Source organism: Propithecus coquereli, unplaced genomic scaffold, assembly GCF_000956105.1.
Source record: "Propithecus coquereli isolate 6110/MARCELLA unplaced genomic scaffold, Pcoq_1.0 Scaffold46, whole genome shotgun sequence".
NCBI lineage: Eukaryota > Metazoa > Chordata > Mammalia > Primates > Indriidae > Propithecus > Propithecus coquereli.
The window spans coordinates 3350163-3419064 of NW_012150396.1; the positions used below are offsets into that span (position 1 = coordinate 3350163).

Here is a 68902-nt window from a genome sequence, read left to right on the forward strand (position 1 = left end):
TATCTGCTTCCAGTTTTCTCACTACTTTTTTTTATAATCAACTCATGTTTAAAAAAAATAATAATCCAAGACCAGAGATTACAACCAGAGAGAAGGAGAGAGAGCACAAGAGAAAGAGGTGGAGACCATCCAGCTGCCCATCCTGAATGATGCTCCATGAGATCTCCTTGTCTCCCCGCCAAAAACCCCACTTGCTCAAACCTAGATCAACTCTATTTTTGTTCCTTGGAATCAAACAATTCTTAAGAAGGGTATAAGCCAGACACAGACATCCACCAAAACACTTTATAGAAAAAAACGTTGCCAAAAAAATTTGTGATTGAAAAATGCTTATGATACAATTGAGAAAAATCAGAGTAGGATCTAAACTGTGTTTAAAATACACACACACATACACATATACACACTCAGAGACTTAGAGCACAGTTACACAAATGGTGATTTAATAACCTACACAGGTTGGCGGGCATGTCTCCAGAGGTTCACGCCATTACAGGCAGATATGGCTTCTATTTTGTTTCCATTTTAAACTTAATAAATTAAATAATCGGTTAAGTATTCTATGCCTTCACAATGGAGAGTACCATGAGACTGTGTATATGCAGACACGGGAGACCAGATGAGTATATTCATGATTTGGTTACTCCGTTTATCACTCAGCTACACACCACCAGCCACTGTGTAGGTTTTGAACATTCTTCCGTTTTAAATTATTCTTATTCTTTGTTGTCTGTATTTTAATGTATATCCCCATTGGACCATTAGTTAAGCACAGGCAACATAAGAAACCAAATGTTAAAATGCAAGTTAATGAGAAACAAACAGACCAAAGAAAGAGACAGATAATATTTCAAATTTGCATCCAGATGATTTCCACCAGATCCATATGTTAAACGCATATGATCAAGATGTCTCTGTTGTTTCCAAAACAGAGAAAATATTGTAACCATTATATCAGGTTGACTTTCATTTATTGAAAATTAAGACTCCACATTTTTTTCTTGAGTAGGGCTTGGGAATATCCTAAAGTTTTTTCCTTTATTTCATCATTTGGATCTAAGCATAAATTTTTTTTTTTTTTTTTTTTTGAGACAGAGTCTCACTCTGTTGCCCTGGCTAGAGTGAGTGCCGTGGCATTAGCCTAGCTCACAGCAACCTCAAACTCCTGGGCTCAAGCGATCCTTCTGCCTCAGCCTCCCGAGTAGCTGGGACTACAGGCATGCACCACCATGCCCGGCTAATTTTTTCTGTATATTTTTAGTTGTCCAATTAATTTCTTTCTAATTTTAGTAGAGACGGGGTCTCGCTCTTGCTCAGGCTGGTTTCGAACTCCTGAGCTCAAACAATCCGCCCGCCTTGGCCTCCCAGAGAGCTAGGATTACAGGCATGAGCCACCACGCCTGGCCTAGCATAAATTTTTTTTTAAGTGGATTTGTTGTTTAAAGTGTAAAGGACAAGACTGGGAAATATTAGGTAATAAAACATGTTCTCTTTCTTTTTGATACCATAAACACAGATTTCAGTCTATATTTTAATATATATTTGGTCTCAAAACTATTATGTTATTTAAATATTTATTTGTCAACAAAACATACCTGTTCTTACACAGTGGAAGTAAGTTAAAGAATATTCTTTACTTGGCCAGATTGCTTAAGCCGAGTCTCACATTCTTTATCTACATAAAGGAGGAATTAGATAAGATGACTTTTTAAGGTGCTTCTTGCCCTAAAATTCCAGGATTAGTAGGAAAGAGGACCAGGTCCAGTGAATTCACATTTGTTCATATCCCAAATATAATTATATTTATGTCTATACCTTCCCAAATGCTTTCTCTATGGTTGTGTCTCTAAAGACTAACAAAGATAATTTGTAAATATCAACGAAGGTCAAGGGAGCACGGAAAATTAAATGCAAAATATTTGCTACATCATACAATTTCAATCTGATTTAAATTAATATTATTTGTTTTTTATTTTAAACCAAGTTTTATAAATGCATAGTTTAAAATGTCAAATAGTGCTGAAACAAACAAATAAACAACCCCGCAATAGCCTCCTGTGCTCCTTCCCCAATTTCTGCATCCCAGAGGGAGTCCTCTCAACCCTTCCAGCTGATTCTTTTAACAAATACTTTCCAGTTTGTAAATAATATGCTCATCTTTGGACTTTCAGCTAAGGTATTATACATGATTTCCCACTTGGGAGCTTATGATTTAACTTGTTTGCTAGCTACATCTCCTTCTCCCCTCAGCATGCCACAGATGCATACTAACTGCACCCCCTCGCCGCATTATTTGAAACCATAAATGTGGTCGGAAAAATAGGCTGGGTTCACATTGTGACTCCGTGAAACTATACCCACAGCTGAAGCATGGAGCGCACTATGGTCTCTTTCAATTTTCTGCACAATATTCTGTCAGTGACCTGTCGTCAAACTGGAATCAAGGCTTTACGGTTCTTGAGACCTAGCCCAGTGCACCTGTTATCATCATTGTCATATTATGTTTATTACTTATGCATCTATTTGTGAGCATGTTTTTTTTCTTTCTCTTTAATTCTCTCATTCTGCCCGTTTACATCTCCCCACACATATTCATAATTTTAACAGTGTATCCTTCCATGAATTTCTCTGCGCTGACATCAATACTGACTGCCACATACATGCACCCACCCACCCAAACACACCTACACATACATGGCAGGATTTGACATGGTTCGATTTACAAAATGAGATCAAATTATAAATGTTTCTACGAACTTTGCTTTCACAGTTAACATACTGTGGAGATTCCCCCAAACTAACTCATTTTTGATGGCTGCATACTATTTCATGGCGTTGATATGCCACTGTTTTCTTCAACCATTCCTCCATTTATTGGCATTCCCTTAATTTTCAGTTATCGCCTTGAACTCCACAATGCCACCATGCCACCATTTACGGGCTAATTCCTTAGTATTTTAAAGATGATATTGGTTCAAAATCCAAATTATTCTTGATAAATTATAATATTTTCAATAAAGTTGTAGAGGAACTGAAGAGTCATTACTATTTGCAAATATAGCATTTACTATTTTATTATGCTTTTAAAATTTTTAAACTTTAAAACTACCGGAATTAATCATTTAGAATGAAATACATAAATAGATTTTCTCTAATGCTGAACTACTTGCCATCTGGGTTCCAATTCTGTGCTGCCACATACCAACTTAGTGACCTGAAGCCGATTTCTTAATCCTCCTGTGCTTCGCAATGGAGACGAGAATATTATTTTCCTCAAGGGTCCGTGGAAAGAAAGAAATAACTTTAATATACCTAAAGCAGATAGAATAGTGACCAGCACATAATAAGCACTCAAAAAGTGAGCGACATTGCTAAATGTTTTTGATGTCATTATGATTAAATTGTAAATAGTTCAGTTTTGTGGGGTTTTTAGCTAAATAAAATTCCGGCAGACTTACTTACTGTTGTGTAGAATGACTAGGGATATTTTTCAGTCTCCTCTAATTCTGTGTGCTAGAAAAGAACTTTCAACATTCAAAACAGCTTATAATTGAAAGTATATATAATGGCTCTCCTTACAGCTTCATGAAGAAAAGCGAAATTCCCAAAGAGGTTGTAAGTTTTCAGCACTCCCACCAGAAAGCGAGAAATAATCATAAGTACTTCCTTGACAGGTTAACTGTGGCTGCCAGCAGCCAAGGAGAGGACATTTTGTTTATATCAGTTTCCATTCAGCAAGTGAAAATTCAGCTGTCCTCAAATTTCACATTTCATAGTTGCTTTGAATATATGAAGCCACCAACAGAACATGTGGCTCTTCAATAAAATAGTTCAAATATTTGCATAAGTGTAGCAAGAGAAATTCCAGTAAAAAAGAAAAAAAATATTTTTTGAGGTTGACTGTCTAAAATTTGCTAACTTTTAAAAAGGTATGGTGAACAACAGACATATCAAATTCTATACCACTAACGAAAAGAATCTCATGATCCGATCGCTGAATTATATAAAATATTTCTTCCTTATATAAAGCACTGGTACAGTCCAAGATACAGTTGTTAACTCCCATACCAAGAACACACACAAAAATTTGGACAGCTATGGGGTCCTTTTTGCTATCTGCGCTGGAATGTCTTTTCTGTGTGTTCAAAGAGTGTTACTAGAACTTGATAATGTATTTCTTGATTGGAAACTTTTTCGTTACACAGAAGCTCAGGCACTGATCACCCATCAAGACTCTCACGCCTGTAATCCTAGCACTCTGGGAGGCCGAGGCGGGCGGATTGTTTGAGCTCAGGAGTTGGAGACCAGCCTGAGCGAGACCCCGTCTCTACTAAAAATAGAAAGAAATTAGCTGGACAACTAAATATATAGAAAAAATTAGCCAGGCACTGTAGTCCCAGCTACTCGGGAGGCTGAGGCAGGAGGATCGCTTGAGCCCAGGAGTTTGAGGTTGCTGTGAGCTAGGCTGACGCCACGGCACTCACTCTGGCCCAGACAAGAGAGAGACTCTGTCTCAAAAAAAAAAAAAAAAAAAAAGACTCTCAGGTTCAAGCTCACTGCGTCCCACTTAGCACTCCGGCTACCAACCGGAACATAATTTGTTTGAGCCACTAAGGCTTACAGTTATTTATTCTTTATCCTTGATTTTTCAGGGAGGCCCCACCACCACCGGTGACCCTTACTGAAAGCAGGTAGCGCTAGGGAAGGACAAAATTCTGATGCCATGCTGACTTTGAGCAACCGTAGTAAAGCTCCTCCAGTGCTGGCCCTTGATCCGGCAGCTCATGTAGGCTCAGCGCTCAGTAGTGCAAGGCGGCTTTAATCTAATTCTCACTTCGTTTTTCTCCCCGGCTTTCTCCTTTCTCCTTAGGACAAGTCTCAGGGAACAAAAAAAAAAAAAAAAAGAAAGAAAGAAAAGGAAAGGAAGGAAGTTATGGGCCTGGCATGTCATAATATAAAAATGCACTGCTAATTATCGACGCTATAATTCTTCATCCAGCCAAAATGCAGGTCCACAGTTTCTGTACTTGGGGGCAGTCTCTGCTTAACCCCTGCTTCGTCTCTCCACCTCTTCTGCACGTCCCCTCTGCTTCAGTGGCGGCTCTCGCACCGGTCATCACCGACTGGCTGCGCAAGACATAGAGTCCCCTGGGAGCCCCCAGGTGAGGAGTGACGAAGCCAGTACTCCAAACGGGTTTGGGAGGGATCGTGACTTCCCAGGAACAGGAAAGAGAAACCCAATGCACTTCATTCTGGCTTCGTAAAAGACTTCATGATGTCTAGACTCACAACAGTGGACGCGGGACGGTGGCAATCTGGCCACTTTGCCCTCGAATAATAAGCTATTCTCAAACCCGCAAGAGCTTTAGGTCTTCTTTATGACGCAGCTAATTTTTTTTTAATGGACACGTAACGTTTGGTTCATGAGAGCTTTATATTGCACTTGGGAGAGTTAGTCACTGTGTTTTCAACCCATTTACATATCCTGTACAAACTCAACCACCCATCAGAAAGAAATACCGCTACCAGCCACAGCCAAGCATAAAGTCAGTGATTTTGACGAATGAGGAACCCCTCCTAAGTGTACTTTCTACTGTAATTTCACAGAAAAGTGTTTCCAGGTGTGTTTTTATATTTAAATTGGTTATGCCTACTCCATCCAATTTATCCAGAGCTTTAAAAAAAAAAAAGTCTTCTCTTTCAATTAAAAATTATCTGAATTGTTGTATATATAAGGGGAGGGGAGAGAGAGAAATGCTTCAAAACGGATCCAGAAATAAACCCATTCTCACCAATTCCACTGCTCTGACCTTGGCCCCAGGCACCACCTTGGGCCTCACAATACAGCAGCCTCACCCTGGCCGCTCCGTCTGGTCTCCACACCAGGCGAGCTACTGAATTTGTAGGCTGCGGGCAAAATGACAATACGGAGCTCCCTGTTCAAAGAGCAGGAAAAAAAGTGCCAACAAAGATACAAAACTATAAAGTGTTTCCCTTTTTTCCACAGTCTCTTCTCTTCTATTTGTCGTAGTGTTTTTATTTGCTATTTAATGTCATGTTTCCAAGGGCGCAGGGACACTTGCTGGGTGAGGGCAGCCCTCCCAAGGGATGACTCCCGCACAGAAGGTCTTCCTGGGGGCGTGCTGGCATTCTCATTTCTGGACTGAGGTTTTGCTTGGACTTAAAGTGACCATTGCACTTTCTTTTACTTAAGAGTGACAAGAAAAGTCAGAGAATCTGCCAGAGGTCACATTCAGGAACCGGGACAGTAGGAGAAGTAAAAAATAATGTTTCAGTTACATCTTGTAAGTCATGCTTATTTTTGGCTTATTACATGTGAGTACTTAATGCTTAGAAAGGGATGCGCCATAGCGTATAAGCAAGTATTTCCAAATCCAATAGGCTAGTGTCCAAATCCTCGTGCTACTATTATTCGTTCTACGGCGTTAGACAAACTATTTACAGCTTTCACTTTTCTATAAAACATTGAATCTTGAAATCAGAAATTATAACTTAGGCTTAGTTATTCCTTTAGTATTCAGCATAATGTGACATAAAATAGAGGCTCCCTGGATTTTTTTAAGTAGATAAGTGAAAGAATGAGCCTGGCTTCCCAACCTATTAAAATCAGTGATTTCCATCGTTAACTTTGGCCTTATATAAGTGGGTAAATGGATGGATGAATGGATGCGGAAAGACTTCAAAAAGAGCTAAAAACCACAATGAATTTTAGCCAAGTAAAAAACTGCCAAAACTTCTTGTATGAAACACTAGTCATGGATGTGTTAGAGCCATTGTCTCCTAAGAAGTCCCTAACATGTGATTTTTTCTCTTTTTCTTGACGTAAACACAAATGCTCATATTCACGTGGTTGAAAACTATTACAGATTTGGCTTTCTGTAAATGTTGAAGGTAGTCTGAAAAATGATGAAAATGATTAAAATCTTAAAAGATAATTATTCAAGAAAAAGAACCTTATGTGCCTAGAAAAGAAATGGCTACGTGGTCACATGACGTCTTCATGAAGTGAAGGCTTATAACACAGCAGGTAATGACTTTTGTTATAGAACTTTTCTGACGGAAGAACTGCGGGAAATCCAATTCACTTCAATTCAACAAAAATATATTATTGGACTTTACCTGAAAACATTTTAAAACATCGTTTGCACGTTCAAATGTCCACGGTGACTGGGAAGGTACACCAGATAGGTGCAATGCCAGGCTATAAGCACTAAGGAGAGGTAAGTAAGGATTGTTGCAAACCAGAAAATGCATCCTCTGTCTACAAGGTCAGTTGTTCATAAGCTCCAGATAGTGATATCCTGTAGGAACTTGGATCTATATTTGCTAGAATTTCCGATTTTTAAGGGAATCCTGAAATTAAAATTTTTTTCTGAAATTTTCCAAGTTATACATGTTGGCAATTTTTAAAAATTCCTTACGTGGGCTGAACAAAACAAGCTTTGGCTTGTGTATGAACAAAGCTCTTAAAGTTTGTTTGTTGTTGTTTTCCAGTTATATGTTAATGACGTTCAAAGGGATTCAGAGATTAGAATCATTATTCACAAGTTTTTGGCCTGTTACCAACCATCCTATTAGATTTTCAAAGATATCTGTGGAAGTAACACCACAAATAAATGTACAATTTTCTTTTCTTTTTTTTCCTTCCTTCCTGTTTTCTCCTACCTTCCTTCCTTCCTTGCTTCCTTCCTTTTTTTTTTTTTTTTTTTTTAACTTGATGGGTTTTGCTCCAACTCCCTATTAATCTCAATACTGGTGAACTTGGTTCTGTCAAAACTGTGCTCAGAGAATCATTAATCCTTTTAGCTTGAGGCTTCCATAGTCTACCCCTTTGCTTCCTTCCCTCGAGGAGCATACCCCGATCTCTACCCTGTAGAGAAATGAATAGGAAATAAGCAAGGAAGAAAAACCCACCAAAATTAGGAGAATGCTTTGGCTAAATTTCTCCCTTCATGTTTTTCTTTATTTGAGCTCCACCTAATCATGAGTGTGTACACATCTGTGTGTGTGTGTGTGTGTGTGTGTGTGTGTGTGTGTGTTGGAGAGGGGAGTGATGGGGAAACATGGCTGGAAGGGAAACAGGTGTAGGGCCCCTTCCACACTCCAGCCCTGTGTAAAGGAGAAGTTAAATCCCAAACATTGGCCATCAGAGAAAAAGAGCAAAAAGAGAAGAAAGGCAAGACTTTGTCCCAATTTAACCAATTCTGTTTAAATCTTTTTTATTTTTCCTAGAGAAATTCTCTATCATTAAGGTCACCCTTGAGCCTTTGATCTATATTCCTCTTCCTTGAGGGATTTTTTTTTGGAGGGGGGAGAAGAAGAGGGGAAAAGAAAGAAAGGCCTCTGAACACCCCTAATGGTATGGGCAACATAGCAACACTCCCTGTGAAAGTCCCCGGAACGTTAGAGGAGCTGACTAGACACGTCACCACAGACAGCAAAACCCACCATCAGCCACCCAGATATCGGAGGACATCTACTGTCTGTTTAAATGTGTCCCTTTCTGGGCTGTGTGATGTACCAGGCATTCTCCTGAGAAAACTTCAGGCCTGATTAATTGCATTTCCATCCAATCAGTGGTCCCCACATGTAACACTTGCCCATTTATAATGTTTGCTTTTCTTAGTCCTTTGAAAAAAATTATGTAGGGAAAGCATTGCATGTTTGCAATTAAATTGGGTTTGGAAAAGATTGAGGCAGAGGAAAATGTGAAATGATATTCATGCAGTATCATTGTATATCCACTCAGAACAACCTCTATGCACATCCCTTAAAAAAAGAAAAATACTTTCTACGAATGAAAACCGAGATTCTTCATCCATGCAGTATTGTAGCCGATGTAGCCTTAACTTTTGGAGAAAAAGGGTAAAGCACAAGAAAATAAAACAAAGGGAATGTCACCTGATTTTCCACTTAAATTGAAATTTCTTTGCTCTGTATTTGGCACAAAGAAATTTCAGATTAGAAAAAAAAATCAGGTAGTGTGTTGTTTGCTTTATTTTCTTATTAGTATATAATTAATAAGTGTTTGCTCGTTGATGTCTGGAAGCTAGCATTATGTTGGATAACCTACAACATACACAGAGAGCCGCTAAGATAGATTCTTTCCCACAAAGAACTTCTGATCCAGTTAGGGCAATAAGAACAAGACGTGAATCATAAGCTTTTTAGAGCAAATAAAAGCTCAGTTCCCTTCATTTACGGTGGAAGAAATTGTATCCCAGAGAGGCTGGGTGCTAGAGATACAGAGCTGAGCAGAGAACGGAGCTAGAACCCAGCCTCCTAAATCCCGAGGCCCTCTTCGTTAAGTGCCATATGAAACAGTCCAGACCATGCACTGCAGTAGTTTAGTTTCATGGAAAAATCGGGCTTTTGTTGAGTCTCGAAGGATTTATCTGAGGCTCTTATCCTGGGGGGGATGGGAGGTGGTGGAGAGAAGGACCAAAAATGATTTCGGCAGATCTGTGAATGCCTTATAATTGCATGCAAAATTTTAAACATAATTGTGTTTTCTGGTAAATTCTTGTTGTTTTTATCAGAATCCCAAAATGACTCATGAAGCAAAAAAGAAAAAAATTAAGAACTATAGGGCAGAAAACCGTAGACAGGCAAATACGACAGAGGAAGACCAAGCGCTTGAATTGACGGCACCAATGAAAACAAAAGCACCAGGAAGAGCAGAGCACGTTGTGTGCTGAGGGGAAGAAAAAGTCAGGTTCACCGAGGGAGCCAGGGTACACAGGGTCTGCAGAGCCCACCGGGAGAGGTTAGTGAAGTAGGAAACTCCTCATACTAGTTTATACTGCCAGTATAATTCAGTATGTATCTGGGAACTAAATGGAGGTATTTTGAATGCATCCGATGCAAAAGGAACTCAGGTCCACAGTTTTGACCCCACAGAAACGTCATCATCTACAGGTTTAAGATAGTCGTGTCATATTTTAATAGTTTGAATTTCTGCATTGCCCTTAGGTTACATCCGAAGCTGAAACCAGCCTGGTCCTATAAACCGAATTAATGCAATGACAAAGGAATTAGGAAGAATTGCTTTCTGACACGTGGGCCCGTCTAGGTGCGCGGATGTCAACCGTTCCCGCTTAGCAGCACAGAGACGGGAGACGGGCTGACACCGGTCCCAAGGAACGTGCTCTGGAACAGCGAGCATTTCAGTACCACTTACTAGCCCTTTATCTAAATACTTAGAAAATGAATTATTATCCCCCCACTGACAGCTGATTATTCACTTAGACAAGAGCTTTTTTATTTTACTGGGAGGGTTTCCCTACCACGAACCCCCAGCCTGCTTTTGGCCAAGTTCTGGTTAACACAGGGCTATTCCATATCCCTTGGAGAGTGACATGCCCTGACTGCCATGTTTGCTGACAAATGTCAATCACAGCGTCTCAGAGCTACCCCAGCGTGTCAGCTATCATCTGAACCACACTTTCCCAGGACCGCCTTCGCATGGCATCTTTGTTCTGTTTTCAGATAAACAGATCCAATTCCTCAACAAACAGACTGCTACAGTCCTTTTGATAACAGTGTAATAATTCAAAACAAATGATTCTGGGCTTTGATGATAGCACTTTTATGGGTCATGAAGAAATCCTCCCACCAACATCTGTTTGATTTTATCTACTTGAACTTTATCCTCCAGTTGAAGATTTATAAGCTGAAATCATCCCAGCCTATTAAAGTCAAACTAATGTTCAAGCACTAAGCAGAGAATGAAAGTGCATTTCCTAGTCATCTACCTTTTGAAAAGCTGCTGTGAGCAAAAGAATATCGAAAATTTGGAGGATTTTATATTCGGCTGAGCCCAAGCCACGGCTCCCACGACAGGGATCTTAGGAATACATTTTGTGCATTTTAGGAAAAATAAGTTATTTACAGAATCGTTATTTTAAAAAGACAACATAAAAAAATATAGAGATTGTTTACATTAAAGGTCGTTTTCTTAGTAAAATCTATTACGGGTCAGGCAAATGCAATCCAGATTTTTTTCTTCTCTCTCAATTTCCTTATAGACTACAAATTTTTAAATGCCAGCTCGATAATACTTAAATTTAACTTATTACCCCAAACACAAAGGATGTGCAGAGATTTTAATCTGATGAAAGGAACAGCAACAGTGCGAAAGACCAGGAGTCGGGAATCCTGAGTTAGATCACAAACCTTCCGTTAGCTCACTAGTTCCATCAGGCAGATAGCTAGATGGACGCTCCTTAGCTCTGTGTGTGTGTGAGAGAGAGAGACAGAGACAGAGAGAGATGTTGGGAGGGGCATGCAAGCCCTTTGCTATATGGAGAGTAAAACTTTCTTTCTCTGCCATTTACTCCTTACCAGGTGAAGCAAAAAAAAAGAATCACATTTCTTCCCTGGTTTTATTACTTTTAACTTTATCCACCTCTCATATCTTTGCTTTCCTTCCAGATTTTTACATTTATTTATCTTCTTTCTCCTCTCTCTTTTCTTTGCACGACTCCTGCACCACCTCTGCATTCAGCAGTCACAGACAGGTGTAGTGAGTCAGCACTGAACACATATTCCAAACTAATCCATATGCTTAATTTTAAACCAGACACATTTTGGATGGTATGGGGTAAAAAAACTGGAAAGGACCTTTAAAAATATTAAATCTTCCTGTATTTTATAGATGAGGATACTGTGGTACAAGTGCTTGGTTACTTATGCAAAGACACAGGTAGATCATGTATGCACTGATTCGTTCTTTCAATAAGTATTTATCAGGCAAGTATTAGTCACCCAGCCTTGTACTCAGTGCTAGAAACACATGATAAAGAAACACATCCTATTTCTGATCTTACAAAGTATATGGTCTGTAGTGGGAGGAGGAAGCTGGGAAGTGACTGGTATTACTACAGTAACTAACCACACCAACATATATGTAAGAATGCTACCAAGACAAGTGCAAAGATGGTCATACAAGCTTCTAAGTGTGAGATTTGACTTAGTGATGTCAGGGATGATTTCCCTGAAGAAATGTAAGCTGAGACCTCAAAGATGAGTGGAGTTAACCAGGCAAAGAAGAAAGAGCAGAATGTTCCAGGTAGGGGGAAAGCCTATGCAAAGGCCCTGTGGCCTGCAATTGAGTGGCCAAAAGAGAGGTTATTTCCTTTGGCTATAACAGGGAAGAGAATGGGGAATGTGAGCCCAGAGGGGTGAGTAGCAGACAGACCATGTGGTGCCGTGCAGTTTTATTAAGGTTTCTCCCCACACCCCATTTATCTGAAGATAAGTAAAGAGTTTTATGCAGGGCGGTGGTCCAGTTAAACTTGCATTTTGACTAGGCTGCTCTGCTGTAGGGTCCACACTGGCAGAGGCTGGAAGGATTACTCACAAACCGATTAGAAGACATGAGTCCAGACAAGAGACGATGAGTCCTAGGACTGGGTGGACACAGCAGAGATGGAAGGAAACGGGCAGATTTGAGATGTCACAGGAATAAATGCACAGGACTGTGTGATGGATCGACTACGAAGGTTAGGAAGATGGAGGTACAAAGGGTGACTTTCGGATTTCTGAGCTGCAGACTGGGTGGACGCTAGTGCCACTGACCCAGATGGGAAACACTGAAAGATGAGCGGGTCTGAGAGAAGATCGTGAGCTCAGGCTCACACATGCTGATTTTGAGGTGTCTTTGAAACTTCCAAGAGAGGATGTCAAGTGAGTACAAGAACCAGATCTGGACTCTAAGACTTCCAGTTCTTTCCAGTAATCTCCTACAGCTATTACACTCACAGAATAAACGTACTTTTTTTTTTTTTTTTTTTTTTTTTTTTTGGTCAGTTTGTTGACTAGGACACTCAGGATAAACGATAAAATAGATCAATTGATAATTAACTTTGGAATCTAAATGAAGTGGTTTTTGCTTATACCAATAATTTCTGGAAAATATTAATAAGAAATGTAACACTTAAATAAGATTTAGCATTAGAGATGATTTAGAAAATTTCCCATGGAATTTGGAGTTTGCCACTGGTAAATGCCAAAGAATTTAAAGTATCTGATTTCTGTGTTTCGGTGATTAATTTATTTATTCAGTTACTCTTGGAAATAGGACCTTTAACAAACAATCACACAGGCAGGCATCTATATTTTCTATATGCCTAGCTTATCTGTCCAAATAACCAGCATTTAAATATTAAAATGACATTTACGGATTTAAGGAACCTATAATTGTTACATTTAGTGGAAGAACCCACATCTGAATCTAAACTACCACATACTTCTAGAAGTCATTTAACTGCTTCTGACCCTAATTTTGTTATATATCAAGGTAAAGATTTGTTTTTAACCTACGTGGTGTAAACATAACTATTAAAGACACAGAGATCAGATGATTGACGCTGTGTTCTCCTTAGATGCACTCCGCACTTAATATCAGCATCTGGGGCTAATCACAGATGCATCTCTTGTCACCTCTGACCTGCCCCGTCCCCAAGTGCTGCTAACTAGTATTTATTTGCAAAATATGAACATGTGTCACGGTTAAAATTTAAATTCTCCTCACTTTGTTGAAGAGACACCAATATATTTTGCCATAGATGCAATTTCCAGGAGGCTGAGATAGAATATGTAGAATTCTATACACGACTGTCTGATTCCATTTTGCTCTAAACAGCAACCAAGACACTCCTTACACATGTGAAAAGTATTTTGCCACTGGGAGGAGGAGATGACCCCGGAGATTAGTGTACGCTCTCATCATTGCCAGTGTACCTCGCCCCGTTCTGAGGAAAACTCTTGGAAAGCAACTCTGTCTTTCTCAACGACAAACATGCTCCTATAAATTTTTCGTTTACAATAAATAAAAATTCCAGAGTCGAACATCATCAAATAAATTTATGATGATGGAAAAAATATAAAAGCTTGAATAATCCTACAGAAAGAAATAAATTACATAAGAATAGTGTAGATCAGTGCCCCAAACATACGATTAAAGCCAAAAATCTTAAGAGTTCTCATGCTGACTTACTGTGTCTTTCCTCATTGCTACCTGAGAGAAATTTATTTAACCTCAGTTCTAAAATGTAAGTAATGTTGTGGTCACCAGCCCAACCAACAATAATATTACATTTATTTTCAACTTCCCTTGTCCATGAATTTTTATGCAAAGACAATAAGCTTTCCCATAGAAGGGAATGAATAAGAATGAAAGAGCAGTCCCCTTCCCAGTGAGATGCCTCTGTGAGTTTAATGTCCTTGGGATGGTTGAGAGGAAGGCTTCCAGCCTTCAGAATTTTTATTGCTTTTAAAATAAACTTTAGCCCCATTTCTGAAGGTTTAATTAGTTCAGCGCTCTGACCCACCGGATTGGGCTCATGCCGGTGGAGTGTGGGCACTTCTCAATCAGCGCTGCTTCCGACGCCGCAGATGCTCGGCCTCAACAATGAGTTAACCAAGGCTACTCGACGCTTCGGGGATCAAGGACAACCTCAAACATTGAACTTGATGTTCAATCTCGATTTGATATTAAAGACCTAATATCGGCCTGAAATTAATTTGAAAAGATGACATTTATCTGACGAACATTCAAAGTAGCAAAAATTTAACTGGCAATTTTTGCTCCTTTGAAAGCTTGCCTGTCCAAAAATTTCTACCTTGCATTAAACGAAGAAAGAGGACTTTTTATGGAAAATGAATCCAGTAACACGTGTGGCTCTACAAAAACCCAGGCATGGAATCATTTTATGCTCTTATAAAGGTTTAACACATTTTTTTCCTCAATCTGTTTATGTGACATACATGAAGGGAATATGCTTAAAGAATACACTAATTTAGTGTATCTAATCTTAAGAGCTTTGAGGAAACTTTAAAAACAGCTAAATTCAGAAGGCAAGATAATTTTTATTTATATTTGTTTATTTACATGTGGTTTGGCTCACAAGTTCACTAGTATTTAGTATTTGCATCCCTGACCTCCTAAGCAACTAACTAAGCTACTTCTCACCCATTTCGTTAGTAGCTAAAAGGAAGCTTTTTGCTGGTTTTAAAACTTCAAGTTTATATGAATTTTTACAAAAGCTTCTAGTTATATGCTGAGCACTAAATGCAATTTTCTCTAGAAGGTAGAGGAGGTGAAATGAGAAATGTAAGGAAGAAAAGGATTTTTAGAACGAAAACAGATGATAGTATTAAAGGTTTTGTTTTTTAAGGCTCCCTGTGGCCTTTTTTACTGTAGATGCTCTGATTTGAAGACTTTCCTCTCAGAATAAATTGCCCAAACCAACACCTTAGTGACTATGTACAAAAATAGACATTATTTTTGAGCTTTTCTTCAATCTTACTTCAGCAAAGTGAGCAATGAAAATTATCTGGAATGCAAAGCCTCTCTACATGCAATGGGAATGCTAGTGACTCACCAATTCTAAGATTTTTCCCAAGTGGTCAGTCCATCCTAGTGATAGGTTTGCAAAACACTAGCAGCTCACTCAACATGGAATAATGCAAATGTCGGGTGATGGCCTGGGATTAAGGAGGCAATACATGGCTTTGGAACAAGTCGCTTTCCATGCATTTTGCAAAACTCTCTTACCCACCTGGAATTTGAATTCGTGGCCTTGGCCTCAAGAACAGTATTTTCTAACCTAGTGAGAAGCTCATATCAAACAATTAAATTATTCACCTAGTGTCAAGCAAGTGTGCATGTGTGTGTGTGTAAATATACAAGTGTTTCAAATTCTTATATTGAAAAGGATTGTTTGGCTGCATTCTTTAATTTTGGAGATTTTTGATGCAGAAACTATTATAACAACAACAATGACAAAAGACAGGAGCAGAATTGCTGTTCTGATATAATTACTGTTTCATTCATGCTCCCTCATGCCCTGTGGATTTGCTTTAAATCTGCCAGACTTGTGAGGCCAAATGTCTAAATGAGATACATGGAAAAACAAAGACACGTAGTCACATATTACATAGTCCGTCGCCGTCTTCAAACCTTTGTAACGGGATAAAAAAGGTGTTTTTCCCTTTCTTATTCTTAAAGGTATAATTCATTTGAAAACCAAAGACTAAAAGAGAGGTATCCATCCTTTAGTATATAACCACATTACGAATATATGTGCAGTTAAGAGAATATAAAAGAGTATTAATTGCAACTTCAATAAGCATAGAAATTGCAAGACATGGTCTGAAACGAGATAAGGCTCAATATATAATAAAAACATCATTAAGATGCTTTAGACCAAAATCTGAAATAGTATCTTTTGTCATCTCAACTAACAATATGGTTTCTGAAGGGTTGCCATGAATGAAAAAAAAATGCATAATGACAGCAATAAATAACACAAATGTCTGTGGCTAATATCCTGTATGGAACGGCATGAAATGCTGACATCGTTTAGAGGTTTACCAACCTTATTAAATACTATGCTCTATCATATTTTATATTGTCAACTAAGAGTAACTAAGTTCCTACATATTTTTCTTATACACATGCCTATCCCTAAGTATTATATCAATATTTATAGTATATATGTACCATATATTACATATATTAATAATTAGATATGTTGTTATCATTTTGCTTAAGCATTCCACTCATGAAAAAAGCCACTTTATTCATTATAGGAATTATTTTAAATTTTCGTACCATTATCCAGAATTATTTCTGAATTCTACAGGAAATTAGATTTGAATCATAGAGTAATAGATTTTCATATATGTCCAGGATATGATTTTACCTAGAAAATACAGCAGAAAGGCAAATGGGATTTAAAGCAAGAGACCTGAGCCCTAAGAACTGCTTGGTTATTTGTTACTTATAAAATCACTGAGTTCATTTAAGGCCCAATAAATGATGTTCCTATACTCTGCATGAGTTCTGAACCAATTTTTAAAAAGCTGTAGACTCCAGGCAGAAGGAAGACAAGACATCACTTTTATTATTTCTAAGGTTGAGATTAAAGAATGGTACGTACATCTGCAGACAAACCGGCTTTATAAGCTTAACCTCCTGAATATGACAGTCTACCCACCCGCCAACAGCGCTGGACAGCTTCAAGCCTCTCCAACCAAGGACTACTGCCATAAAACCGATGGCTCTGAGAAGGACAGCAACATGAGCGCTTTCTGCAAGCAGGCAGCTTCCAAAAGGAAAGAAGGGAAGAGCCTTCCCACGTCCCCACTCACTGAATCTATGCTAACCTCATGACTGGCTTTGGCCAATAGAAGGCCTTAGAAGTCATGTGTAAGTTTTGAACCTATACCTCAATTTGTATTCGATTTCCACGCCCATCATTTTGAATATTGCCACCATGTCAAGAAGCCTAGACTAGCCTCTTTGAGGATGAGAGGCAACATGGAGACAGAGAAGGCTGCCAGGCAGCCAGCACCGTCACCAGGGTGTGTGAGTGAGAACATTTCGGATCATTCAGTCCCAGCCCATCCACCATCCAACCGTAACCACGTGACAGACTCCAGCAAGACCAACACAAGAACTGCCCAGCTGAGCCCAGGACAATTTGTTGGCCTTACAATATTAAGCAAATAAAATGATTATTGTCCTAAATCATTAAATTCAGGAATGACTTACCCAGTAAAATAACCGATACAGAAATTTGCAGTGGAAATGGGATGATGCCTTAAAAAAATCAAAAAATGCCTAAAACGTGGCATCAACGCCGGGACTGAGTGGAGGCCAGAAAGACGCCAGAAAAGCAAGTAGTAAAGAAACTACTTATCGGGAGACTGGAAACGTTTGCAGTGATTGCGTTAAGGATCTCCAGATGACCAGGGCTATCGGGAGGGTCGTTCCACGATAGGTGTCCTTGGAAGAGAAAGCAGAGGAGACAGAGAAGAGGGGAAGGCCACGTAAAGAAGGGGCCAGAGTTGGAGTTACACAGCCACAAGCCCAAGAATGCGTAGAGCCAGCAGGCACTGTGGGAGGCAAAGAATGATTTTTCCCCTAGAGCCTTCGGAGGGAACGTGGCCGCGCTGGCACCTTGACGTCGGACTTCTGGCCGCCAAAGCCATGAACCAATACATTCCTGTTGTTTTAAACCATCAAATGTGTGGTGATTTGCTACATTAGCCCTAGAAAATTAACACAGCACCTAACTCAAGTGGGCAGGTACAGGGAGGCCAGGAGTGATGCGCCGGAAAAGGAGCCTCCAGGAGGAGGAAGCCCCAGAACAGAAAACAAGTGCTCCCGAACAGGGTACACAAGTCGCACGGCGTCTTTGGACGTAAACTCTCACTCTTGAAAATTCCCAATTTCAGTGGTGCTCCCCTAGCTCCTTACTGTCAATTTTACATTTTTGTGGTCCTAGAGCTTACTTTGGTTATCTAAGTTGTGTCTGTGAATTCCTCGACATAAGTGAACATTTTTAAATGTTTATGTTGTATAGTGAGTTATGTACATGTGGGGAGGGAGAGAGAGAAACACGGGTTTTCATTGCTCCCTACTTCTATTCCTTCTGGCCAAGCTCTTTGCTTTCAGATAAGAACATCAAAATGCAATGGGATGTGAGTAGCTTTTTAATTAATCAGTGTCATTCCTGTTCCAATTCGATTATTACATTTCAGAATTTCTTTTTTGTGTATCCCAAAATAATACTAGGAAACAATAACTTGGTTATGACTGAGTTCATTGCCAAAGAGCATAAATGTACGTAAGGCTTATCTTGCACTTTGGCTTGCCTGGCACCATCGAAATAGCAGATAAGTACATGTGAAGTAGACATAGGTATGATTTTAACACTCTCAGTAAATGTTCACTTTGTGTGCAAATTTTAAGGTTTAATGTCCTCACAACAGCCTTCGGAGGTAGGTAGTTTCTGTTGCCACACCCATTTTACAAAGAGGTTACTAAATTCTTACTAATTCTCACAAAGAACAGGTGGCAGAGCTGGAATCCAACTCTAGCGTCAGTTCAAAATCCTATATTCTCAACTGCTACCCCACGCTGCTTCTCTCTGTATAAATCTATGGGTTTGTAAAAGTGTAAAAGCACAAAAAGGGGAGGAATATTGTCGAGGGATACTAGAACTTTCCTATTTCCCTCTTTCAGTGCTTTGCTTCTCAGCCCTCCTTTTTCTATCCCAGACATTCTGGAATAGAGAGAAGACCTTTAGTGAGAATAAATAAAAATACATAGGCATATATTTGACATTTTTGGTAACTGTGGCTGCACCCATTAAAAGTTGGCGTTTCCCTTTAAATTATCTCATTGCCAAAGAACACTTTACGTGACAGTAACGTGTGAACAAATAACTCAGAGCAAATTATTTCAATTTTTTAAATAATTAAGAACAACTTGGCCAGGCGCGGTGGCTCATGCCTGTAATCCTAGCACTCTGGTAGGCCGAGGCGGGTGGATCGCTCAAGGTCAGGAGTTCGAGACCAGCCTGAGCAAGAGCAAGACCCCCGTCTCTACGAAAAATAGAAAGAAATTATCTGGACGACTAAAAATATATAGAAAAAATTAGCCAGGCATGGTGGCGCATGCCTGTAGTCCCAGCTACTCGGGAGGCTGAGGCAGGAGGATCGCTTGAGCCCAGGAGTTTGAGGTTGCTGTGAGCTAGGCTGACGCCACGGCACTCACTCTAGCCCGGGCAACAGAGCCAGACTCTGTCTCAAAAAAAAAAAAAAGAACAACTCGTACTTAATATGTAAATGTATCTGCACTTTTGCCATTAGGGAAGGATACGCTACATATTAAAATGAATTTAATTTAACCATCAACTCAAGAGTCATACCAAAGGCTCTGTACTGGGCAGAGGGAACAAAAAGACAGGTCCTCCGTTTTCAATCTGTCGCCGTGTTACTTGTAGCATACCTGAGTGCTGGTCGTTGTAAACCTGTAGAGAAATATCTTACTTTGTGGCACCAGTTACATATGAATTGATCTTTAAAATTATATCATAAATTTCATTAACTAAAACTCTAATTTCAAAGATTCTTATTTGTTTCCAATTCCTCTATATTTGCAAGAGCTTGATAGACACCCCTATAGCTGTGGGTCTCTTTAATGCATGCTTAATGGCCTGTAAGAGATTTAAAATCACTCAGGAAATGGGCCATCCAAAGGGGGACAGGTTTACAATGCCCGTAATCACTGCCTCTAATTGACTCACAGCGTGGGGCAGCCGGAGACAGAATCTGCGCTGTGGGCCCAACGCTGCCACGCCAATCTGCTGGACACTAGTTCCTCACCTGCAAAGGGAGAAGGTTTGACAACCTCATAGCTCTCTTGTCAAATTAGAGATTCTGCTTTGAACATTTGAATTTCTGTGCATAGTAATTTATGGAAACAAGGCCCATCTGCATGCATCGTTATTTCCAGATTTTCAGTACTTCATTTTCAGATCTTCATCTACATCTCTCTCCTTCCCTCCACTCCTGCCTCCCACTCACTTTAACGCCTTCTGTTCTACTGTCAGGACTACCGGAAGTCACCAGGAAATGATGTTCTTCCCTTGGAATTCTGGACCACCAATATAAAATGCTATAGGAACAACTTCTCTGTGGAATCCAAGGGGTAGAATTTAAAATGAAATATGCACTTTAGATCATAGCACGAAAATCAGGATAAACCGATGATGAAAACTGCCTTTTACACCGTATCTAAAAAGCAAATTTGAACAATTAAGAATGTTTGCACAATCTCTGAAACCTCGATTTAAAGAAGGTCACGTTTAGTAGACGATAAAATGCATCTAACAACATCCTGCTTGCGCCGGGAACATGCATCAGTTTCCCAAGTCCTCCCTGCTCCAACTGTTACCGCGGTGCATTCCCTTCTCAACAAAGCAGCCGCAGTTCTTTGCGGAGACATAAGTCAGACCACATGGCTGCTCCAGAAGGGCTCCCCGTCTGAATCAGCTGGAACTGCAAGTGCTTGCACAGCCCAGACGCTGGGCAGGACATGCTCCCAGGTCACCTCTGACCTCTGCTCCTCCCACTCTGCCCCTCAGCTCATCCCCTTCCTTTCCGTTCTCAGGGAAACATGGGCACACGCCCACCTTCGGATATTTGCATTTGCTGTTACTTCTGTCTGGAAACTTCTTCCTCTGCAGACACTCACGTAGGTCACTGTCTCACCACCTCCAACTCCTTCCCAAAGTCAAACTGCATCCGTTCAGCTAGACCTGCTCTGACAACCCATTTGAAACTCCATCCTCACTGCTACCTGGCACTCCCCACCTCCCTCCTTCCGCTCCGTGCTTCTTGGCGCTGTGACACTCTCCTCCCTCACAAATCGAATGATTCATCTGTTTCCCACGTCTGCTGTTTATCCTCTGCCCCTCCTCCAGCCTCCACTAGAAGGGCGGCCCCACAGGACCAGGATTCTTTGTCTATTTGCTCCCCGTTGGATTTTCCAGGTGCCTACAACAGGGCTGAGTAGAAATACGTGCTCACTCAACAGCTGCCGAATGCAGGCCACTGCTGAGTCCTGGGGCCACAGCTTCCTTCTGCATCACTTTCTCCAAGGGGCGTCCACCACCCCTCGGCCTCCGGGACCTACCGCACCGTGCCCGCCTTGACAGGGCGCTGGCTGCTCAAACGGGCTCGGCGTGGGAAGCCAGACTCCCTCTCGTCCCCCAGGTCTCCACCCACGTCACCTACTCACCAGGCTGCATAACGCATCACGATGGACGAAGTGTTGAGAATCCCCGCGGAATAGAGGTGAGATGTTTCAGTGGTGCCCTGTGTGGACCTATGTCTAATGTCCAAAGGAAAAGATCAAGAACTTTAAATCATTCAAGAGGGGCTCTCAGTAGACACATCCCAGTTCCTACCCTCGCACACCTGCCTTCGTGTGATGGACAGCCTCTGCGAATCCCCACGGTGCAACTAACTTCCTTTCAGGCAACTCCCACCGCCATCCCAGGATTTGCTCTTCTCTGGCAGCACTCTCCCTCCCCCTACTAGGCCATCTACATGGCAAAACAATCCCTGTGTGTACGTTTTTCAAAGACTAAATTTAACTCTGCTGACACTGGACCGAGAGGAGGCTTTCCCAGGAACATCCCGGGTAGGATGGAGCACAGCATTACGGTTTTCTTCAACAGTTTCTCGGCTAGGTGAGGCACACACGAGCGTGACACTGAACAAGCCCACACAGGTGAGTGGACACCCACGCACAAGCGCCCTCACAAACATACGTCACCCAAGAGAAACGCGTGCTCAGAAACAGAGAGGTCTGTGCTGAGGAAGAAGAGCAAGTGCCGGAATGCAGAGTCCATGCATGTTCTCCCTGCAAGAGTCACGGGGCTACTTCTTACATCTCCTTGCCTCTTTTTCCAGCCTGTGTTTCCACAGATGTGAATAAACAAGCAGTTACATCGATGGCTGTGCAACCAAGCTCCGCACAAATCTGTGCAAGCCCGAGGAAAGCGGTGTGAGCAGTTACAATTCTCTAAGGAAAATCCAGCTCTACGGGGCAAGAAGTTGGAGAAGAACTGTATCTACAAACAACATACAAGATGTCACCTATCAACCTGGGGAGGCTTGACAAATCTAACTTTAGTAATTTGAGAGAAATCCTATGAAATCTTAATAGAGGAGGGAAGTATACAAGAAGCCAGTGAACCCTGAGTGCAGTGGGAGGCAGCAGACCACCAAATAGAAAATCGTCTGCCGGCTCGCTTGACGTTAAGAGAGAATGTAACTTTTGAAGACCTTGACGGTCAAGTGAGTTTCAAATTTAAAAACCAAGCTATGGGAATGATTTTCAAAATTAAACTACATGATAGAACCATCTGACGTTGTCATCACTAATACTGATGGTTATACTCCAGTTTGAAAGACTAAAACCAGACATAGTATACAGGGCCCATGGTCCTAATGCACATGTTTGAATAATTAGGAAACAAAATAAAATGGTACCTAAGCATGAAGAAAGATCTGTCACTAATTCAGACGACTAACTATATTAGTTGCAAAGACCTTAAGAGAAAAAATACAAAACAGAAAAGTAATTGGCTCCTACTAGCAATAATTAGAAAATTATTAATACACATCATAACCACACACACATATACACACTCTCTAACAAACTTAAGCGCAGCTGTTGGTCTGTTGCATTAAAATACAGCAAAATAACAAGATTCTAAGAATTGCCAGTTTGGGGTTCTCTCCTGCAGGAGCTGTGTTGCAGCGGAAGAACCAAGTGCAGTCCCTTCTGCAAAGGTAGGTTGCTGCAGTTCACACATCCTTACGATTCTGGGCTCATGGATTATGTTTTGTAAATCAGTTAACTGACTACCCAGAGATTAAGGTAAATTCTGCTAAGGACTAAAAGTTGACTTAGAGCATTAAGAAGGATTAATGTTTAGCTGCGGAGAAGCTGAAGCACTAGGATAGCATGTTTACGCAGTGCTGTAGATCACAATTAATCCAAAATTAGTATAAAAGATCAACAGCAACCCCTTTTGCATGCCAGCTTGGCTTAGCCCTAAAACTCACGACTTATTTTGAGGGCAACCTGTGAGCCGTTACTCTCTGCCTGTCCTAATAGGTCTAAGGCTTTCGGAGCAAAATACGCATTTGAAATGTTTAGCCTGCATGCGCTCTGCTTTGCGAAAATAAATGCGGGAGCCAGCGCTCTAGATCCCTCTCTACCTTTTATTAACGTGGCAAATCCATTAAGCTTGCTAGGCTGTGATCCTTGCACAACATCAAATTTAATTTTCTACCTGATACAAAAGGAATAGCATTTGTTTTTTAAAAAAGTACTATTATTCTACTTTGCATTAGCACAGTATATGATGAAAGACATGACCTTTAGGTATATAAAGTGCCTATTAAACGGTTCTATGAGTAAATCCATGTGAGGTTTATTTATTTTTATATATTAAATATGATCATCAGACTCTATACAACTTATGTTTGTCGACTTACAAGTTTATGTGTAGTTTTGTTTCATATATTAACTAAATATAATTTTAAGAGTCTATTCCTCCCCCATGGAAATATGTGTTTTCATTTAATAAGTGAAAACAGTTCTCTTCCAAAAATGTATCAGAGCAAGATTAAGGACAACCTGTCTATCTAATTACAAGTATATATTTTTGTCATCTCTCTCAGTATTCTTTTTTTTTATAAAATATTTTTTCTAATTTTATGAAAATTCAAATTATTTTTACAGAAAAACAAATGAATAACATGTAAGAGAAAAATAGAATGTTCACTCAAAAACACAACTTGCAAATTGCTCATATATTACTAGTTTTATCAAGACATCTATAAATTATTATATATCAAAATTGTACATATTATTCATATAGGCTTTAATTTTTTTAGGAAATTTCTTTTAAAATGCCCTAACTAGGAAAGGATCTCTTTTCTAAATGTCCATTGATGAGCCGTAACTCAGACAGAGTTATCCTAGAGGAATATTGCTACAAATGACAGCTTCACTAGCAATTATTGAGCACCTACTACAAGCCAAATAAAGTACATTCTACTATCTTATTCAAACCTCACAGCATATCTCTGGGGTAGGTAACAATTAAACTTTGCTTTAGATGTTCAGAGAGACCTTGAAATTTGAAGAAACTAAAAAAAACCAGCCCACATAAGGACTTTAAGTTTCTAAGTGGCACAGTTCAAATATTAACCAAGTCTTTTGATTCCAAATTCAGTTATCTTTCCATTAATATATTGTTCCCAAATCCAGGTTATATTGTCAAAAGTTTTAAAATCTATTCTATAACCAAAATGTTGAATATCTTCAATAAAAAATTATAATAAAATAGTAAAACAATATCTCTTGAGATTGAAATAGATAATAAAATTGCGATAACCAAAACTATGCTGTAACTTTACAATTTTCTCTTGAATTTTGGCATTTAAATAAGGGATTAAAGAGCTTTCTTGCTAGTGATTTTTTTTTTCTTTTTTCTGTTTAGAATTTCAGGTCATTTTCAAGAGTTACAGAGGTTGAAAGAATTTTTATTCTTTATTATGCCTAAATGTAATTCCAAACTTATGGCCCTTCAAATTATATGTTAAATTGTAAAATACGAGAAAGAAAGCTTTCTGAATTTGAAGAGAAATGTTAGATCCTCCTCAATGCAACAAAGCAAAAGAAACTCTAAGTGGGTTGAAAATTTAAGTATTTTTTAAAGTACCTAATAAAACTAGAATTAATATTCAACGGGTATTTTAAGAAATTAAATTTTCTCAACATTAAAGCAAAATAAAGGCATCCAAAGGAAAAGAAGGCCAGTTGTAAGTATCTAAAATGCGAAAGCTTTCTGTGTGGTTTCCATTTCCTCGCTTAAAATAATAAAAGACGTGCATTCAAGGGCCTGTTTCATAGATTAAGTGAAACTGGCACTTTCTTTCCTTCCACTGCTGGGGAGTCTCGGTGAACAGCCAGTAGCAGTGGCGCACTGTGGCTTCCCGCACAGTTTGATGCCCCCGCCTTGACCCACGCGAGGGTGCCCGTCATCTCACCCACCGCTGCTATTGCAACTGTCTCATGATGCAAAAAGTCAAATAGCATCTTAGTATTATGAAATTGTTATTGAACTCGCCAGCCCTGTGAAAGGGTCTTGAGGCCAAACCCAAGCTGATAAGGGGTTGTCTCAAAGAAAAGCCAATAGGAGATTACTCGGTCTGCAAGCTCTACTAGCCACAGTTTTCACGGAACACCATTTTTATCTAAAGAACAACTGACAAATGATGATGACTCAGACTAGTGTATTGTATTTGGCAGTCATTATCTCAGGGGAAAAAAATGAACAAATTGGCCCTATTACTTAAAAAAAAAAAAATTATTAGCTCAAGTTGCCAATGACAAAATTCAAGTTTTCAACTGGAAACTAGAATTTTTAAAAACCTGTATCCTCCGATGTGAGTTTGACAGCTTCCCAATGCTTAAACACTTTTCTGATGAGATCAGTGGTAACACTGATGATGAATGTAATTTTTTTTTCTTTTGGCAATTGTATAATGAAACATGTTAACAGTTAGGGATCCCCTGATGGTTTCAAGCAAGCAAACGATCATGTTGTGGACACCATATGTACGGAGGAGGTCATGTGGCAAGAAAGCCAGTGCAGCCTCTAGCTGCTGAGAGCGGTCCCTGACCAACAGCTAGCAAAAAAAAAAAAAAAGAGGACTTCAGTCAGACAACCTCAAGGAACTGAATTATGCCAACAACCAGGGAGTTTGGAAGAGGATCCCAAGCCTTAGCTGAGAACACAGCCTTGGTCAAACCTTGATTTAGCTTGGGGACAGCCTAAACTGAGGCCACAGCTCACCTGTCCCCAGACTCCTGAGGCTGGGATCAGAAATTTCTGTTGTTTTATGATGTTAAATTTGTGGTAATTTGTTGACTAGGACTAAGACAACTAATACCTAGGCCCAGGGAGATTCCCTGTGGTTCTAATCAAGTTGTTATAAAAATGGGCCTGATACATCCTAAACACTCAATACATGGTTGTTGAAGAGAGCAGAAAAGCAGAAAAAAATATTTTATTGTTGGACATGGCATGCAAATACTAGAAATACTGGATAAGTTTAACTCTTTAATTCACGGATGTTTTTATAGCTTTCCTTTTACCAAATTGCATAATTCATACATTTGCTCAGGAAATTAATGTGCTGTTCTTTGTCTTTCCATGTAGACTGGACAGTTAGGCATTATTCTATACATAAAGGTGATTTTTCGTGTAGGTATTCAGTTCAGCAATGCTAGAACACGTCTACCTTCATTATTGTATTAAAACATGTCACAACGATACGAAAATATATTTTTGTAAGCAGCAGCAACTTATACTAAATTTTAAAAAAGTTCTGTGATATTACATAAACAGATAAAAGATTTAGGCCAAAAGTGGTAAGACAAGAAATATTGCAATGACCATTTTACTATTATAGAAAATTAAACAACTCCAGCATGCTCAGAACTCTGGAATACACATGGCGGGCGGGCAGGGAGAAAGAAGAAAAGGAAAAAAAAAAAAAAAGATTAAGAAGAAAAAAAATGCTGCCCAACAATTTTCAAGCCCATTAGTTGCCAGTGGAAAAGACAGCTGAGAAGCACCCCACAGGCAGATGTCACACAGCACCGTGTGGCCGCGTTTGTGTGCGGGCTTTGTCTCTTTGTAGAAGGGTGTGAAGATGTCATACTCCGCAGGCAGCTGACTTCCAAATGCAACAGCTCTGACTTTCCGGCTAATTCTATTTTTAGGGAAGACTTGGGGAGGGGGAGGATGGAGGTATATTTTCTGTTCTTATTTTAGATATTATACCATATTATTTCCTGAGTTTCTTAATTTTTATGTGGGAATCAAATAACAAGAGAAAATTAGATTGGTTCCCCCAAAAGTATTTTCAATTGTTAATAATAATATAATTATTATAAAATATTTATCATTATAGCTAACTTCCAGAAAGAATTTTTATCAATTTGAACAAATTAGATGTGCCGCTATGATAAAACAAGGTACTTATAGATTCCAAAATTCAAAAAAAAAATTTCAAGATCCCAGACTTAGAGTGACAAGAGTTCCTCAACTGAGCATCTTTTATTCAAGGAAAATTAGACAACTGAAATACTATTACTCCCATCATTGCTTTTATAAAGCAGTTTATTTGAATTACAATGTCAGGATACTAGCAGGCCATAGTATTTTTGGCATATTAGAGAATGAATAAATAAATACGTGTGTGCACACACGTGTTAAATTCAGGCTTATGGGTTTTTTAAAGTATTAATATAATTTCTGTAGAATTCCTATACTCACACAGCACTAAGTGCCGACAACACCCAATGTTAACTCGTTACTCCGTATATAAAAGCTACGAGGGAGTACTATTATCAGCCCCATTTTACAAATAAGACAACTGAGGCACAAAGATATTAAGTAAATTGGCCATAATCAGGGTAATAAGAAGTAGAAGCTGGATAGTCTGCTCTGAGCCTGTGCTCTTCACCACCGTGTGAACCTGCCACGTCGTTACTCTGCCCTTTCTCTCCGACCCCTCTGTCTCCACTAGAGCCTTCCCAGCGCTACTGGAAGAGCTTCGACCTTACGATTCCTACAGCTACTGCCTCATCTTTCTCCTTTTCTTCGGTCAAACTTCTCAAAGCCCTTCTGATGATCACCGTTTCCTCTCCTCATCCCTCAGTCCATCCTCAACATTCTTCTCCTCTCCCCAGTCTTAGCCCCCAAGATCACCAAAGACCTCTTATACCAGAGACGATGGACCAGGGCTTTGTCAGTGCTCATTCTAGTTGATTTCTCTCTGGCATTTGAAACTACTGAACTCTTCATTCCTAAAATGCCCTCTTCCCTTTGATTCCATGACCCCACAAATCCCCCCAATTTGGGGATTCACCCTCCTCTGCTAGCTGTTTAAGTGTTGATATCCCTCAGACTTTCATACTTACACCCCTTTCTCCCAACTCTACATATCCTTCCAAATGATGGAATAATCCCCAGTTTTACCTCTTGAATTCCAGCCCCACATAGCCTGCTAGACATTTGTATGTGAGGTCGCACAAGCATTGAACTCATCTTCCCCTAAAAATCCAAACCTTTTTTTTTACTCCTCCACTCCGTCATGTTATGACTTATTCAACTCATATAATTTGAGGCTTTTAAAATCTCAACTGATTTACAAACAAACAAAAACTTTTCACTGGGGAAAAGAATCTCTTTTCAATAAATGGTGCTGGGAAAACTGGATAGCTACATACCCCTACCTCTCACCTCTCACAAAAATCAATTCAAGGTGGATAACAGACTTAAACCTAAGGCACGAAACCTTAAGAATTCTAAATGAAGATGTTGGGAAGACCCTTTCAGACATCGGCCTAGGTAAGGAATTCTTGAAGAAGACCCCCAAAGCAATCGCTGCAGCAACAAAAATAAATAAGTGGGATCTAATCAAATTAAAAAGCTTCTGCACTGCCAAGGAAACTATCATTAGAGTGAATAGACAGCCCACAGAATGGGAAAAAATATTTTCTCTCTACACATCTGATAAAGGGCTGATAACCAGAATCTATCTAGAACTCAAAAAAATCAACAAGAAAAAATCAAACAACCCCATCAACAAATGGGCAAGCGAAATGAACAGAAACTTTTCAAAAGAAGACAGAATAATGGCCAGCAAACATATAAAAAAATGCTCAACATCTCTAATCATTAGAGAAATGCAAATCAAAACCACAATGAGGTATCACCTAACCCCACTGAGACTGGCCTCTATCAAAAAAACACAAAACAACAAATGTTGGCGAGGATGTGGAGAGACAGGAACTCTTCTACACTGCTGGTGGGACTGCAAATTAGTGCAACCTCTGTGGGAAAGAATTTGGAGATACCTCAGAGAGCTAAAAATAGAAATACCATTCGATCCAGCAATAGCACTATTAGGCATCTACCCAAAAGAGCACAAAACATTCTACGATAAGGACATCTGCACCTGAATGTTTATGGCAGCACAATTCACTATTGCAAGAATGTGGAAACAACCCAAGTGCCCGTCAATCCATGAGTGGATTATCAAAATTTGGTATATTTTCACAATGGAATATTACTCAATCATAAGAAATGACAGTGATCTAGCACCACTTACATTTTCCTGGATTAAACTTGAGCCCATTATCCAAAGTGGGGCACCACAAGAGCAAAAGAACGGGTTCCATTTGTACTCACCATCAAATTGGTATTAACTAACCAACACATAAATGCACATATCAGAACAACATCTATTGGATGCTGGGGAAGGGGGAGGGCGGTGGGAGGAGGGGGGAGGAGGGAGGAGGGGACGGGTATTTGTATACACAAGGAGTGCAATGCGCACTACCCGAAGGATGGACATATTTGAAACACGGATTTGGGGGGAGGGGAACCAAGGGCAACACACGTAACCTAAACATCTGTACCCCATAATATGCTGAAATAAAAAAAAAAAAAAATTTCCCACCAACATCCTCTTTCAACCTAAGCTGAAATTCCCTTTATGTTACTACATTCAATTAGACATAACTCGCTCACACTTTCAGATACAAACACGTTTAGTGAGTGCCTACTGGGTAGTAAAGACTTGACTCATTACTTCTATAAGCTCAAAATCAATTGGTCTTCATAAAATAACAATTTCTTAGATAAGTTTATTCACTCTAGTAATATGAATTAGTAGGAGTATTACCTCCATTTTAGAGTTGATCAATATGAATCCCAGAAAAGCACAGTAAGTTGTCAGAAATGAAACAGTCAGAAAGTTGCAGAGCCCACTCCAAAAAATACTGTCTTCTTGCTCTACCTATCCCTTAATCTCTGACCTCATATTTTTAAGAAAAAAATAATAGTATTAAATTGTACTTCTGGTGCCCATAAGAGAAGACCAGGTGCTAGACTTTTCCTCTTCATATGACATTGATATACGAGCAAGATTTCTTAGAGTACGTGTCAAACAGGTATTGAAGACTTGGGGTCAGGACAGGTGATTTTTGGTAGAAAACACAAACAGGACCAGAGTTTGAGTCTTAGGACGGTCCTCTGGATAGTTCTAAGGCAGTTTTGAGGAAGTTGGAACTCCGAGATGAGAAGATGAGTGAAAACAAGTGTTGAGTGGTTGTAAGGAATGGGTCACGACTCAGGGCAAATTGAGACCATTTCACTCTTCCAAGGGCTAACCCCCTCGTACCACCATTGGAGATGCCTTTGTCCCCCTACATACATCATAGGAGCAATTTCAAAATCTCCGTCACAAGGAATGAATTCATTAAGTAATCTTCACAATACTCTGTAACCTGGAAAATCTCAAAATTCCATCAAAGCAAATCTCTGAGTAGCACACATCTAATTCACGTCCTATTCTATCAATTTCCCTAAAGCAAAAGTCCATGTATCGTGCTGCCTGGAAATGATGTGTGCGGCACTGAAAAAAAATCTTTGATTTTGCAAGTATTCTAATCATCCTAAACCATCTTTTTGCTCTTGAAGCTCCTGTTTTTAGGAAATGGAAATGCATCTAATGTTTTCTAAATCAAATGATATTTCTTGACCATGAATCTTAAAACTGCCTCTTTACCGCCTGCCATCCCAGACCTTCCTTTTCAAAATGACCTTCTTTCCACAGACCGTTTGTATTCTTTGCCACATCAACTAAGCAAAACTATTGATTAAACGCTGTCCTTTTCTTCCAACTCAATGGGCCTTTATAAACTTTTTCTAACTAATATCCATATGTGATCATGGACCAACTTTTAAAATCAAGTCTTTTCAAAATAATTTTTATGGCTCATATACCTACAACTATTATGAAAGTCGACACATTTTTCACCATTTCTTCCTCTAAGATCCTTAGCACATAGACAAAAAATTTTTGTCATCGTTGTAATCTTTTTATTGTGATTAAGTAATTGAGTAACTTGAGCTCTATAGAGAGACAGCTTGGTTTCAGATCCTGGTCCTGCCACCTACTAGCTCTATGGACTTAGTAAGCGCCTTAGCCTCTCTTGCGTCTGAATGTCTTTCTCTGTAAAACAGGGATGATAAATAACACTACCAACCTCACAGGACTGTTATGAGGATTAAATAAGATAATGTACCTAAAGCACTTAGATCACATAGTAAACACTGATTAGAGGTGATATTCAGTAGTAACATAGCAGCGGTAGCAATTGTCACTTAAAGAGAGGATTTTGGAGTGTGGTGGCTACTGAGCCGTGTACTTATTAGCCTTCTGACCTTTGCCAAGTTACTTACTCTACCTGAATCTGGTTTTATTATCTTTAAAATTGAGATAATAGTGCCATAATAAGGTTATTAGAAAGATTAAATAAACTAATGTGTATATAAGGCTAACACGATACCTGGCATATAATACATGTTCTGCAAATCATAATCCTTTTTATTATTGAGTATTCCCAAATAAAGATTAAGGGAACTCACTTTAATGAAAAATAATTCATTTCTACACATATTTAATATATTTTGTGATGTTCTGCTCCCGGAGAATGTGGTCTAATTCCAATACCTGTGATATGTCCTGCTTTCTACTCACTTCTGAACTCTGTGTACATGCTATTTTATTTTCCTAGAAGATATTTCCCCTCCAAATCCTACTTCCTAGCCACCTAGCACATTTACCCTACTCAGTTTTTAGGTACTAGCCTAAAAGTCACTGCTTCATGTGATTTAGAAGCTTAGAAGAGGTCTTCAAGCTCCACAAAGAAACACAGCCTGGCTGAGACCTTGATCGTGCCCTCGTCTAGGGCAGAATCATACCGTCAGGCCCCCCACACACTCCAGTCCCCACGGGACCACGCACTTCCATGCCCCATCCATGCCATTTGGTGTACGAATAGTACTCTGCTGCTCGATCCATGCTAAGTTAACAATTCAAGAGAGCTGGGAATCAAGTCTAAATTGTTCACTGCTATAACCCCAGGTATAAGGACAATGCGCATAGTGTGACTCTACACTTATAAAGGGAATAAATCAGTAAAACAGGGGCTAAGATAAATATTATTTGAAGAGGGAACAACATACTAGGGAAGTTTGCAGGAAGGAAAGATTTTATCCACATGGGGCTGGCATAAAAGGAAACTTTACAGAAGAAAAGGCATTTAAGAAGCTCTTGAATGTCAAACGGGACTTTGATCGAGGGATACCGAAGGAAGTAACCTAGCTAGAGTGCCCAGCATTCTTGGAATCTGAGAGAGTCCTCAATAAACAGCACCTTCCCTTCCTCACCCAGGCTTGAACAAGATGAGAAATAAAACATGGAAGCCAAAATAAGGACTTCATTGACCTATTGATAGATGCTAAGCGGAAGGATGCAGCCTTGTTCAGGAGCCCAGTGCGTCTGCTAATGGAATCCCAGAGCTAGGCAGCCTCACCCAGCTGTGGCAGCAACCCCAGACCTGTGTCCTGGCCTGGCAAGGTGCCAGCTTCAGCAGTGATGTCCTGACTTAAGAATAGCAGAGAGATGACAGCGTGCTTAGTCATCTTCCCAAATATATCCATCAGAGCCACTCCATTTTCCCAGAGACAGAGAAGTCTGGGACGGAAGGAGTCCAATGATGTGCTTAGGAAAAACGTTTTCCTCATGGAAACCAAGAGTTGGGGAAAAACATTTTTCCCTGATAAGAATCATCAAAATGTGTGCTAGGAACTAGCATGTAATCCAGATTGTTGGGGTTCAGGACATTATAAAGGACATAGTAGGGAATGATCTTGAAATGATGAGTTAGGACCTTAGGGAGTACTCCAGTTGCTACAGTGAAATATTTCCAGATAATTTATTAGGCAAGATGTAACCACTGGGAACTTTCTAGGAAGAGTATTACGTGATCCAGCCTTCTCAGAGTGACAGCCTCGTGTGATAGTGAAATCACAGACTCTGGAGCTAGACTGCCTGGGTTTCTAGCTCTTTGTTCCTGCCAAAGAAAAGTATAGGGCAGTAGGAAAGCACGAGTTTTGAGTTAGGTGAATTTGAATTCAATTCTCTATTCTGCCACTTCTGAAATATTGGATAAGCTACTTAACTATTCATTCTGAGACTCATTGTACCTATGTTGCTAGGTTGAAATTAAATAAGATAATGTATGGAAAGTGTCTAGCAGCTAGTAGACAGGTAATGGATATTATTTTTTATTATTACTGTGTGATCTTATAGAATATATATCCCCTGAAAGTATGCACTAAATCTTTTTCATCCTGTATATAATTGTTTTGGGGCATAGAATAGCACCGCACCATAGAAGTGACATCATAAAAACCAATTTGATATTACAAACAGAAAGATGAATTAAAGCACGTAGCCCTTCCACTGCTTGTATGGTAGTGTTAATAGCATCAGTGTCTTGAATATATTACCTATTTTATTCTAGTTACATTTTAGGTTATTTTAAAATGTTCTAAAGAATATAGGTCATCATTCTGAGAACTGAGAGCTGCACTATACTTATGTCTTAAAGAGACCAAATAACCCACACATCTTGCCCATATATGTCATTCTTTAATAAATAAAGTGTTTTCTTCTCTCTTTTTAAAAACATATGAAGATCACCTAAAGTTCTCAGCAAATGTTATTAAATGGCACATTAGGATATTTTACACTGAGTCCATATCATTGCGTAATTTGGCATTAAAAGAAGGAGATCTTGTTCAAGAGAAGAACATCAGCAAATCGATTCCTCTTTAGACAAAGCCGAAAAATATCTTTTTAGTCGCAGGGAGCAGCGCAACAGAACCTTCTATAATCATATACAGATGATGGGAATTTGTCTAATGTTTTATGGTGAATCACTGATGAGGCCAGCAGAAGGAAAATTTGTAGAAATAAAATCACCTTGACAGTAGAGTCCCAGGGTCAAAAAGCAAAGTAAAGTCAATGTTCTTAACTTTAATAAAAACAGTATGATCTGTCATCGACGCAGCACTTTTACACCCTCGGACAATGCACTCTGAAATCTCCTGCTGGGTTTCATTTGATTTTTACCAAAACCAACAAAGGACAACTTATAGCTGGTGATTCATTGTGACAGGAAAAAGCCATAAAGATACGCGTGTTTAGACCCTTGTAAATAAACAGTCTCCAGTGTGATTTTTCAATACAAAGGACGTTATCCAGGCTGCGGAGGAACAACTACTGGATTTTTCTAAATTATGAATCTCTGTCTAAAGATGAAGAAAAAGCAATTATTTTGCAAGTCATTGCCACACGTCTTAGGCTGTTCTCCAACTGGGCTGAATGTAGTCATTAGGTAAGAAATAAAAATGCAAGCTCCCTGATGAAACGGAATAGTGCCGTGTAGTCTCCATAACAATACTGCCAGGTAGCGAAGCCAAACAAACAGGATAATTAATAATTTAGCACAAAGACTAAAAGAGATTGTCACCACGGGAAATGGTGCAAATTCTGTAACAAAACCTCACATTCTTCATCTCTATATAGTTTCCTTTCCTAGTCGGACGAGGTAAGATGCAAAACCAGAAAGAACAGATTTCTAAAGATAGTTTTTAATCGAATATTGCCATTGTTATAATTTTTTTAAACGGAATTTCCAGTTAAACCAGATTAGTAAAAACTGGTAGCATATTATTTATTGATAACTATTACCTAATCACATCAATTTTGTGTCATCTTGAAATGTTTACTGGCTTATTTTTGAAGTTATATACTAAAGTTCTAAATGTTATCACTGATTTATTTCATCAGATGTACAGTTGATAAAATGATATTTAATATCCACCAAATATCTAAAATTTAGGATGTCATGTAAGTTAAAATACATGACCACAAAATGTATTTACTTGGAAAATTATATGAATAAACATCCCATCTGTGATAACTGTGTTTTTTGGTATGCATGTAAAACTAAAATATTACAAATTATCATCTATTTCAGACATTAGATCATTTCAGTTTCACTCTGAACTTGACACTGCAATCCTGAGTAAAATAATGAAAAGGAAAATTTTATAAGGAAAAAAGAATAGTTTGAAACTGTTTTGGTTTTATAGCCATATCTAAATTATTTCATTTTCATGACTCCTTTATTTCATGATTTCTCATTAGCAACAAAACATTAGAAGCATTATTTCTGAAACCATGTTTGCTCTAGAAATAATTAGACACAATGTGCTAGAACAGAACCTTGTTCTAATGTCATTGCCATTAACGAGACCTACAGCTGTTAACAACGAGATGCTGGACTACCCTTACCCCTAATATGAATAATGTTTGTACCCACTAAGAAAGTGACTTTTTCCTGGTCAAGTTTCAAGGGCATTAACTTGAGTAATGTAGCACAAATCCCCTCCCCTTCATCTGTAAAAAGATCGCAAGGTTCTACTTTGAATTATCTTAGTTCTACCTTTGAGATGATTAAAGATATATTGTCTTAAGATTTTTTTCTTTTCGGTTCACTTTTCAGAAAGAAGGAACGATAATAAAATAGACAATTTCAAAAGCAAACTGATATTACTTCATCTGGTTAATGTGAAAGGATTTTTTCTCCTCGCACATCAGAAAGTAATTTACTTAAAGGAGAGATAGTTATGATAAAACTCAATTTAAACAATGTGGTTTTAAGAGTTGATAAGATTTAGAAGACCTCGTTATTTATATTAAACCCTAAATTCTCAGTTCGGTTAACCTTTTATATCATCATCATATTTTCCAAGAGTGGTAGGACAATGTCATTTTAGAGTAGTCACTAAAATATTTGGGACTGGTAATTTTTAAATGTTAGAGTGCCTAAACATTAAAAAAAAAAAAAAAATGGAATCTGCTGGGTTCTGTGACTTTTTCATTTCTGACACCTCTCCTGTGCTCTAAGTCATCTCTTGCAGAGTGTCTCAGGTTCCTGGTCTGCTCACCGTGCATTCCTACGGCTTCCACGCTCACTCGGTGACGGGCATCGAATCATCTTACGGTTGGCCTCCTACCTAGAGCCCCTTCCTCTTCCAGGCTACCCACACGCAGCCAGATTAAATCTTCCTAAAATGCCACTTTCGTCATGTCCCATCCCCCCTTTAGGAGCCATTAATTGGCCATTTGTGCTCAGAAAGAAATGCGAGTCTGTCCTCGCGTGGGCCCACGTCACGGGAGCACACCAGCGCTGCTTGTCGTCTGTGTGCCTGTCTCCATCCGTCCAACGCCCCTACTGCCACCAAGCCGGGCAGCTTCTCACATAGCTTCATAGAAGGCAATTTTTTTCCCTCCCTCTGTCTTTGGCCATGCTCTTTCTCTTGTTGAAATGCTTCCCCTCCTTTCTTCCTAACTTAATCTCTAAGGTTCACCTTTTTCTTGAAAGTTTCCTGAAGGCTCCAACCAGCATAATTCATAAACCCCTCTGTATTCCTTCCACAACTGAAAGCAACAATAACAATTACTATTATAGTCACCATCGTTTATTGAATTCTTTCTATGTAAAAGACACTAAGCTAAGCATCTATATGTCGAATTATATATAATTTATATATAATTTACATATTAAGTTGTATTAATTTATATATCAATATAATTAGTATAATTTTATATTAAATTATATGTATGGCCCATGAGGACAATAGTACCTACTTTACACTTTATGTATTTATAAATGTATATAATGTAATTCTCATGAAAATTCTATGAAGAACAAGGATGAGTAACTTGAGGCTACAAGAGTTTAACTAATTTCCCTCTTGTCATTAGACCAGAGGCAACAGAGCTGAGATTTAGTGTTTTACTCCAAAATTATTATTCTTTAAATATACCAAATAATGTTTTCACCTATTTCTTTGCTATGTCTTACAAGGCTATAAGGTCCTTGAGGGCAAGGGTTTGGAAGATCCACAAAAACCCTGTTGATCGCTAAACACTGCGTGTGGCGTTATTTGACGACACTACACAGCATCTCTGCATGCCCTTCGCTGCTTCCTCCCCTCTTACACCATTCATTCACCTCTGGTGTGAGCAGTTAGCTGGATTACTGCGATCAAAAGCACAAAGGAGCCAAAATTTGAAATAAAATTTATTATCATCCCGTGACTTTGGCCGAGAAGAGTACAGAATAGGAAGAAGAGAGCAAGCGAACATTAAAGAGCTGGGACACATAAACGAATATAAACCAGGTCTTTGTGGTTATTAGAATTACCCTGAGCAGACAGAAAAGTGAATGGAGTTATATAGGTTTTTTGAAAAAGGTTTCACTAAAGAGGAAAGTTTGAGCAGGGCATACATATGTGTGTTTAAACTTTATGGAGGCTTTTAAAAAGATTATGTTCGGCTAAATACAGTGTCAAGTGCAATATTAAAATGTATTGCCCCATCGATGTGGATGCATATGATGACACCCTGTCTAGCCACCCGGACCATATGTAATCACTGCTGTGCAGCTGTGCACCAGGCCCATGCTCAGCGCCTGGGGTACCATGGGGACAGAGGCAGCCACAAACTGCACTCACCCACCGCTACAATCTAGCTATTCAGCCTCCACAATCGAGTAAAGCCCACCCTCTGCATGAAGCTTTCTTTAGTAACCCTAGTTGGAAATGATTTCTTCTCCCTCTGAAATCTAAAAGTTCTCAAGTCTTCTATCACTTAGTACCATATTTAAAAGCACAGGCTTTGGAGCCAGATGACTGGGTTTGAACCCAGTTGTTGAACTTTCTAGCTCTCTGACTTTGAGCAAGTTACCTAATCTCTCAGTGGCCCATGAGGACAATAGTACCTGGATTAAATCCATCAATACATATAAAGTACTCAAGACATTCCAGGCAAGGGGTAAGAGCTCCATGACTGTTCACTGTTAGCATTAGCATTAAAACCACCTCTTGCTACCACCACTATCATCATCATAATTTGGTACCCATCTTATATATCCTTGCACAGTAGTAATTTTTACATACCTTTAGGGAAAATACATGATCTTTCATTATCTTCATACAGAGACTGACACTGTGTCTTTTACAATTATACTGTTCATTGATAGGCATAATATGCAGACACTTCATCCTATAGTCAAATGCATGGAAAATGCATTTTCTAGAAGACAGCAGAGGGATCTAATTTTTTTCCCTACCAGTAGACTTCTGATTTAAGTCTCAAGAGACTATTTCTTTCTTATCAAAATCATAGTATGGTGCCCATTAACTCTGCAGGCAGTTTTCCCAATAAACTCTAAAAAATCATACCCCTAAGATGGACTCGATTTTGAGAAGCAGGCAAAGAGCTTGATAAATACAATGCTACCAGTAAAACTCAAAGAATATTCTCTATAAACATCAAGGCAAGATGTGAGAGAAAGGATCTTAGATAAATCATTTCAAATATAGAGTCAATTGCTTTGCTTTCAACCCCCTTGAAAGGAAAAACGATTATGCTTTTTAGCTGTCAGAACAAAACTCTAGGGTAATTCATAAGGCATTATATTAACACATATAAAACAAAATGAAAAACAGCTTCGCAGTATGACCTTACACTTGAACAAAATCTGGAGCAAGTGTATCGTAGGCCAGATTAATACCCAGTTTACCAGGCAAATAAATTCCTCAGTGAGTCACCCTCCCACTTCTTTATTCTGCCTATGAGGGAATCAAAGCTCGAGTTTTAAATAGAGCATAGATATTTTAAAACAAAACACAGGCAACTACTCCAAGCAGACTCACAACTTTTTTCTTTCTTCAGTAAGTTTAGTGGATTTTTTTTTAAGGTTTTAGGAAGTAAATAAGTTAAGAAAGATTCACAAACTACAGAAGAGGTTGGAGTTGCACTTCATAGAGAGGATATAAAATAGCACAGTGCCGTTTATGTTACCTGTGTATATTTTAAGTACAGTATATTGAACAATATCGTACACAAAAAGGAAGTGTATTTACTACGGAGGAGACAGTCGGCTGAGTCTCTTCAAAAGCAGATATTTCAAAGTTTACTTTCACATGGGTTTTCACTTTTTGACCTGCTCTTGACCTGGGTAATTCTTGCAGACCAGTGAGTTTAACAAGGCCTGGGATCTATTAAAAGAGTGGTAGCCTGCCTTTTACTGAGTAGCACGCTGATGGTTTAAAGTAAATGTTATGGTTTGTCACAGGAACCAATTTGGTTACCGTTTGTTCTTCCTGCCTCTGCCTGCTGATATTTTTGCAAGTGTTTTCCATTCTTTAAATTCTATAAAGAAATCTGTATGCTGTTATTTTAAACTTCGGCATCTCTTTTTTTTAGCAATTCATATTTTAAAACTGGGCAGTGCACCCAGAGTTGCCTTTGTGTGCTCCTTGGCAGGACTTGAACTCAGGGTGCTTCCACAGGAAGCATCGTTATCTTTTAAGTGCTGTATAATTATGAAGTTGCTCAGATTTGACTAGATTTTGAAATCCTGTTGATACGAGCATTGGCCTGTGTTTGAAAGGAAAAAAATAATAATAAGACATACGTCAATTACAAAGTAAAAGAAATAATGTTTGAATGTTCCCATTTATATACCATATTATTAATGAACTAGAGGAGGGAGTTTCCTAAGTTTCTTGCTAGACAGCTCTTACAGGCTAATGACACATAAAACTAATTTTTACTCCTTTTTTCTTACATCAGTTAACTAGGGATCAATTTGAAAGGTGGAATGAATAAAACACCAAGTTTGGTATAAAAAGGAAATACAAGCAAAAATGTGTTAGCTCAAGTTTCCCAAAGAACATAAGCTGGTTTTGACACAAATGCCGACTTACTGGAGTGAGTCTTTTTTCCCCTGATGGCATTAGGGACAAAGATTCTATATATTGTGCAAATCCTCTGACTTATGTCTCTTTGGATACTTTATTTTCATTGTCCTCAAAGCAAAGAAATACCAGTGCTGTATACTAGGGCTTTCAAATATTATTATCAATAATTATCAATACTCCTAGGTATTAACAGTGCTTCTAAGTATTAGATGCCTTTATGTTTACCATTGCAAAATAGTCCCATGGTCATGAAGACTAAATCAAAAAAAAAGGGGGAAGGGAGAATTGAGAAGCAGTTACATGTTACATTATTGATACCCACAAAATATAAAAATTACGGACCTATATGTACATGCAGTTAATAATCACCATTTTATTCAAAATAAATATCTTATTTACATAGTGCTGAAGCTATTTTGTTACAAAAGTGTTTGCACCTCTACTAGATAGCTAAATAATAGCTAGTACTTAGAGATTTTAAGTGCCTTATAAGTATTGTTTCATTTACTCTTCGTATCACATGATATGATACCATGATTTTCAATTTTAGAAGACTATCCCAAGAGTCAGAGAAGTTAAAAAACTTGCCAAAGTTCACAGAGCTGCATAAGTGGCATAGAGGGACCCCAGCAGCTGTCTGTGTGACTCCAGGCCTGGTGCCCTCCCCCACTCACTACGGTCTTGAGAAAGCAGCAATAAACGACAGAGAAGAGTGAAACAGAAAGTACGGTTCAGAAACACGAACTAAAACCAGACACACCTTTTTGCCACCTCTTATAAATGATGCCAACCTGAGGTTACTGAAAAGATTGCTTACTAAGGACTGCTCAGAAGAACATTATTATTGTTTTGCAAAGAATACAAATTCAAAATCCATTCGAAGGAAGTAATTTCATTAGCACTAATTAACTAGAAACACAAACCCTTTTCCTTGTACGATGAAAAGAAGCAGGATATTTTAGGAAGAGATGTCATTGATCTACAAATCGCTCTGCAAACAGGTAACGAACATGAACCATGCGCCGGGCTCTGCGACACCGTCTGATAACACGACACTGACTGGCATGGTCCCTGCATAGGAAATAATGACACATAGCAAATAAATGCAAAATGGTGTGAAAAGGGATTTAAGGGAGACTCGAAGGGAAAAAAAACACAAAGTGAGGAATGCTCAATACTCCTTTAAAAAGCCCGGGAAGCCAGTAAGGAAGAAGAGAGGCATCAGTGGGGCTCCCGATGGATGGATGCAGATGCGTGAGCCTGGCGAGGGAGGACAGGAGATTGAGGAGCTGGCGGAGGAATTAGCGCAGGCGAAGAAACGGAAGCAGGAAAAAGCAAGACATGCCAGACTCCAGTGCGACTCTCAAAAACCTCTGCACATCAGAAACACTGGGGGAGTTTTTTCACATTCTGATGCCTGAGCTTTAACCAGACAAAATAATTAGAATCCCTGAGGGTGGGAAAGTAGGAGAGAGAAATCGACAGAGATGCTAAGGTACTTTTGGAAGCCAGAGTAGAGCCAAAAATTGACTTGAGGAAATGAATCAGGCATCCCACACTGAAACAGAAAGGATATTAACACAGCCACATGCGAGGATTGTAGGCAAATTCATGGGGCGTTCTATATTTTCAAATGTAGATAAACACTATATATAATCTTTTCCATGTATGACATATTTCACAGTAAAAAAGAACTGAATTGCCTTGTTTTTATTGCTGCCACTTACAAATGTGATTCCATACCAGCTCTTTCTCCCCTACTTTATGAAATTTTCACCATGCCACTTTCTCCCAGCAAGAGGAAATGCAATTTATATAAAAATAATTAAAACGATTATGTCTCAAGTCATCCTCCCCAAGAATTTCCTGGACAATTGTAAGGTTGTACCCAAAAATCCATCAGGGGCCGTAAAAAGTAGATCGATATTATTTTTGTGACAACGTCATGAGTATAGGCCAGCTCGATCTAAAGCATCTATGTAGGACCAAACTCAAGGCCAAGTTTACCTGAATTAAGTTATGGTAAAACATGCCTACTAAAAAGAAACAATTGAAAATATGCCAAGCATTTTATCTTCTGCATTACAAGAAATTATAAATCACAGAAGAAATAAATTTATTATAACAGAATACAAAATAAAGATTAGAAAGAAGATTGAGGACTAATAGTTCTATGCTTCTCGTAGCACTGAGATGACAAGATAAATAATTCTTTAATAAACACTGAGTAGAAAGATCAGACATCTATCATAAATAGGACTGCAAATGATGAATGACCCATTCTCTACAGACATGGCCAGAGTGATGAGGTTAAAACATATAAGAAAAAGCAGCACATGGAGCATATTTATGTTTGTTTCTTTTAATCTGAGGGAAGAGTTAATTGTGCCTAATATTTAAGACCAGGCAGAGTAAAGAGGACAAAATGAAATTCTGCTGTCCTCTATACACAGCCAAACTGGATTTTGCAAAAAATAAATTATTTTTAAAAAATGGGGGGTGGAGGTGATGGGGGAAACAGCTGTTGTGGTCTGAATGTTTTTGTCCCCTGAAGTTGGTATGTTGAAATCCCAACCCCCAGTTTCATGGTGTTAGATGAAGCCTTCAGGAGATGAGTACGTAGTGAGGGTGGGGCCTTCGCAAATGGGATTTGTGCCCTTATAAGAAGACACGTGAGAGAGATGAGTTTTCTCTCATGGTCATGTAATGATACAATGAGCAGTTGGCAGTCTGCAGCCCAGAAGAGGGACCCTCGCTAGAACCTGATCATGTGGGCACCCTGATTTCCAGCCTCCGGAACCGTGGGAACTCAATTTCCATTGTGTATAAGCCACCATTCTGTGACACTCCATTACAGCAGCTGGAACTGGCTGAAGACACAGGGTTATAAATATTTTAATGCTTCAGTGTAATCATCTATAAAATAAAATATTTGAAAGGATCTCTAAGATCTATTGAAAGGAAAAAAATTCTGAATCTACACAGAACAGAAACATCTTTATCAATGCATTCTAGAGAAAGCTGTGCTTTAAACAAGAATGCCATGGAAAATCCCTCATAAACAAAATAATCCAAATTCAGATAGACCAGAGTATGAACTGTTTGATGTCCTCACATGACATCACATCACATATTTAATCAAACACAAATAGAAATCACAAGTTCTACCTGGATTAGAATCAACAGAACAGGCCAACACTGTCATAAATCCTTGTTTTGCCCTCTCTTCCTCAAACAACATGTGTGCGCCCATGTACATACACACACACACACACAGACACACACACACACACTCTTGCTTTCTCTCTTGTTAAACAATTAAAAAGGAGACATGTCTACTGGTCTCAGTTTCCAACATTCAGTAGAAAAACACTACAAGTATCTAATCTTGTCCACTGATCTAACCCAGAAGATTAGAAGATTCCAAGGAGTGAATTCCAAGAATCACTCATACTTCCCGGACCATTGCGTTTAATGACTTTTCTGAGAATACAGGAATTCTGTCGAAAAATCATCTCCAATGTGCTCCAGTCTTCACTGTCATTCTTATAAATAGTTGCAGACCACAAATTTTGTTCCTGTTAGCTCAGATTAATTCAAATGTTGTGTGTGTGTGCTTCATAATGCTATTGAAAGACAGAATGTCTTCTGTCATATATATTTATTGGAGGGAAACGATTTGACTCACAGTGTGTCTGTGTAAATAAGCTATCCTGTGAATGACAGAGAACTGCTGATATTTTAATACAAGGAGTTAAATTCCAATTCGAATTAAATAGAGCATATTGCTCCATTTAATCACAATATTCCCCATGGTAAATCTAGACGAAAGGTGTTATTTTTATGTGCTGGTTATTTAGGAAATTATCTAGTTGAGTTATAATTGTCATTATATTTTTAAAATGTTATTTTTACTATTATCTCCAAAAAGCTTTGAAGTGGGTTCATATTATAAACCCATTTTTCTGGTGAGAGTATTGATGTACAAAGATGCTGGATAACTCACCAAGGATCACACATCTGAGAACTAAATTAAATTACCGAAAATAACTTCAAAGAATAAAAGGTTATATAAACATCATAGCATTAACAGATTACGAAGAACAAAAGATAGGAGTAAAAACAGAATATTACCTCATCTACACTGATGTTTTCATTTAAAAAAACATGAAGAACTTTTGAAAGAAGTACTGTATAATGCTAAAGTTTATAGTAAAAAAAATATGTATGTAAATACAGATTTGGATACTTCTATAGGACTATAAGAGGATAAAGAAAGTAAAAGTTTTATAAAACAGATTATTGTTTCAAGAGTTTGTTTAAATTACTCCTGAACCCCCTTACCCTTAAAATAAAATTAAAGATGTTTTCTAGGGTTTATGCTACTCCAGTTAGGTAAGTATCAATCCTGAAGGTCACTTTTTAATTTTCTAGGCATGACGTGCCCAGGATAGTGGTTTTTCAGAAAATGTTACTAAAAACATTAAATTCATCAAATGATCCCAGTAAGATAGTCCCCTCAGCTATTCTGATTTCTAGATAATTCTTGTCCTGGAGAAGTCAGTCTCTGCATCATGCTCAATCAACATCCCGAAATCGGCATCATTAGTAGACAACAAATATGAACATAGAAATAGATGTCTAGAAATAAAAATTTACCAGTAAGAGATTATAGAAAGAGTGAATAAAGCAGGATTGTGCTTAAACTGGAACCCTGTCCCCCTCCTCTGACCCCTCCCTTCTGCTCAAAGGGACAGACATGAGCTTAAGTCTCTCCTATATCGCAAGGAAAAAACTATTCCCTTAAAACATGTTTTCCCTCTATGCAGTTACTCTATTTAACATCTTTATTAGTGTAAAAATGGTTTATAGCAATACATCTGGTCTGTCACTTACCACTCACTGTTTAATCTCCATAAAATCGAGTGTTCATACACAACCAGCCTGCGATTCTGCTCTTTTCCCAAATGTCAACCAACCATTCTTTCCACTCCTGGTCAGGCAGGCACCCTTCATCACCCTTCATCGTCACTTGCCTTCTTGAAACTCACTTGTCCTTATTAATCATCCCACTTGTAATTCACCCTCCGCCCTCTGGCTGCTCCGTGTTGATCTCTCTTGTTGCCTCTATTTACCTGATCTGCCTTTGGAATATCAATATAACCCTGAGACAGTGGTTCTCAATCTGGACTGTGCATCCAAATACCCAGGAAGGCTCATTTAAAAAAAAAAAAAAAAAAATTTTGCCAGGCCCAATTCCAAAGTTTCCGATTCGGCGGGTCTGGGCTGGGCCTGATAATTTATGTTTCTAACAAGTTTTTGTCAGTTAATGCTGATGCCACCAGTCTGGGAACCAGACTTTGAAAACCACTGCCCTAAAATTTAGTGCTACCTTTTGTTCCTGTTACATATTCTTATTCAGAAACGTCGTCTATTCTGATTACTTCAACTATCGCCTCTCATATGACTCTCAAGCTGGTACCTCCAATCCTGAGCCCCTGGCCGAACTGCATTCTCACGTCTCTACCTTCCATCTCCACGTGGCTGCCCTCCATCACCTTGAACTTAACACGTGCAGCCCCGCTTCTCATCTTTCTTCACAGAAACCATTCTCCCTCCGGATTCTCTCTTCCTTGCTCTCTGAGTGGGACCGGCATTGTCCCAACCACCCGGGTTCAACACTAGGATATCATTTTTTTTTACTATACCATGTCATTCCAGGTAGGTATTACTTCACACCTGGACTTTTGTAATCACTTATTTTATCTCCCTTCCCCACTCTGCCCACGTAGGTGCTGCTGTCAGGTTAATCTCTCTCAAATCCACTTTGTAAACTTTGAGAGTCTTTCATTGTCTGTGGCAGAGCTTTCCAATGGATGTGGGCTGCGAATGGATTACAGGTGTGCTAGTGTATCAATTTCCTAAGCCGTCAGCACATCCGGCCCAGCCTGGGACAGCTGAGCCTCAACCAGCCAGAGCCAAAGGCAACCAAAGGGCCACCTCCACTTCTCCCACTGCCCACTGTAGTCGTGGGCTGGGGTGGCCTTCGTGGAGGCTGAGCTTCCTCGGCAGTGCTCAGCGGACCTGGTCAAGACGGCGGAAGAGGACACCAGACTGAGCAGTCTGATTACACAGAAGCAGAAAACAACCCCCCTTAGTCTTCAACCTTCCACCCAGTTCAGAAAGCTGATGCATCCATTACGGATAACTTTTACATTAAAGTTAAAGGGAAAAAGTGCACAACATTGTATGAAATGGGAAAAGGTCCAGGAAAATATATCATTAGAGAAGGTGGGACGGGAAGAGTTTAATCCATGTTGTATAAAGGAGAAGGGCAACTTAAAAAAAACAACTTGAGTGGATTTGGCAAGAATAATGTCAACGAGGGTGATATTGATGGATGACAGACAACATGGGGGTTGGGAAAGCAGTAAAATATCCCCGGACAGTCAAACTCTCGTGAAAGGCAAAGTACCGTGCTGGATAAAAGCACAAACATGGCGCCTGACTACCCAAGCTTGAATTCTGACTCGGCTCTTTTCAGCTGTTTAGTCCTGGGCACGTTCCTTAACATTCTCTGAACCTCAACTTTCTCTTTTGTGTAATACATTAGTAACTGCCACATGGCGTCATTGTAAGGATTAAATGAGTGGATATATGAACACGAATATCTCTACCCCTGCGTATCGTCAGTGCTCACTACAGAGCCCTGTGCAAAGAAAGTCAGTAAACACTGGTGACGAAATGTTGAATCATCCATTTTACCTCAGGAAAAAGAAGGAACAAATATGGTACTCTAGGTAACAAATGTGGCATCATTATCCATAAGCTCTATGTTCTTTTTATTTGAACAATATATTCATATTATGTTTATGAAACTTCACTGTAAAATATTATTCTTCCCAGTTTACTAACAAGACAGTTTAGTTTATTGACCCCAGAAACCAGAGGCTTAGAATCCACTTTAGAATCTTAATGCCATGTACTATCAAATAAGAAAAAGATTTCCATGAGAATTGTTTTAAATCATAATTAAATCCAAAATTATATCAAATTTAGATTACATTATTTCAGCCACAAAATTTTAAAAATGGTTTAAATAATAGAGGTTATTATCCCTAATAAGAAGAAACTCAACAGTGGGAGAGCGCTGGGTCACTTTCTCTGACATTCTAGGGGCTGTCTCCTTGTGATCACAATATGGCTTCCACAGCTTCGACAACACGAACTTGCACAAAGTGTTCAACGAGGAAAGAAAGAAGTCTGCTCTCATGTCTTTTAATCAGGCTAAAAAATTTTTCCCAGAAGCCTTCTGCGTATTTTCTCTTGCATCTCCTCATCCAAAAAGCAACAGCTTGGTCACCATTGGACCACCCACCACAAGAAAGGAATGGGATTATCGCAATAGTTTAGACCACCCATCATCCACCTCATGGGGCTGGGCACACCTTTTCTGAATTTACTGTGCCCTGATGCCTGAGCAAAGTCAAATGCTTGGATAAGGAAGAAGGCAGACAAACAACTGTGTCTGATCCATAGTTGATTAAATAGGGATATAAATACTATGTGCCAGATTCTAAGGTACCAGAGATGAGCAATGAATAAAACTCCATCCTCATCCTTCATTTCCAAGATCAGAATAATCCCAGGTTTTCTATTCTAATAAGAATATCTATGCTACTTAATAATTATAGAAATTAATTTAATACCTTTCACAAGTTAAACATTATTTAAAAATTTTCAATCATACATGCCATTCACATAATTATTTTTGCCTTTGTTACTCATTAATGTATTAATTAAAATTATGGTGTTGCCCTAAACCTTTCAATATAAGATAAAGCAATAAAAACAAAATTCTAAACTATTTGACATTGGATATACTAATATGCATAATAACAAAGTAACTATCTTCATAATCACAAGAAAGTTTCAGATAGTTCTATATTTTTTTGTTACTATTGGTTAATTTATTTTACTCCTTTACAAGTCTAAGAAATCCTGAAGGTCAAGGCTTGTCTTTTATCTTTGATCACAGCATATAGCATGGTGCTCAATTCATAAATGTTTACTGAATAAAAGAATATATGCATGCATATCCTTTCAAATTATCTTTCTATTTGCTTTTTCTTTTTTTTTTTTTTTCCCCCTGATTTATCTGCAGAGACTTTTTTTCTTGGTCATTTCATTTGATCTCACTATTAGTGCCTGGCTTCAGATCATAGATTATTGTGTTTAATTTGTTGTTGACAGAGGTAGAGGTAGAACCAGGGAAATATACATATATATGATGGAGTAATAAAAAGTAAAGAATTGAACAAGGGATAACTGAATGTTCATGCAACCTCCGACCAACCAGCATCACTGTGATTGCTTGACTTCTTCAGTCTTCAAAATTAATTATTAATATTTGTTTTTCCCTGTATCTAGGATAGGAAACAACGCCACGGAAAATTTTCAAATAAACAGAAGAGCCTACAGGACATCCTTTCAATGGAATAATAGAATCTCATACTTCAGGGTTATACACCTTTGTATGCACAATTTTAGGAGTGTGCACAATTTTATACAACTTCAGTCTTTGAGTAGGCTGTTTTACAACTGTAAAGACAGAAGTCAACTTGTAGAAAACTTGTAGAAATCTGATAGTAATACAAATAATTTTTGCCCATAGAAAGGTAAATTGTGTCTGTGGAATGCAATTGGTTATTACCTTGTGGATATTGACCAGTTTTGCCAGTTTTGCGTCTGTTTGGAATCCATTTCAGCATTCTTAATCTAATAAATTTGTGAACTGTGATTTCTCTTTTGATCTTGCTGCATATTTCACTGCCTCTCTCATTAATTAATGAGTGAAATAAAATTTTTGATGTGTGTTCATCTTATGAGTCATGATTCTGCCTTTTAAAAAATAGATATTAGATTGTTCATTGATTTTATGAAGTAAATAGGGCTTAAATTAACAAATTTTTTCAGCAAGAGAGTGTTTAGAAATCTCTTTCCATCGCTCAAATTCACTCCTCTATTCCCATTTTTAAACCCATAGTGTTAAAAAGCATTAGTGTGATTTGCCTGGATTTACTGAAGCGGTAAACAGTTGACTACTCCTCCAAAATATTTTTCTTTTCATTAAAAATCTGGGCATGTTCGGACTCAAAACTCAAATAGATATTCATGGAGAAATGCAAGAAAAGAATAATAATATTTAACACAGCACCAAACACAGAGCTAGAAAATAAAAAAAGCAGAGAAAGGTTCTCTACAGTATCTGACTCTAACATGCTACTTAGGCTTTATAAGTAATGTCTTATTTACCAAGCACAGTGGTCCCTTACACAGTTCTCATAAGTAAATAGCTATAAAAATGTCTAATTGAATTAAATCTGTGTCAAAAATCAATGGGAATCTATCAAGACAAACTATCACTATTTGAAGAGAGAAATCACCTTTTTACATTTAAAGAAGATATGATTTTTCCCTTTAAGAAGACTCCAGTAGTCGCTTCGATTTGTTTTTGTTTTAAAACATAACAGTTCTTACATTTTAATAAAGTGGAAAATCTCTCTCCCATCCTTTTCCTCTCCCTGTGTCTCCTTGCAGTGACTCTTCTGTCTAAAACTTAAATGCACATATGTAACAACCATGTCGCCTCCCTGATTTTGATTCTTAAAGCAGAAAGCACACATCTCAGATGGATGTTTCCATTGCAGCTGACTAATTTGGCGGCAGAAACAGCTATAATTTGCCAACAGGTTGACATGGCAGAGCATGGGCTGGGCTGACAGCGCAGGAGCTTTCATCGGGTGTAATCTACAACACATGCGTATTAGAGTGCCAGGTGTAGATCGGTGGGGTCTACAGGAGAAGGAAATCTTCCCAGCTTCTCAGTGCGCATCAGCATAAAAAGCACGATGATGAACCACCGTTTACTTTTTTAGTGGAAAGCTTATAAAGGTCAACCCAGACTTGAAAATAAGTTTGTTATAAAAAGTAGTTTGCAGCCCAGGAACAAAGATCCTAGAAGGGAATGTGGCCCCAAGAATGGCCCAAGTGTGGAAGAAAATGGAAAGACATTTAGAGAAATCAGTCAAGCTACCAGAGAGTTCTCAGATGAGCTCGGATTTCAAAAGGGCATATGTAAAAGCTGAAAGTAAGCACTGAAGCAAAGATAAATGGGGAGGGGAGGAACTTCCATCTGCTGGAAGAGTGTGACGGGTCTCAGACCTGAATGCACGGAGGCTTAGAGGGAACTCCAGTCCTCAATGGGATCTTTAAAGCTCTGATACAAGGGAAACCTCTCAGAAGGAAATGAGATGGCAACTGTCTGTGAAAGGCATTTAATATTTACAGAAAACAGAGGGACAAAAGACTTACCCAAGGCCCATTTTGCCTCCATCTTCTCCAGTAAGAGGAGGAGAGTCTGAAAAACATTTCCTAGAAAAGGGAGATATATTTTGTGACCAGTGGTTCTTCGTCTTCCTTTTAATTTCAACTCTCGCCATTAGCCTAGTCCTTAGAAAACCCAATATCCGCATGGACGTTACATAAACCATAAACCCTTCTGTTCCATCACGTTCCTCCCTGATGACCCTGGCCGGCACCTCATTTCAGAACCGTGCACTCTGCGGCCGGTCCGGCAGGGCTGCGTCTTGGGAGCGCGAGCTTCCACAGCCCACTCGGACCACAAACTTCTCTCTCCAATTTCCTGTGTCCCACACTTGCACTTTGAACTTATCAGGACCAAAACACTCTTAACTTTACATTCAACGTGTGGCCTCCCCCTCCTGGTTCTGTTTCACACCATCCCCAGATCACATAGCGTCCGGCATCAACAGTGCTCACCTATCTTGTAAAATCCCGACCTAGGATCTCTTCGACCTTATACCTCTGCGTTTCCATAATCAAGTTATTGAGCCCAGCTGGAAAAAAAATGAAAACGACTTTCAGATGGATGCCACTACAACTCTGAGTTTTGAAATCTTAAGAAGGACTTTCAATATTTAGTAGCAATCATTTTTGTCATGTCTCTGATCAACCCCGCTCCCTTCTCATAAGACCTGCATTTCACCTCTGCTATGACGAATGGAGGCAGCAACCATCTCCAGTGATCCATGCTTCCCAATATCCACACCCTTTCGTAGTGATGCTGGGCTTGGCCATGTGACACGGCCCGGCCAATGAGATAACAGGAAATGTGATGAAACAGAGTTGTGTAAAGAGCTTGTGCACTGAAGTCTGCCTTCCTACTGCTCTTGGGAACCCTGGCGCCATGTCCACGTGAAGAATCCCAGCCAGCCTTGTGGAACAATGAAAGACACATGGCCTGGTCATCGCTTCGGCTGATAGTGGGCCAACCGCCAGCCCCGGCAGGCCTTCCTACGCCACTCAACCCAGGAAAGCCACCGGCTGACCCCAGAGATCATCTCAGCAAGCTGAGACCAAAAGAACTGCCCGGCCAACCTAAACGTTTGCGAGAAATAATAAACGTGTGTTCCTTTAAGCCACAGAGTTTCGGGGTGGCTCATTAAGTAGAAAAAAACTAACGGATACTTGCTCCATCAGGTGTATCTTCTGACAATATAGGTTCCACCTTCCCCACTGATGCCCTTTCATCCGCTTACAGGCAAACTCAGGTTTCTCCGATCTTAAATCCCGACCTTCACTCCCATGTGCAAACTATTCCATCACCAAACTTTTTCAAAGAACTGTCTATTTTCCTTACTTCCATCAACGTTCGTCTGAATGTTGAAATCTGATTATTGCAGCCATCACTCCAATGAAACTACTGTTAAGGTTACCAAGGCAATTGCTAACTCCAGTGAATACTTCTCAGTGTTTATTTTATCTGCTGTTTCTCTTTCCTATTGCTGTACGCTTGTACTAGTTGAGCATCTGTGTATAGTAGTCTCACGTTCTCGTCCTCCTGAAAAACTGCTACTGTTACTGTAGGACTCAATTCAAGAATCGTTATTAACTTGTTTTTAGAAATCCAGAGACTCCTTTCACTGGGCAACCAGAATACACGTGTGCTACTTGTCACATGTTTTATTGTACCTCTTTGCTTGTAAGCCTGGCGTTAAATTTTGTGATTCTTAAAGCACAGTATCTAGCATGTACAAGGGATTCAATAAATGGTGGATTTATTGTTTCAAAATTTCTTCAATGGAATGAGAAAAATGAAATTTAACAGAGATAAGTGGAATGGCCTGAATTTAGTTTGAAAACATCCATTTACAAGCCTATTGTGCTATACTTTTGTTTCATATATAGATGACATGAAAGAAAACTATGAAAATTATTCGGCTTTAAGCTCGACTATATCCAAAAATAGTAAAATAGATTTAAGTCATGAAAACTTCGACTAACATAATAAAGGCATAGTACCCCCACTCAGGAGAGATTATCATACACTGTAAAACCACATCTGTTCGCTTTCTGGAAGCCACCTTTTCAGAGAGATAGCGATACCGTGGGTCTGAGAATATTTATCTTGATAAGTAGAAGACTCAGAGATGACAGCTGTTTTTAAAATGTTAAAGGCGAGTTATGGTAGGCCCGACGAACAAAATTAGGAACTATAAAAAAATGCAGAAAGCTTTCTCGCTCCCCGGCCATCTTGGCGGCTGGTTTTGGTTGGGGGCCGTCCCGCACCTAAGGCAGGAAGATGGTGGCCACAAAGAAGACGAAAAAGTCGTTGGAGTCGATCAACTCAAGGCTCCAACTCGTTATGAAAAGTGTAAAGAATGTGCTGGGGTACAAGCAGACTCTGAAGATGATCAGACAAGGCAAAGCGAAATTGGTTATCCTCGCCAACAACTGCCCAGCTTTGAGGAAATCTGAAATAGAGTACTATGCCATGTTAGCCAAAACTGGTGTCCATCACTACAGTGGCAATAATATTGAACTGGGCACAGCATGTGGAAAATACTGCGGAGTATGCACGCTGGCTATCATTGATCCAGGTGACTCTGATATCATTAGAAGCATGCCAGAGCAGACTGGTGAAAAGTAAATTGTGCAAATTTTTTCTTTAATAAAACTTGACAGTGCCTGTGATATAAAAAAAAAAAATGCAGAAAGGGATGTTTTCTTCAATGAAAAGAAAAATTATTTAACAATTAAACACAGTTGAAGAATCAAACTGGGAGTCCCCAGTCATGAGATACGTGTCCAGTGGAGGCTGAATAGCCATCCGTCAGCCTCCCTGATGCCTTCTAGAGATAGTTTTTCGCATTCGGAGGATTTTGTTGGCTTATAATTCTGTAGTTTAGTTGTGTCATGCAATAGCTTATTGACAAGAGGTTTTTGCTGTTGGTTTTGTTGTTTTTATTCATTTTCTATTCCTCTGACTTATTGTGCCTCCTTTAGAAGAGCACTAAATCTATTTGTACAGCACTTACTAGAGCCACACTGCAATCTCTCTTTGGAACACTATCCTCTGAAATGTTTTGAAGTTGTGCCAGCTGAGGCTGTAGTCGTCACTGTCACTTCCTTTTAGTGCTTTCATTCTCTCCCTGCTCTTGGAACAGTCCCAGAAGAAGCAAAGGCAACTTCTTTTACAAACACAATCAACATCATGCCCTCTCTTGATCCAACACAACAAAACAGGAGGTAGCTATAACTCCGGAGCTACTGTTCCCAGTATTACTGTGCTTGCGGCAACATCTTCCTTTTGGTGACTCTGGAAAACTCTCGTTGTGCCATAACTTTACCAGGACAATGGTATGTTCTTTGAACAACCCTCATTTTCTGTGTGCCCATCAGAGGAGAAGAGAGGCATGAAAGAAAACATAGTTTTGCCTAAGTGGGATCAAAGTTAAATTATAATCTCTGTGACTCCTTTCCTCAAATAGAAAAGAATGATGATGAAATTAGAGTAAGTGTGAAAACATTCATTAGACTAAGAATAAACAAGAAACCAAATGGATCGATTGTAGTTTCATGTCTTTTCTATGACCCTATCCAAAGACACTGCATCGTCCTTATACATGTGCAAAATAAAAAGTGTGCATATGTGTGTCTGAAGCATGATAAATTGGAAGAAATATGAAAAATGCTTTCATGTACAATGAATTGTAATGATGATATGCAAATAAAGATGTCTTTATTCTCCTTCTAGATTTCTTTCTGACCTTTTAGGAAACCTTAGACAAATTGGTTCTTGAGGTTTTACTCTAAGTGTCCATAATATTATTTTAGGTCTCCTGCCAAGTGCGCCAAGTGTTTCATGGCTTCTTAAATATCAGGAGTTGTAGCAGGACAACAAAGAGCTACCAAAGAGCATAACAGGAAATATGGCAGAAGGTACTTCTACATTTCAGGTTGAAATGTACAGAACGTAATAACCTTGAGAACAGAAATCGTATCTACTCATATTTAAATCGTCCAGAGCCTAGACATGGATTAGGCTCAATCTTGTTTTCTAGAATGTGTATTTACTCAGTTCAAAAAGATTTGATCTCCACCACAAAAAGAACAGAGAATTTAAAATTCCCTTAGATGGAATTCATAGTTCCTACGGATTCTTGAGGGTTCTGCTTTTAAAATCCACAGTTGTGCCAAATGAAGCTATTGGTGATTCAGAGCAGGGATGTGAATCATCAAATATGCCAGAAATAATATTTAAACCATACGCAGTTATTTAAAGGATCTTCAAATTGTGCAGCTGTAAAGTCTGGACTATGCTCTTCAAGAACTGTGAGAGTCTGGGTATTAGAGAGCTATTTGGTGTTATCACGAAGGATAAGGTGCGAGCCTTCTTTCTACGAATCACTCGCAAGCAAGCAATTGGTGCAGAACTTGTTGAAATTGTCTTTTAGAAACATTAAGCAAAGAATCACATTAATAGAGGCTCTTTCCAACTGAAAGACGTCCTTTTCCCTGCTGCCACTATTGATCCAAGGAAACTATAAAAGACTTAAACATTGATTTAAGCCTCATTTCAGGTTGATATGATGGTAAAAAAATGCATAATGGATCAGGGGACATTCTACCATGATACAGAATCACACCTTGATGTAGCCCATAGCTCTCAGAACATAGACCCCTTCTTCTGATGTGGTATGCCAGAGATCACCGCTATTCCCACTCACTCCTATAACCTGTGAAGGCCAGATACCACCCCTATCAGTTTGTTCGATCATTCTTCCCTCTATGCAATAAATGTTTACTAACAGTCTACCAGAAGTGAGGCGCTATACTCAGGGCTGATGCTAGAGTTGTGTATAAGACAAAAAAAAATTTGCCCTTAAGAACAGATTAGCACTGAACCTTATATGAGTCAATTAAATATTTAATTTTACTGGGGCAGATGAGTCCTATAAAGGTAAAATGAAAGCTAAAAGCTAAAATGATGACCTTGTTTTGGAGGATCTGTAAACGCCTTTCTGAGGAAATAACGTTATCACTGAGATCCAAAGCATGATCAGAATTCGGAATTTATTTCTGCTATTTGTTGGAGGTAAAACAAAGGGTAACTTGTTCTGATTACCTTTTCTAACGTTTGAATTTTCAAGTTAGTGAAAAAGTTCTATAATTCTTCCTAATCCCTCCTTCTATGATTCTAACCAGGAATCTCCTTTTTTTTTTTTTCCTTCTCTCCTTCCCATAACGGGGGGAAGATAGGAAGGCAGGGGAAGGAAGGGAGGAAGATAATTATTTAAATTCTATTTTTTTATATCTATGACCTAATAACTACATTTGAATATATCTAAACATAAAAAATATGATATTGTTAGCAGTCGGGCCAGAATAACCATCTGAAGGCTGACAAGTTCCCAGGGAGTTGGTGTGTAGTAACACGATGGTGATTCCAGCCAGAACCTACTCTACGATGTAGACAAGTCTGGGCCCATCTGTGACCTGGGGATGGGCTTCCAGAGCAGAAGAACATAAGAAGATAGTTCCAGGTTTCACATAATACAGTTTCTGACGATGATGAGAAATAACCAAGTGAGGTTTGGGGGAGGGGCTTAACGTCCTTCTGCAGCAGGCAGAAATGACAACGATAAACTTGGGGACATTGGTAGAAAAAGGCCCACATGCACCCTCAGGCAGTTTGTACCTTACGAACTGCAAAGAATTACACAAATGGGTATGATTTATCTGTCATCATCTCATGGCAGTAGATAAGAATGTCAGCAAAGTAAAGCACTAGCACCAGGGAACTGGGGAATAACCCCTGTGGGTCAAAAGCCAGAGGCAGACCCCTGGACTTCCTTGTGCTGGGTGTGGCCAATTCCAGGGGCTCCCAAATGAAGTGAAACTCTCCACACCTCCAGTCTGGTGCAATCAAGTCTACGTTTCTTCATTCAGCAAATGTTTATGGGGCACCTCCTCTGTTCCGGGCCCTGCTCTGAGGCACCACAGCTACCGCAGTAAACAAAACAGACTTACTCTCTGCTATTACAAAGCTTAGGCTCTGGTGATTTCACGTAAGGAGGAAGCATTAAAACCTGGGTATAGTTTTCCTGTAAGGCAACTGTTTTACTCACAGCCAGAACCAAGCCATTCTATCGAAATATATGATCCTTCTCACCTCTACAGCCGCGTAGTCATTGCACAATAAGATCATAAAGAGCCAGCTCTTAAGCAGTTGCCACTTTCTACGGTGGAAAGTGAGGTGTGCCGAAAGGCTTGGCAGAAATCCTGGTTTCAGAACCACCCGGATCCTCCCATGCATGACCGAGATCTTCCCCCACCCCCTTCCTCACCGCCTGACGATTTCCTCACACGTACTCTTCAAATAAGAAACTCACCACATCGCTAGTCATCTGCTTACGTTAAAAAAGGATTATTACCCTGACAAGTTAAAATTTTAACTAGTCATCAATAATAGTACCATTCTTTTCACAGACATATTTTGTTTGCAAATATTTTCTGTCTTTCATAGTGAACATGTTATAAGTAATAGTTTAACATTGCATTTGCTTTATTACAGCTGCTTTAAATTTCCTGATATTTAAATGTCCTCTAATGTTGAAGTTATTTTTTAAAGGTACAATTAGTTTTGAACTTATACGTTTTCTTAATTGGTTACAAAAATTTTTACGTGTGTTGTGAAAACATGACCTTTATAGGAACTATCTACAGTGGGGGTTAAAGGTGAATTGATGGGGAATTGAATTACAATTGCAAGGAGACTTACAAAAAATGCTTAACTATTTCCTGTTACAAAAATAAAAGTATACGATATATTGGGATATAAAAACACAGTGCTGAAATATTTTGAGTGCTACTCATTTCTTTCCCATAGAGTTTAAGGCAGGAATATATATATGAGAATTCCAGTGTTTCTATCAGAGTTTGAAGTTTTATAATGGCAACAGTCACAAAAGGCTATCAAAAAATGGTAACATCCTTAGATCAAATAATTTTACACATTCAGGGAAACCAATAGAACAATTTATCGGGCATGTGAAAGAAGCACTTTACTTTTTCCTTATATGAGAGCTATTTGGTTTTATCCTAATTTGATTACTGTGTTACCCAAGGGCAGTAGAGAAGTTCTGAAAAAAATGAAAGGAAATTAAAAGGGCAACAGAGCAATTGGGCGGCATAGTCCTCTAAAGAACCTTTATCCTCAGAAGATAAACAAAGCCAGTTAAATATTCCAGAAGATCCATTTAGACTTTGAAATTTTAAAAAAGGCAAAAATCCAAATGGAATGGATTACCATAAAATAGTAAAATTTTAAAAACACAGTACTTTTAATGTCATTACAAGCCAAAAAATTGAATAGATTTAAGTCTAAGGGATGTTATCATATAATTTATTTTCCACAGTTAGACAAGAATTCTTTCATCTATATTCTATCTGCATACAACTATCTAAAATAATTATGGTGCGTAGTTTTAAAATTACCAGTTGCATTGCTACAACAAATCATAATTTTTTTAAACACCTAATGGCTCAACCATTTTCAATAAGTTTCTGTGCAAAACTTTTGTTTCAGAAAAGCTTAAGATTTAACCATCCAGAAGCAGGACTTCTGATTAATCTGTTATTTTCAATGGAACATATATTATTAATACTACTCCATTATCACAAAGGATATTTTACACATAAAAATGAAGACATATATTTGTATATATGTATTTGTATATACGTATTTTCTGCTTAAGAATATTAGTTTCCAATGTTTCAAAAACATACTAGTTTCAACACAATTATTCTAAAACTGCCTAATTCAATGGCTTAGTTTTTGCATTGAGATTTGCTTGTGTTTAAAGTAAATTTCAGACACCATCTGAAAAATAAAAATCATAATAGATTCTTAGATATAAGAATGTTAATAAGCATATTATAAATGTGCCTTAGATATAAATATTGATATATGAATAACATCAATGGAAAAAATAGTACAAATATGAAACTTAGAAAAATTTATGTTTTCTTGGGTTTGTGCTCCTAACCAGCCAAAACTATCATATATAGCAATGACTAATGTTTTTCCTAGATTTTTCCCTATTCCTCATTATGTTCATTACTGACTGCTTGTATTACTATAATCAGATTAGCACCCAGTCTATCTGAAAGATGAAAAGGTGTTATTACTGTGTATGTAATTGAACCTTGGATTTATTTAATGTTCCTTTTAATTTGCCTCTCAGAAATTTTTCTCATCTCATAAAGTTCTAAATCAGGGTAATATTTTATACACAATTTAACTTTCTTGTGACAGAAAAAGTTGATAAATTACCAATTGTTAGAAAAAATATCTATTAGGAAAAGTATAAAACTAAACGTCAGATCAGAAAAGAGTGATATTTAAAGGTTAGGATTTTCAGATTTTGCAAATACAAAACACTCAGTGAAAACCGAATTCAGATAAAAATGAATCGTTTTTAGCATAACTGTATTTCATGCAACATTTGGGATATGCTTGTACTAAAAAAAATTAGTCATTTCTTTATCTAAAATTTGTATTTAGCTGGTGTCTTATATTTTATCTGACAAGCCTAATAAAGGTGGGTTTATAGATATTAATGTATCATTTATCACAGTTTTATCTGTTATTCATCAAAGGATTTCTGTGCAACAATGCCAAATGTCACACATTCAAGAGCTATGACTTCTACTAGTCTCAGGAAATATGGTCTCTTCTAACTTTACTCAGTGTGATTTTTCCCTTTATTTAGAGATGAACCTTTTATAAGAGACACTTCCAGCGCAGCAGCAAGGAGCAAAGGTCATATTTATTAGCCAACACGTTAAGTGCTTACGTCTGAGCCAGGCGGTATGCTAAGTTCAGTACCTTCATTGTCTCCTTTAATCCTCACGACATCCCTCTGAGGTGAGTGCTATTATCATCCCCATTTCACCGATGAGGAAACTGAGATAGGAGAGACCAAGTTACTTGATCAGGGTTGCACAGCAAGTCAGTGGGAAAGTTGGACCTGGAACTCGGCCCTGCCTTTCTGTGTCAAGCCCCACAGTGCTACGCTGCTCTTTCTCACCCAGTTAGGAAAGAGGCAGCTACATTTGCTCCTGTCCTTTGGGGGAGCATCTCTGACCCCACCTGGGCCACTCCTGCTCTCTTAAAAATGTGAAATTTAAGAATTGCTACATCCTATGCAACCCCAGTTGGCTGCCACACAACTCTACCAACAGAGGCCACGAGAAGGCCACCCAGGTGTTTCTGGGCATGGAGAGAAGTGGATCAAAGGACTTCCCATTTGGTTCATCATCCATAAAATCACGGAGTAAAATGTTAAGCGTTTTATTGTCTTCAAAATAATGATCAACTCTTATGTTTCATGACAAAATTTTCAAAGCTTTAGAAAGTTATATTTTTGAACTCTATTTTTTTCATTTATAAATGAAACACAATAGCTGTACATATTTCCGAGGTACAGTGTGATGTTTCAATGCAGGTATACACAGTATAATGACAGCATGGGGCAATTGCTGTATCCACCACTTTGAATGTTTGTCGTTTCTTCACGGTAACAACATTCAAAATCTTCTAGCTATCTTGAAATATACAGCACAGTGGTATTTGCCATGGCCACCGTATTGTGTAATAGAACACCAAAACTGAAACGTTCTATTTTTTCCTTTTTGACCCATGAAGATGTCTGAGAAAAGTTATATTTTTAAATAATGTTTTTCAAAATTTCATCAGAACATCAAGTCTACATTCTTTAGAAATAATAAATCTGAATTCTGCTAGTTCAACTATTAATGAGAAACAAATATAACACTTTTAATTTTAAAAAATGAGATTTATACAGGATTTTTGTTTCCTTGTTTGTTCTCATGGAAAGTTTTGTTAGTTGATACTTACTTAATACTTATTAAGTAACAGGCTCTGCTTACATCACGACCTACATTAACATAGTCTAATCCCACAACAATCCTATCTGGTAGGTGTATTTTCCAGATAAAGAAACTGAGTCAGAGAGGTTAAATAACTAGCCCAAAGTCACACAGCTAGGAAGTTGAAGAACCAGGATTCAGACCAGGCCATTTGTTTCCAGTATTCCACTCTTAACCAGCAGGCTCCTGTCTGAGAATATCTTATCCCTAATGATAGCATTACTCATTTTTACACTTGGTACAATTGAGTACTTCATGTTTGGAATGGCCTCCTTGTTCATGCATTTATAAGGCAGAGGACAGTTTTTCTGAAGGTCTAAAGAGGAGGCCTTGAAAGAGAGCCCACAGAGTCACTTTGTGTTCCTTGCTCAGTAACCCCCACCACTCATTATGTGCCAGAAATTCACCGCTGCACAATAAGGGGCCGATAGCCCGTGGCCAGAGTTGGCCCAAGTGCTTTAAGGCTGGAGCAAGAACACACCAGGCTTCCTAAGCACTTCACACAAGGCTGCCAAAGGATTAGCCGGGTGCTTCTGTGCCAGGTTCACTTAGCAGGAACATGGCAAGTTGTAGACACTAATTAGTTATCACGAGCGTTTTGGGCGATACGAAAATTCAACTGCAGAAAAGGTACTTTCCCCTTAGAATGTGACCTGCTCCTGTAATGCAGTGTATTCTATAGATTTTAATACATGAGAAATATTTACTGGCCTGGAATTTTAAAATGTATACCACTCTCCCTTCATGCCAGAAGTCTTTTATACTTAACACAATTAGAATCGAATACAGAGTAAGAGCATAGGTGGACAGCCCCGATTCCATTTTTCTCATCTTGTAAATCCACGGCTTTGTCCCATGGCCATCTGCCCAAACGATAGCTAGTTTTCACCTCAATACTTCTTTCTACACACTTCATGTACACACATATGTGTACATGTGCATGTGTGTATACGTATATATAAATGAATGTATTCATATAGCAAAGGGATTGAATTTCCATTTTCCGTCTACATTATACCTCCTGGATTGATTACAGTCGTGGGCCACATAACAAAGTTTAGATCAAGGCCAGACTGTATATGTGACAGTGGTCCGGTAAGTTTATATCACCTAGTGGCATCGTGGCCGTCATAATCCTATAGCGCAAAGCATTACTCACATGTTTGTGACGACTGGTGTAAACAAAGCCACTGCATGGCCAGTCGTATAAAAGTACAGCACACACAGTATGTACAGTACATAATACTTGATAATAAAATAAACGACTGTGTTACTGGTTTATATATTTACTATACTTTTTATTGCTATTTTAGAGTATACTGCTTCTACTTATAAAAATAAAAATTAACTGGAAAACAGTCTCAGGTGAGCCGTTCGGGAGGTATTCTGAAACAAGGCATTGTTATCGTAGGACATGACAGCTCTGTGCGTGTTCTTGCCCCTGAAGACCTTCCTGTGGGACAAGATGTGGAGGTGTAAGACAGTGATATTGATTGATGATCCTGACCCTGTGTAGGCCTAGGCTAACGTGTGTGTGCGTTCATGTTTTAGCTTTTAATCAAAAAGTATAAAAAGTAAAAATAAATTTAAAAATCTCAGAATAGAAAAAAGATCTATAGCATAAGAATATAAAGAAAATATTTTTGTACAGCTCTACGGTGTGTTTATGTTTTAAGACAAGTGTTATTAGGAAAGAATCAAAAAGTTATAAAAATTCTGTTAAATTTGCTAGCACCCTGTGTAATCTGACTGCTGCTATCAACTATAGCTGTTGCTCATTTCTACCATATCATGACCCTACTTAACACAAAATTTCCCATCATTCCCGCAGCAAATTTAATATCCTCACCTTGTACTTCAAAGAACCATGCTTCTGTGCTTCGCTTCCATCTGGTGCTAACATGTAACAATTTAACATTTTTGTTCTACTTTTGTTTTATTGGTTTCCCCTTAGAAGAGCTCCCTTTTCATAAAATGTTTCTATTACCCAAGTACCTAAGTACTGATATTATTATATAATATCCTAGATCCTGTCCTTTCAAAAGTCTTCCTAGATTGAGACACATAATCTGAACGTGGAACTCATTCTTGGCTAATCTAATATTTTGAGCAACCTCATACTCCTAGACGTATAGCAGTGGCGTAGCTTTCATTTACGGACAAGAAGCAGTAGAGTGTAGCAGTTCAAAGCATGCACCCTAGGATTTGAATCTGCTGCTTGTTACTTACTATCTCTTTGCTTTGATTTCTTCATCTGTAACATGGGGAAAAGACTAGTACCTTCCTCATTATGTTGTTGTGAGGATTAAATAATTTACTACATGCAAAGTGCTTTGAAGAGTTCCTAAAACATAATTACCTATCATTCTCTCACTATTTTATTTGATCACATAATCTTGGATCATAAGTCTCCATGACTATTGTCCACCCTAGAATGTTATTGTAGATAGGAAATTATGTCATTAGGTTCCTATTAACATAGCATTGAATTCAGTGCCACTTGCGAACAGGAGCTTTTTGAATTTAGTGACATTTAAAATGCAAGTCTTTTAAATATAATCTTCGAAAAACTTAATTCAGAGTAATGTGCAAAACCTAAAACTTCCTACTCATGTGCAAAAGAAAACCTGCTAGCTAGCATTAATAATATTAATATAATACAATATAGACTTTTTAGTCTCTTATTATGCACCGCAAAAGCAGGTAGTTTGCAAATGTGCACATTTATTCTGTAGTAAGGCTGCTTTGGGTAACGGGAAATCAGTGACCTGTTCTATCATCACTTACAAATCGTAACAATTAATCGTGTTGAAAGGTCTCAAAGGCTAAGTAATAGTTAACCAAAAAAGCTTGAGAACTGAGACAAACTGTTAATGGTCATGTGATAGTAAATCTAAAAGACATACTGACAGTTACAATTATTATTTCTGGCAACGTGGTGTTAGCAGGCTAAATATTGTAACTGGTTTCAGCTCTTGATGTTTACTGCACTGTGAGACAAGCTAATTATGAAATACATGTAATTTATAATCTATATTACTATTCTCTGTATAGCTCTGATATTGGTCAGTATTAGTGCTCAGATCGGCACTGGCATAGTTTACGAAGACTACTTAATTCCCTTTTTATATTCAGATCAATTTTTCTTTTTTAAAAAATAAATTTAGATCAAATTGTTATTTTCATATTCTGAATGTTTGCACAGTTTGCCACTGTGGATATGCCATATGTGGATGTAGGTGGATAATTTATATAACAGCCGTGGGGGTTACCCACAGGAAATTCTGAACTCAACACAAACAACCTAAAAGTATTTGTTGAACACCTAGCATGAGTAGAACTGTCTCGATCTTAACACACCTGTGCAGGTCTCAGAGATCAAAATCATACGGTGTGATATTGACGGGCGTAGCCCCGTGTGTGCACTTCCCAGCATGCACCGCTTTGGTCTACATTCTGCAGAAAATCAGTCTACAGACACACAGCAATTATGAACGCTCTATATCTGGCAGATACCTTAAATGCAAGCTGTTATTGTTTGATTGTATTGAAATAAAATGAAATTGCTTGACAATTATAAGGGGCTATAAAACTGTCTTGGCTACTGTTAGAGAAACCATGAAATAAGTTAGTAGATCTTTACACTCTTTCAAAGGCATAATTTATTTTGGTGCTCATGTTTGTGCTCAGATTTTTTCAGTGCATACTGTGGGCATTATCGAGTATTCCATCGAAAGAACAGTGGCTAGTGTTCTATTAACTCCACCATTTTAGTAGTTTTCCTCCTATAGCAAGGCGGTCCTCCTTTTAAATATATCTCATTTTAGCATAGAGAGTCAAATCTCTAAGTAAGAATATCAGACTTGATAAATCTGCTCAAAGCCTTTTACTGAAGTGGGAATTCTCTGTTTCTGAGAAATTGAAAGATTTAATGAATATATTCTTGTCATATTATGACATCTCATTTTTCCCTCTCATAAATACTTGTCGGGTTTATGATTTCCCACCCATCGGCCGGGAATTGCATTGCACTCGCTGTGATTGTGGGTGCTCATACCGAGTTTAATTTCTCTCACAAGGAGAGTTGACAAAAGATCACAGCCACTAAGCCCTGGAATTACCCTAGATATTGCCCTCTGTGCTCTGCAAATGAAATCCTACAGAAGACCCTTTGGAAAAGAAGAACATGATGGTTAACACTCAGAAATCCATTTTGCACAGGGCAGCATACGTACACACAGAAGTGCGGAGTGACAGGCAGAGCTGCCAGTTCCTCGATGAGGAGAGTTAGATGCTTTAGCACTACACACACACACACACACACACACACACACACACACGCACGCACGCACACTCTGTCCCTTGCAGACGCATGCTCCCCTCCCCCTCTGCTTGTGGTCCCCAGCTCCCTGTTCCCCACCCACCCATCCATCTCTCCCTCATTCCCTTTCTCCGATGCCCTTGATTGACTACCAGGTCAGATAAGAAATTAAGACCAGTGAAATCAGAACCAGACCGCACCTGTCCCTTCTACAGCCAGAAGAGAACTGAAATAAAGCACTTATGAAACTGCTGTGATCATAACCTTCAAAACACTGAACTCCTCCCAGCTGTCGGCTTTCCCAACCAAAGGTTCCACAATAGAGACGCTGGCACCGCGGCCCTAATATCTATTTGTAACAGAATGCTGTCATTTTGGGACGGGGCTAAGTGTTGCAAACTGTAAAGGCCCCTTTATAGCTACAAAGATTCTGAAAATAGATGTTGCTCTACTGATTTAGACTTGCTAATAGGAGGATCAGTTTGCTTCTATTTAAAATGATTCATTTGCCCTGAGAGAAAAATGATAGTAAGCAGTGATAAATACTTTGAAATGTGAACAACGCTTGCTATCCGTCTTCATTTAACAGACATTGGAATTTTTTTTCTATTTCTTACAACCTAACTATTGACATTTGTAAACAGCTACTGGGTTGTCTGCAATAAAGTTGAACTTGTAGCTAGAACTCTCAGTGACTCACTGCTAGCAGCAGACGAACAAGGAAGGGAGCGATTTATTTGCACAATGAACCATCTCAGATGCCTGAATGTATTATGCCTAGTGAGGAGAACTTCAGAGATTATTTTCAGTACTTCATTAGATAGTAAAGATTTCATTTTTCAAACTAAGCTATTTCGACTTAGTCCAAATTATGATATAAAGTAACAAACCATGAACTCATACAGAGAAAGATCTCTGCTCTGGAAACATCAAATTGAGAATTTTAAAATACAAAAAAAATTTCTAACTGCATTATTTCACGAACATAAACTTTACTATATTTGACTGACAACATTTAGTAGAATGGAACTAAGATGTAGCATAATTAAGTAAATGTAAGAAACCTTAAAAATAATACACATTTCTGTATTCATCATATCTGCCTATATTTTAGCTTAGAAAAAAATTCTGGCTTGTCACATCGCCACAGCAAGTTCATATGGAAATCAGGTGTTTGTTAAAATCAAACAAGAGACTACAACTAAAAACATTCAAAAGCTATTTTAGCCTGATGTTAAACCCTCTCACATTTGCTTGCGATGTTACAAATATACATATACACAAGACTGGAGCCAAGAAATAGAAAAGTTTGTAAATATTTATGCACAGAGAATGTACACTGTGTTCGTATCCATACTACCCCTAATCTCCTCCTTCTAATGATTTATTTTATACTGTCTCAATAGACACGATTTTTCAACTGTGGTTATTTTTCTTTTGAAATAGTAGATTGTTTACACAAGTGCTTCAAAGATATTTATGTAATTAGGGTTCTATTTCTACACTGGCTTTTAAATCCAAGTTCTTCTTGTTTTGGAATATCATGTGCCCACAAGTAGGCGTGGCAGTGCCACATGGCGCGTAGAGCCTTCCACGCAGGGCAGGGAGGGCGGTGGCTAAGGACACAGACACCTGAACCGAACTGCCCGGTTTTGAATTCTGGCTCCTTCACCTCCCAGGTGAGGACCTCACCTACAAGCCTCTCTCTTCCTCAGTTTACCCATCTTGAAATGAAGAGAACGACGGCACCTCCTTCATAGACTTGTTGCAAAGATAAATAGTTAATATTCGTAAAGTGCTTAGAATAGTGCCCGGCACAGAGTACAGGCTATATAAACGTTTGTTTAAAATTAAATGAATATTCTCAACTGTTACTATGTATATTTTAGCATGTGAGTTCTGATATATACCTAACAGGAAGGCTGTGTGGATCATTTATTTTGTATCGATGAAATTGCAGACTGATATAACAGTAACGTACAACAATAACAGCCATAATAATTTAAAACATCAACATATATTGTGTTTACTGTGGCCAGGCACAATTCTAAGCATTGTCTCATACAATCTTCCCCACCACTGTGTGACACAGATACTACCATTATTCCTATTTTACAGATGAAGAAACTGAAATTTTGGAGAAATTACATAATTTGCTCAGATCTCAAAATTTGTAAGTAGCAAACCAGGACTTGAAACAAAGTCTACCTGACTCTAAGACCAGTGCTCAGAACAGCTAGCTCTTTCACCTCCTTCAATATAAGTTTATTCCACATTTTAGTCTTTCTGGGGCTATCATTTCTGTGTACTTTGATGACTCAGCCGGCTATCTCAACCCCTTCTTCTGCACAGTCATGGCTTATATCAATTAAATCACATCACTGAAAAATAAAATATTTGGTGCCAGGCCCCTGGAGATGATTTCTAGGCTTTTAGCCACACTTGAGTTTGTTTCAAGCTAGGATGGAAAGAATGCAGATCACAGAATCAGGATCCCAGCCTCGATTTTATTACTAAGTCCTGTGTGATTAAGTCAAGAAACTGAATGGATCTGACTTACAAAGATTTACTGTGACACAGCCGTGTTTTAGCACTTGGCTAGTACTTATTAAATAAATTTAAATGGAAAATATTTTTTTTCTTAAAGAAAAAATATTTCCTTGAGCCTAAAAATATAAAACTGAAATGATTATTTGGTTTCTCCATCTATTCAGATCATTTTAAAAGTTATTTTTTTTTAACCCAAGCCTAAACCTGATACCTTTTACAACACAATGAAATTTATAGAACTTGGCTTCTTATAATTTAAGAGGGCACTGGTTAACACCCAAAGCATACTATAAAAGAGCATCTTTCCCTGGTTTGTTTTTCAAGGACGAAGAAAAGTCTGACATTTTTTACTTAACATTGCAAGAAGTTTGGTGGCATTTGACCAGGTCAAATTGACCAAAGGTATCTCCGTGCGTGCGTGTGTGTGTGTGTGTGTGCGTGTTTATCTGTGCTGCTTTCTCTCCACTCCGAAGTTTTTCCTGTCAACTTGCCAACTACTCCTATGATACTGAAAAAAAGAAATCACGGCCAGGCGTGGTGGCTCACGCCTGTAATCTTAGCTCTCTGGGAGGCCAAGGTGGGCGGATTGTTTGAGCTCAGGAGTTCGAGACCAGCCTGAGCAAGAGCGAGACCCCGTCTCTACTAAAAATAGAAAGAAATTAATCGGACAACTAAAAATATATAGAAAAAAATTAGCCGGGCATGGTGGCGCGTGCCTGTGGTCCCAGCTACTCGGGAGGCTGAGGCAGGAGGATCGCGTGAGCCCAGGAGTTTGAGGTTGCTGTGAGCTAGGCTGACGACATGACACTCACTCTAGCCCGGGCAAAAGAGTGAGACTCTGTCTCAAAAAAAAAGAAATCAAATGCTGCTGGAAAAAAGAGCCCAGAGCAGTAAGCAGAGACTGCAGTCCTGTGTTCTGCTTCCATCGAGAGTCACAGAACCATCAGCTAAGCATTGCATGGACAGTCCCAGTGGGAGTCCCAGAGTGGGCTGCGGACAGAAGGACACTCCTGAGCTTCTCTGCTTTGTCAGCACAAGGGCAGCAGAGCACGTTTCCTAGGGCCTGGGAAGAAACGGGACAATGGGACCTTTTGCCACTGTGGTGTGTGTCCAGGACTGTTGGTGTGGGTGTCCATCTCTCTAAAGAGTGCCACCGGTGGTCATGTTGTCAGTCTCAGAACATCTTTAGCAAATACTGAAATCGTTTTTTTATATTAAGGAAGCAGATGACAAAGAGAATTCACCGAGAGTTTCGCAGGAATAAGGATTGACTCAGGAAGGAGAAAGTCAAACCACCAAACTGTGAAGTCCAACCAAATCATCTGAACATATCTATTAACGACAGCCACACAGGCCCTGCTGATTTGGGTGGGTGGCGGGAAAAATCGGCTGGAAAATCATATTTGGCTTTGTATATTAAAAATCTTTCACAGTCAAGAGACAAAGATTTTTAAATTATTGTTACTATTAAATATTCTCATGTACATAAAAAATAAGTTCCATTTGTGTTTATGTAAATATTTACCACCCAGAAGAT

At 38.7% G+C, this 68902-nt stretch overlaps 1 protein-coding gene across 1 annotated transcript; it reads left to right on the forward strand.

Annotated features, from left to right (window-relative positions):
* The first annotated feature begins 52769 nt into the window (after positions 1-52769).
* LOC105818973 (60S ribosomal protein L30-like) lies at positions 52770-53208 on the forward strand. The gene has a single exon (XM_012655128.1). It carries the CDS (start codon positions 52840-52842, stop codon positions 53185-53187), a length of 348 nt encoding a protein of 115 aa, XP_012510582.1. The 5' UTR covers positions 52770-52839; the 3' UTR covers positions 53188-53208.
* The last annotated feature ends 15694 nt before the right edge of the window (positions 53209-68902 follow it).

Bases quoted from the DNA above. Each gene is read 5' to 3' on its own strand.
- LOC105818973 (XM_012655128.1), top strand. From the start codon at position 52,840: ATGGTGGCCACAAAGAAGACGAAAAAGTCGTTGGAGTCGATCAACTCA.